The 70,969-nt window shown below is 47.0% G+C and overlaps 1 protein-coding gene and 2 long non-coding RNA genes across 6 annotated transcripts in view; 1 reads left to right on the forward strand and 2 right to left on the reverse strand.

The window, feature by feature from the left end:
• Positions 1-9,526: 9,526 nt before the first annotated feature.
• Positions 9,527-20,350, reverse strand: LOC102554403 (uncharacterized). 3 transcript variants are annotated; one of them, XR_001840535.3, is made up of 3 exons: positions 19,717-20,350; positions 11,151-11,368; positions 9,527-9,758 (listed from the first exon to the last, which is right to left on the reverse strand). It is a non-coding gene; the product is annotated as an uncharacterized LOC102554403 (long non-coding RNA). The 3 variants fall into 3 exon arrangements; XR_595109.3 differs by lacking the exon at positions 19,717-20,350 and adding an exon at positions 12,571-12,861; XR_595111.4 differs by lacking the exon at positions 19,717-20,350 and adding an exon at positions 11,457-11,766.
• An 88-nt stretch (positions 20,351-20,438) lies between these two features.
• LOC102547306 (uncharacterized) lies at positions 20,439-38,806 on the forward strand. Its single transcript, XR_358340.5, has 4 exons — positions 20,439-20,613; positions 22,987-23,069; positions 23,585-23,700; positions 38,549-38,806. It is a non-coding gene; the product is annotated as an uncharacterized LOC102547306 (long non-coding RNA).
• A 30,472-nt stretch (positions 38,807-69,278) lies between these two features.
• Positions 69,279-70,969, reverse strand: part of Hes1 (hes family bHLH transcription factor 1) — a 2,414-nt gene continuing 723 nt past the window's right edge. The window contains exons 3-4 of one of the 2 annotated variants that reach the window (NM_024360.4): positions 70,821-70,908; positions 69,279-70,201 (exon numbers count right to left, since the gene is read on the reverse strand). In NM_024360.4, the coding sequence (NP_077336.3) occupies positions 69,648-70,201; positions 70,821-70,908 (642 nt within the window). In that variant the 3' untranslated portion in view covers positions 69,279-69,647. The other variant, XM_039088256.1, reaches the window with a different exon arrangement.

Genomic DNA, 70,969 nt, shown 5'->3' on the forward strand with positions numbered 1-70,969 from the left:
CCTTAAAAGGATAGATAGAAAGTTGTTTTGAAAAATTAAAGCCTTGTGCGTGTTTAAAGTGTGACATAATTTTTATCACTACTAAAATACTATAGAGCAGGAGACAGGAGCTTTGTTATCTCTGTTCCCTTTGCTTTGTGAATTAATGTCCAAAGCACAGATTTGCATACACTGAACTCACTTTTCTCTTTATTAATAATGTTTAGAAGATAGAATGGAAACGCAGAGCAGTTACAACCCTCCTCCCCTACTGTACTAGAACAGACAGTGGTGTTGGCGAGGGCTGGAGTTATTTGCCAAAAGGAAGGGAAAAGAAGAACAATCCGAACTAGTTCTTTTTTTTTTTTTTTTTTTTTTTTCCGGAGCTGGGGACCAAACCCAGGGCCTTGTGCTTGCTAGGCAAGCGCTCTACCACTGAGCTAAATACCCAACCTCCGAACTAGTTGTTTATAGTCTTCTGATCACACAGTTGTCAATTTCGTGTGTAGGAAAATGTCAAGGAAATAAACCAAAAGCCTGACAGACAAAGACACAATATGCTCGAAGACCCATGAGGCAGCACATAGGGCCCTAGCATGGCACGCCACTCCTTCAGTCAGACAGTTGATTAAAATATGTCTCCTCAAATGTGTAGTAGCAGGGTTGGGGATTTGGCTCAGTGGTAGAGCACTTGCCTAGCAAGCACAAGGCCCTGGGTTCGGTCCTCAGCTCCGGAAAAAAAAAAAAAAAAAAAAAAACAATGTGTAGCAGCTCACAGCAAATCCAAGTGACCCACTGAGTATGTCAGGAGTGTTAGAATCCCATCCCTTGACACTCTCACCATGATGAGGTCCCTAGTGTATAAAATGAGCTTCATTTGCTTTTGCATGTATCTATCATCATCTATTTATCTACCATCTATCCATCACCTACCTCTCTACTTCTCCCTATATACGTATGTATTATGTCTGTCTGCCTGACTGTCTGTCTGTCTCTATCTATCTATCCATCTATCATCCATCTATTTATCTATCATCTATCCATCATCTACTTCTCCGTATGTATGTATGTATGTATGTATGTATCTATCTATCTATCTATCTATCTATCTATCTATCTATCTATCATCCATTTATCTATCATCGATCCATCATCTATCTGTCACTTCTCCCTATATATGTATGTATGTATGTATTATGTCTGTCTGTCTCTATCCATCTATCCATCCATCTATCTATCTATCTATCTATCTATCTATCTATCCATCCATCCATCCATCCATCCATCCATCCATGTACATGGATCCAGTGATTGAACTCAAGCTGTCAGGCTTACTGACAGACCTTTACTGGGAGCCATCTCAATAGCCTGAAGACAAAGGAACAAGCAACAGCAGCAGCAAACCATTCGTAATGCATGCTGGCCAGCACAGAGTTCTAATGGTGAATCGGGAATGCATCTTCTCTCAGTTCAGGCCTTCTCAGGGGCCTCGACACACCAGCCTCCTGTGTTTTGATCCATGTCACCTTCAAAGTTTCAGCGCCAATGTCTTCCTTGGGGCCACCTATGAGCTGACATAGAAGCGTTCTTATGGCACAGTAGATCTGAGCTGTCAAAGGCACGTACCAAGACCTCGTCCAACCTGCCCTCCACCCCAGCTCTCTCCTCCAAATGAACTCATTCTCCCAGGCTGAGAGCTCTCTCCTCATTGTGCAAGCCCAGCAGGGGCCTCTTTAGTGTTCGTTGAAGACAGTTTCAGACAAACTTGTCACTGCTTCCAGACTTCTGTTGTGACCACACTGTGTCTGAAACACAGATGAGCCTGCCGACGTCTCTCCACAGTGTCCTAACTATTGAATAAACGCGAATTCTCACACCACATCAAGCTCCTTGGCTGTAATTCGTTGAGTAGTCCTGATATTTCTTGGTAGGGTAGCTGCTGGGAACTGAAGCTTCTTTTATCCCAATTTTTAAAGATTTATTTATTCTATTTATATCAGTACACTGTCGCTGTCTTCAGACACACCAGAAAAGAGTGTTGGATCCCATTACAGATGGTTGTGAGCCACCATGTGGCTGCTGGGAATTGAACTCAGTACTCTCAGCTGCTGAGCTCTCTCCAGCCCCCTTTCATCAAATCTTGACTATGAATCTTTTTTTTTTTTCCATGTGAAAAGGTTTAATGAGAGAAGAGTAGACGAGGAAAGGAGTAGAGGCCGGCCATGAGCACGTGGAGGGAAAGGGGGAGGGGAATGGGGAAAGAAGGGACAAAGGAGAAGAGGGGAAGAGCAAGAGGCAAGAGTTAACTATGAACCTTAACCATTAGATCTCACATCACACTTCACACTGTGGCATAAAGGTTTGAGAAGGGCTAAGAAAAAGAGGCTAGGGGGTTCACAGAGGCTGGTAGGAAAGGCCAGAGCAGAGGGCTAATGTAGACACACAGAGAACCACTGTGGGTGATCAGATGTCAGGTTAAAGACATGTTGTCACACAGCTGTTGGGGATGTGCACAGAATCTGCAAGAGGAGGCACCATGCAGCCTGGTCTGGACCAAGGCAGCTCAGTTGTGTCGCACAGGGGCAGCCAGGAGTAGGGGTGATAAGATCTGATTACTCTTCGAGGAGCCGAGTTACTCATTGGTCTGGCATTGTGGTTCTCAACTTTCCTTTGCCATAGCCCTTTGAAGGTTCCTCATGTTATGGTGACCCTCCCCCAACCATAACATTATTTTCATTGAAACTTCCTAACTGTAGTTTTGCTACTTTATGAATCATAATGTAAATATTTGATATACAGGATGTCTTAAGTGACCGCTGTGAAAAGGCCTTTCAACCCCTCTCCCTGCCCCCAAGGAATCTCAACCCACTGGTTGAGAACGGCTGGTCTAGCGTGTTCAATAAGCTCCTGACCTAGCTTTCTTGGTATGGTTTGACACACCTGTGTGTCCATGCTTTTTCTGTATAAACAAGTTACTTCTTGGTCTGGCTCTCATAGTTTATGCTGGACAGCTGTGGTTTAAGATGGACATCTCATGCAAAGGGGGCAGAATCCTCCCTCAGATTTGCACTCAGGCAACGCCAGGTGCTATATCGTGAAGTCACTCTGGGCAAGGCCCAGCCTGAAATATGTTGTTTTCTGTCACATGGGATAAGACAGTTCACAAGCACTCAGGGGACAGAGGACTCCTGGAGTGCATCTCTCTCCACAGCCCTCAGTCAGCATTTCACACAACTGCAGGGGCACAGTGGGTGTTCTGTGAGTGGGAGTGCAGATATTCTTAGTTATCTGGGTCGACGCTCAGACCATTCTGCTGGGATAGATGCTTTGCTCGTGACAACCCCAGGCCACGCAAGGTCAGCACCAGAGGAGTAAAGGTGCGACTTCTAAGCAAGGTAGAACCATAGCTGCAAACTACCAAGTCTCAGAAACTCCACTCTCTCCTGACCACACTTTGCAACAGATACCCTTGTGTTTCCTTGCTTCGCTTAGTATTTTAAATGGCATTTATTAAGTGACCCCAACATGAAAAAAGAAATCTCTAACACTCCACCGTGGTTGCATTCATAATAACTTCAAATGTGAAAGGGTTCGAGTACCTACCCATGGGCAGAAGGGGTGAAGAGGTGCGGTTAGAGCCTTCCTAGGGAATGCTGCTCAGCCAGAAAAAGGAGAGAACTTTGTGGGTGAATCTCAAAAGGAAAGTGAGTCAGACCCAAGAGAAGTCATCGTGTGGTGTATTTAAATGCAGTTTCCCAAACAGGTGAATTCATCTGAAGTGGTAGAAATCAGAACATCGATTGCTGGATCAGGGTGGGGTGGAGTGCCTGGAGTGGGCAAAGGGGACTTTTTTTTTTTTTTTTTTTTTTGAGAATGTGTGTTTTGTTCTCTGTCTTGACTGGTTGGTGCCTTGAGATGTTTATTTGCCAAACTGAGCGCAGTAGGCACGCTGTTTTGTCTCTACGATCCCCAATATTAGAACGAAAAAGTCGTCCTGGCCTGGGCTCATTTGTATTTTCCAGGCTGAGTATCATCAGGCCTAGAGCCCAGGAAGTGAGGTCACAAACTCCTCAGCCGGGGTGGCGCGTTTCTCAGATCTGTGGGACTGTCCGTCCGTCCGTCCGTCCGCACACACGGCCCGTTTCTTTTTACCCAGGCGCTTTCCCAGATCTTGGTACACTAACCTGCCTCTCCCAAGATCCTCCTGGGGTACGGAGAAAATGCTCTTCTTTCTTGCCTTGGTACTTCAGCTCCGCTCTTTCTGGCTTTTGCTTTTTCTAGACTCCCCAAGTGCTGCGGCCATGTTGTTTCTGAACCTTGCCCATTCCCTAGCTGGGATGGGCTCCAGCTGCACACCCAGCGTTACTTAAAGGATTCTCTAACCCCTGCCGTTGGAGAGCTTCACTTCCCTCCAGAGTGACTTTAGCAGGAGGAGACCAGCTAGGACCAATTGTCTGAACCACTACCAGGTTAAACTTTTGTTCACAGAGGAAAAGAGGACCGGAAATGTGGCAGAACCCCACATAGGCCCCTGCCAATGATTGACACCTATTTAAACAGACCCGGCTTTTGTGCGGTGCCATCGGCTGATACATTAATAGATATAATTTGTAGGCACCCGAGGAGAGGTTAAAGGGGAGAGCAGATTCCTTTGAGCACACTCGGTGCTCTTGTCATCTGTCCCCGGCTTAATCAAGTTATCATATCAACACGGTGTCTCTTGGACCTCAGCTCTGTGTCTGAATAAGGACAAAATTTGCAAACAAATTTCTAGCAGCGGGGAGCGGGAGCTACCCGCGAGGCTGGAGGAAAAGCACCTGGAACCTAGCAAGGCTTGGCCCTGCTCCCGCTGGGGAGTTTAGTTCAAGCGGTCCTCTTACCTGATTAGGCCTCTCAGCCGCCACTGGATCGCCCCCAAACAGCGAATAGCACTGTTTTGTCTAATTATGGAGAAGTGGGAGTAGGCTGGGCACTTTTGTGTGTGTGTGTCTATGAAGAAACGTAAACATGCACGCATGTAAGAAGAGTGCTACGGGTTGGATAACCCAGCATTAGTTTCTTTATATTGTCTTCCTCTGTTTGCAGGATGGAGGGACATCCAGACACTTTCAAAAAGAAATCCAAACAAACAAACAAACAAACAAACAAATAACGGCATTCAGTGCTGATATTAGTAGTTTTGTTTGTTTGGGTTTTTTTGTTTGTTTGTTTTGTTTTGTTTTTCAGTGTAGCTCTAGCTGTCCTGGAACTCCATCTGTAGACCAGGCTAGCCTCAAACTCAGAACTCAGAGATCCTCCTGGCTTTGCCTCCAGAGCGTTGGGGTGAAAGGTTTCTACCATCACTGCTGGGTTCGAGTTTGCAAAAATAGTAACGACGACGGTAATTTACTTTGAATTCTGTGTGTGCTAGTGTGGAGTACATGCAGGTAAGGCCTGATGCCCTAGTGCTAGAGAGCCAGGAGGTGGTGTGTTTCCAATAATAGGAACTTAGCATCTTACAACAGACTCCTTTCTTCTGTACGAATTTCGATGGTCTCCGCAAAGATCTTCCTGGACTGAATTTGTCCTTATCCTCTTGGCTTGTTTCTCACGGCACTATGTGTTGTGAGCATGTGGACTTCTCCAGACTGCCTTTAAAGAAAAAAAAAAAAAAGGTGTCCCTGCATAACCAAAAGTTTGGGGGATGAAGAGATTTTACAAGGTAACCCTTGCATTCCTTTCGTGATGGTGGGAGGTGATAGCATCCGTGCCCTAGGCATTTTCAGATCAGCCTGCCTTTGCTGCAGGAGAGGAAGCCGGTCGGGCTGAGTGCCACCCGGGCTTGGGGACAGGGGTAAGAAACAGAGGGTCCTTCCTTTTCCATTCACTCTGCTGCCAAGCGGAGACACACCCTCCTGAACCCAAGGTGTCCTTTTAATTCCTCGGGTTAGCCGGCGGCGGGAAAGCCTTGAGCTGGCGGTCTCTCGGCTCGTTAGCGTCTTTATTGACTCACAGGGCAGTTCCCACGGGGCTGGGAAGTCGGCGCTGAGGGGCGGCGGCCCGGGGCAGGAGACGGCTGGCTTTTATTTCGCGCCATAAAGGCCAACACAATGTCTGCTGGAATTTCAAGTTAAAGAGAGCTCTCGGCACAAAAGGGCGCTCAGGCTGTAATGCGGGAAATAAATTTGATTTTCTGAATTCTTTGGCAGCTAGTGACAAAGGGCCAGGTACAGCTCCCGGTGGGGGTGATCCTTGCAGAAGGCGGCCTCGCTGCGGGATGTGCAGCCCGGGAGGCACAAGGACTGTGGGACTGCAGACCACAGCCAAGGCCAGGGACAGGATCCCGGACTTAAGGGGCCTTCTATTGGAGCCCCGAAGCCACATAGACTTTTAAAACTAACTCGTCACTCAAGAGGTGGGGACAGAAGATCATGAGTTCCTCCACTACATAGACTTTTGAGGCCAGTCTGGGCTACATAGGGCACTGTTCCCCATAAGTCAAAATATAAATCAACACTTTGGGCCAATTCAGACACATGGAGAAGAGGAAATCTTGCTGAAGAATTACCCAGTCAGATCGGCCTGTGGGGAGGGGAGGCAGCCCACTGTGGGCATAGGCTGTGTAAGGTAGCAGAGAGAGAGAGAGAGAGAGAGAGAGAGAGAGAGAGAGAGAGAGAGAGAGAGAGAGAGAGAGAGAGAGAACACAGACACAGAGAGTTTCCTCCTGGGTTCCTGCTCTGCTGCTACAAGAGTACCGGAAGTATAAGTCAGATACCACCCCCCACACACCTCAAGTTAATGCTGGTCCCTTTTATTACAGCCACAGAATAGCAACCTAAAACACTTCTGATTCCTTTAGGCACAGTAACTGACACACACACACACACACACACACACACACACACACACACACACACTCACACCCATGCCTTTAAGTATTGTGGTTTTATAAATCTGCCTGCTTTCTGAAGGCTGCTCCTTCTCCTGCAGAGTCGAACTCAAAACTGATTGGGAGGGCCTAGGAAATGATGTGGGGGCCGCTGGGGTTTCATTAACTCTTTCAAAGCCACAGCAAGCACTCCTGCATCTGCCCATCCTGCACAGATTTTGGAATGTTCTTGCCTGCCTAGGTTTCTGCTCCTTCTTACTCCTGAGTGAGTGAGTGACCACCTAGCACTGGTCAGATGCTCTCAGACAGGAAGTGCCCAGCACCTACCCAGCCTGGAAGACCCTGGCAAGGAAAGCCAAGGACTTCATCCTTCCTCTGCTCTCTTGTTCTCAGAAGTCCAGCTGCCACTTACAGACATCTGTCAACCTCTGGTCCCACTCCTTTCCTGTCCGAAGTTGGACTGTCCACAGTGTTGATTTTATTCATAGAACATGTTAGAATTCCAGAAAAGCACAGTTGGGAGGAAATGGAATATGCTAACATCTTTCTTTTCTGCTCTGTTGAGATAGGGTGCTTCAAGTCCTCAGAATGAGTGTCTCTTCTTATTTTTTTTCTTTTTCTTTCTTTCTTTTTTTTTTTTTTTTCCGGAGCTGGGGACCGAACCCAGGGCCTTGTGCTTGCTAGGCAAGCGCTCTACCACTGAGTTAAATCCCCAACCCCCTCTTCTTATTTTTTATTTCACATATATTTTAAAAAAGATTTATTTATTTTATGCATATGAGTACACTGTCCCTGTCTTCAGACACACCAGAAGAGAGCATCAGATCCCATTACAGATGGTTGTGAGCCACCATGCGGGGTTGCTGGGAATTGAACTCGGGTCCTCTGGAAGAGCAGTCAGTGCTCTTAACCACTGAGCCATCTCTCCAGTCTGGTTGTCCCACATTTTTTAGATTTAAAAAATTATGTGTATGGGTGGGCGTCTCCTTTGCTAGTTGGAGTTTTGACTTCGGTCTTTCCTAGGACTAAGGAATTTGTTTAGAGCCAACTTTCGAGGCTTCTGCCCGTCACTGTGAAGCCATCAGAGATGTTTAACGAAGCTCGAGCCCAGGATCTCCTCAGATATCCTATCGAACAAGATTCCTCCCATGACTTGGAAGTCCCACATCCTAAAATGGTAGCAAAAGACCTGAGAAAGCTGACCTTCAACCGCAGTGCCAAGAGGCTTTCTTCCCTTCAACCGTGTGGGAGATTCAAAGTGAACTCCCTGGAGAAAGGTGTCGTCATTGCTGTTAATACAGAATGACAACCCTATGCCAAGGTGAAAAGATTTATGTGGAGTCAACAAACAAACAAACAAGCAAAAAAGAAAAAAGAAAAGAAAACAAAACAAAACCAAGAAGTCTTCATGGAAATCAGCGCTACGGAAGTAGTTGCCCATTAGACACGTCTGTACTTTCTGCCTGTATCCTGAGTAGGATCTGTCTGAGAGTGCTAGGCTAGGGAAACACAGGATAGTCTTAGGCCTACATGGGACACCGTCTGTACTGCAGATAATGCTGTGCGTCAGATGTGAAAGCTTTTCTCTAAGACGACACTGTGCAGCGTCGTTTGGCATAATCTCTTCGTGCACTCTGTGGTGCGTTTGATTCTCTCCTTTTTCTGGGCTCTCTTCCAGTCTGGCCCCCGGTGACCTACACGGAATGCACAGCTCGAATGCACGTGAGTGACTTCATTAGACCCTCAGGGTTTAATTAGGCCCAAAGAGGAGCAGGTGAGTCTCTAGCCTACCATGAGCTTTAGAAACCTCAAGTCTGAGATGCAATTCGATCTCTTGAAAAGATGTAAATGGAATTTGAGGTGGTTTGGTTGGAAGGTGATAACTAGAGTGTATCACTGGATTTCCTAGTCTGCAGAAATTTGTAACAAAGGCATTCTTGTGACCTTAATTCTTAGTAATAAATGTACAGAACTGATTAAAATCGAAAAAATATGTGTCCGAGTGTTTTGTCTGCATATAGATCTGTGCACTACATGCCTGGTGCCTCAGAGAGCTTCTGACCAGGAGCTCCTACACCTGAGATTCTAGGTGGCCCCTGGGCTAGCATCTTACTGAGGACTTTGAGTTTGCCTTGGTGCAAATCTGCAAATAAAAGGAACTCAGTGTCTTTATCTTCTATTAAACTCCTGGTTGTAATGCACACACATACATGCATACATACATACACATGTACACACACACACACACACACACACACACACACACACACCACTCAAATCATATCAAAGCCTCTTGCTCCAGGTCCTTAGGACACCTCAGAGGAAATCTCCTTTCTGCTGGAGGCACTTTACTTCAGGTTGATCCCTGATTGAATTTGGTACAATGCAGGAGATTCATATTCTCTCTCTCTCCCCTCCCCCCACTCACCGTTTTGTGTGTGTGTGTGTGTGTCTGTGTGTCTGTGTGTGTAACTATGGTGTTTGGAATCAGTAGCAAGAAACCAGAAAATGAGCTCTAATAAAATAAGGATTTAAAGTTGGACGAGTAGCCTGGAGTTAGAAAGACAATGACCTGCAATCCAGCATGTAACAGTAGCTACACTTGCTCAGATTTGTGTGAGTAGCATAGGGCTGGAAGCACACGGAGCTAATCCTCGTGCTTACAGGACGTCAGGCATCTTAGGTACTCGATACTCCGCTGTATTAAAGATGTTTTGCCACATAACAAATGACCACCCATTTAGGGCCTTGAAACAACACGAGTCAGCACCTCCTGGCAGGCCTTAAATCCAGTTTTGGGTAGAATTAAAGTCCCATCCGAAGTTCGACTGGGGAGGGGTCTCGTGCCTAGTGACAGCTGCCAATGGGTTGTCAGGTGGAGGCCCCTTGAGTCTTCTTGCCACGTGGTCTTCTTCGTGCCAAAGCCAGAAAAGAGCGGTTAGCAGAGAATTCTGTTAAGATGGGCATCACGTGTAGTTAGAAGTGACAGCCCCCCCCCCACGCATATCATATCCTGTTGCTTAGAAACAATTCACAAATCCTGCACATACTTGACCAGGGGAGATCCCACTGGGACCTAGTGACTTCTGTACAGTCTGCCCACCACAGTTCTTGGACCTCTGACCTCTGAGTAAACTAAGACCCTAAAATGGGAGCAGGCCTCTGTCACCCTCTCCCTGAGTTGACTTCAGTGGTTCAGCTTCGATCTAGAACGTCTCTTCTGTCTTGTGCTCTTTCCTCCACAACTCCTAACATCTCAGGACTAGCATTAGCCTTTACCACATGGGTCTTTGGGGACACGTCATAGCCATGTAGCACCGACCTCCACAATACGAGTCAAAACTAAGGAAGCCTCTGGTTTAGGAGGTAAGTAGCTTTGTACCACAGCCTTCAACTGTCGTCTGAGACAAACCCAATTCTCCTAAACTAAAGAAGGAAAAGAGCTACGCCTTCCCTGACAGAAGTGTCCCCGAACTAAAACAAGCGAGTGGCAAACACAAGTACCTATCTGAGGGAGATCAGAAACACAAACTTCGGGGTTTGCTGGGTCCCTACCTGAACTGTCTCTAATCTTCTTCAGTTGAGGTCTAGAAAAGAGAAACCAGCCACCCACACGCACAGTGACACTACCTGCCTCTATTTCCAGCAAACTTAGACAAGTTCTACGGAGTATATTGACCTGAGTAACCAACCCTGCTAAGAATGACCCGCTGGCCAATGAGAAAAACGGATCCAAGACTCCCTGCTGGCCCATCACTCATGACAGCCTGTTCCTCTGGGACTGGAGACCCACTCAGAACCTGGGTGCAAAGGGGGAAAGTTTAAAAACCAGCCAATCAGCAGTCCTGATCTCAGCAGATCCCTGGGCTGGCCTTTGCGCTCTGCGGAAGAATCCACTCAGATCATGAACGGTGGGTGTGGCACAGCCGCCTTGGTCGTGGATCCCCAGGTGAGCAAATAGGAACTGAGGTCCCTTTGTAATGTCAGAAATATTTCAGCTCCTACCTCAAGGAGTGGAAGCAAAGTTGATTTACGATGAGATGTATGGCGTGTGCGTGTGTGCGTGTGTGCGTGTGTGTGTGTGTGTGTGTGCGTGTGTGCGTGTGTGTGTGTGTGTGTGTGTGTGTGTGTTTCTGGGTCCAAGTCTTCAATCCACTCCTCCGGCCTGTACTGTAGCTTATAAAACATGCCAATTTTTGGTCTCAAATGGCTACTCTGGGCCAACAGTCTCCCAGCAAAGTTACGACCACCACTTCCTCTTCCCCCCTGGACTCTGATGAAAGAGGCTCTGGCTTGTACTTACCTCCCATCGTCCTCACCTTGGTGCTCTCTGGGTGGCTGAAATCTGTTAGGGAAGTTCGCAGAGCAGCTGGAGGCCGCTCCTTAGACCTGTGCACTCACCGGGGACTTGTAGCCCTGGGCTGTTTTGTGTTTTATCTCCCGGCTCCATGTGGACTTTCTGAGGATAACTCGCTTTCCAACAGAAACCACGATACACGCTTCAAACAGCCAGCCAAATCACTGGGGAAGGAAACGGACAAGGCATTTATTTGGAGAGTAAGAGGAACTCCTCTGGGCTGCATAACCTTCTCTGTGGAGATGTTCCTACCACAGACCCTGCAGCAGCATCTGACGTGCACCGACTGAACTGCCAGCCTTCTGGACTCGCTGACACCAGCCTTCGATGAGTGCAGATTATCAGGCGCATTCCTTTGATGACTGCTACTTCCTGAAGTCGGAGTAGCTTCTGTCCCTACTTCCTGCTTGCCTGCTAGGTACTCCAGACAGTTCCCACTTCCTCACAGTGTTTCTTTTTTCTTTTTTTGGTATCCACAGAAGCAGGGGCTTTCCTCTCTAAACTCCCCACACCCTCCTTATAGCCCTAGGTACACTCAGGAGGCTGAGGCAGGAGTCCCAGGCTGGCCTCCTAGCATCCTTGTAGCCAAATGGAGTTCAGCACTGGAATCAAATCAGCACTGGTGCTGACTGGCTTTAAAGACTTCCAGGAAGACATAGGGCTCACAGGGAACAGGTGAATTCTGGGAATGCAGAGGAGCTCAAGCTGCTGCTAAGCCAGCCCCCACCCTCACCCCCAGCTCCCCACCCCTGAACAGGCACAAAGCATTCAACCACATTAGACGTCCTTCTGTCACCAATTCACTGAGAAAGGTCCCTTCTTGCTTAGTTTACAGATGAAGAAGTCAAGGTACAGAGATGAGTCAGGTTGCTACGTCACCTTACTAGTCAGAGATGAGGGATAGGTTGAGATCTGCCTGGCTCCAGAGTCCGGCTCATGCTCACCAAAGTGATGCCTCTCAACCTTCCTAACGCTGAGGCTCTTTAATGCAGTTCCTCATATCGTGGGGGATCCCCAACTGTAAAATTACTTCGAGGCTACAAGAACTGCAATGTTGCTACTGTTATGAATCATAATGTAAATATCGGACATGCAGGCTCTCTGATATGTGACCCCTGTGAAAGGGGCTGTGACCCGCAGGTTGAGTTCCGCCGCTCTAAAGGCACGCCAGTGTGGGGTTTTTGTCTCAAGTTTACACTGGCTGCAATGAATTTCAACATTTGTTGACTCTGGGAACAACGCACAGGTGAAAGAGGACCTGGAATGTGGGTTAGGAACAGGAACTCAGAGAAGCTCACACAATCTGCCACTGGGGGCGGAAGTGAAAGGGTCGTGAGGGAACACTCTATGGGAGAGCAGGCCCTACCTGGTGGGACGGACAGGCAGCTTGGAGGATGGGAGACAGTCAATCCACGGAGGATCTATTGATCTGCCGAGGCTGTGGAGGGAGAACCTGCGGTCCAGATGCGTTATACGGCCCTGAAGTTCCAGCCGTGGCCTCACCTTCCTGTTGAACCCTCCCATCCAGAGGGCCACCATCATTGTTGGCTTGAAACATTCTCTGCTGCCCGCAGCTGTCTGCCCATTGCCCTTTCATCCTGACTGGAGGGTTCTGTGGGAATTTCTGTTTAACCTTTACTGTTTGAAGGGACCCAGGGCTGTGACAGGCAGGTCAAGTTCCCCCTTCCCCCTCCCAGTCCCCCTCCTCTGTACTCCCTCTAACACCATCCCTCGACTTTGAAACATCACACAAATAGTCCTTCCTGCCTGTCTTTTAGCCTAGGTAAACATTCGAATCTCATTGTGTGTATAAAGTCAACAGAAACTGACTGGTGAGATTCCACTTCAATGGCTTTGAAATGAAACACCACCCAGGAGTTCCACCTGCACTCACCGGAAGAGAATCAAGTCCACTGCCCCTGCCCTGATGACCCTCTGGCTGAACGAGTTTACCTTCTAGCCAGTCCCTCTGGGAGCCCCTTTCTTTATTCCTCCACCGGAGGCTCCAGCTGCTTCCTTCCTCCCCTGAGTTGCTAGCAGGGTGAGTCTAAACCCACAGGTTTAGTAACTGCTGCAATGGAAGGGCCAGTTGCATCGCTCCTGTCCCCATGCTGTGTGTCTTCCAGCCCCTGCGACTGGCGGAGGCTGGCTGTACAGAAGCTAGTCGTGCTCTGACAGGCGCCAGGAAAATCATCTTGGAATCCACTGAGCATACACAGGAGCTAACTGCTAGGCTTCCTGAGTTTAAAATCCTGTCCTAGCCCTCCCCTGGTGCTACTCTCACAGCCCCAGGCATGGTAGCTCCTCCTCCTGGTTTTGTGGGTTCTGTTCCTGGATGCTGTACCCGTGTGCTCAGCTCCATTTGGTCCATCTTCCTATTTACTCTATCCTGCTAAAGAGCTGAACCCAACGACTTGGCCCTCACAATGGAGATAATATGCAACTATAGAAAACACCCAGAATAGGCAACAACCTTAGTCTAACGGACCATCATAGAGTGGAACAGTGGTTAAAAAGACTATGGGGGGGGGGGGGGCTGGGGATTTAGCACAGTGGTAGAGCGCTTACCTAGGAAGCGCAAGGCCCTGGGTTCGGTCCCCAGCTCCGAAAAAAAGAACCAAAAAAAAAAAAAGACTATGGGGGAGTTGCTTGGATGGTGCAGTGGTGAAATCACCAGGCTTAACTACCCTCACTTGCTCTTTGGGACCCACGTGAAAAGGAAAAGAGCTGATTCGAACAAGTCATCCTCTGACCTCCACACGGGTTGAGATTCACATGTGCGCCCCACCCCACAAACGCATGCAAACAAAGAAATGCAATTTTTAAAAATATGCTAGAGCAGTGCCTCGGAGGTTCTGTGGCTCTATGTCTTTCTTCATTAGTGTTTGGATGGCTCAGACCTGGTGACTCCCACTTCATTAACTTTCATCTGCCTTACAAGTCTCTCCAGTCACAGCCTCCAGGACCATCTCCTCGCCACCTTCGGCTCCTAGGACCAGCCAGCATGGATCTTGCAGCTTAGCCCCATACTCTGGATCAGCCATGACCTCTGATTCGTCAGAATTATTCCACCGAAGTGGAAGCTGCCGTGAACTGCCTGGTCAACCTGCACCTGCGGACCTCCTACACCTACCTCTCTCTGGGCTTCCTTTTTGATCAGGACAATGTGGCTTTGGAGGGCGCTGGCCTCTTCTTCCACAAATTGGCCAAGGAGAAATGCGAGGGCACCGAGTGTCTCCTCAAGCTACAGAATGATTGTGGGGGCCATGCACTCTTCCAGGATGTGCAGAGACCAGCTCAAGATGAATGAAGTAAAACCCAGGAGGCCATGGAAGCTGTCTTGGCCCTGGGGAAGAACCTAAACCAGGCCCTCTTGAATCTTCATGTCCTGGATTCTGTCCTCACAGACGCTCATCTCTGTGTCTTTTTGGAAAGCCAATTCCTGGATAAGAAGGTGAAGCTCATCGAGAAGATAGGCAACAATCTGACCAACCACGTAGGCTGGCAGGGCCATAACCAGCACAGACTGGCATGACCCAAGGCATCTCTGGGTGAGTATCTCTTTGAGTGCCTCACTCTCAAGCACGACTAGGCTTCTGCAGGGTCTCCCTCCTTCGCTCTGCACCAGATGCCTCAGGACCTCCAGCTGAATGAACCTCTAAAGCTTTGTAGCCTCTCCCAAGCCTTTGGACCAAGTGAAAAATAAAGCTTTTGGAAACAGCTTCCCTGCCTCCAAATGCAACAAGGAACAACTTTGAAATAGACAAGGCAAATGGAAGGGGGTCTGGAGAGGAGTAATCATTGTTCTTAACCCACAGTGACTAGGTTTGTCTCAGAGATTTTTTTTTTTTTTTAGCTGGGAAGCAAGTAGTCTTCTTATATGTATATTATTTCCATTCTGTCTACTTCCAAAAATGATTTGGGAGGCATAGACATGTCACCAACGAGGAAAAGAGAAAGAATTCATTATACATCAATCAAGGTCTTAAAAGTATGTGGCCTCTTCCCCTCTCTGTCTCCCACATGTCAGATGAATGGGTCAGAGCAGATAATCTATGGAGTGCTACTCAGTGCTGACTGTCTGTGGTTTATGGAGGAAGCCAAACCATTTATTTTCATGCTTTCTTTCAGGGGTGAATTCACTGTCCGTATGTTTTCTTTTAGCACTCATCTCACTGCAGGCATTCTCTGTGCGTCATTTTCCTTGACTGATCATGAGACCTCCATGTCAGAATAGGGTCTTGTTCAGCCTTGTGCCATCTTAACACAGGCACATGACAGATGCTACTAAATACTGTCCAGAGAGTTGAGATGTGGATGACATGATAGGGGTGAAGGTGGACACCCCTGTGCTTAGGGAGGGCTTTGCCAGGAAACAAAGAGGCTGAAAAGCCTATCCAAACACTTTCCAGTGCCATTTCAGGTTGTAGACTAAGGGAAATTTACAAGGATCCCAAATCTCCATTGTGCTTGGAGATCTCTCAGTCGGTGCTAACTTTCTAGCAATCAAGTGGTGAAGACAGCTGGTGTGACTATCTCCTTAGTCAGAAGTGTCAGGAGTCTGTAGGCAGGTGGTTCCTCCTTGATCTGAGCCCCTATGATATCAAGACAATTCCTAAATAGGAAGCTCAGCCCTCTATAGCTGGTCTTTGCTACAGCTTTGTGTGTTTTTCTTTCTTCTACCATTTCTACTTTTCAACCTCCTAACAGTAGATAAGAGAAAGAAAAGGATAGAAAGAAAAAGAAAGAGATCCCTGAATAAAGTCATGGGTCAGAAAGGAGGCAACATTATCTTTAGACTGTTTCCTGCTGATTAGAGCCATCAAGTGGACTGTGGGGTAACCGAAGAGGCCTCCAGAAGAAGGAACATCATAATCAGACTTAAAAAAGGATGATGGCTGAGCTATGAGGATGGGGACACCAAAAATAATTAAGTGTAGGAAGATCAATTAACAGGTTTTTGGGGGGAAATCCCTGAAAAAGGAATGCTAGTGGGTAGCTGTCAAGGACCAGCCTTGGCTTGGAGAGGGGTTCCTGAGGAAGAGGTGTTTGGGAATGACAAAAGAACAACTCAAAGTCCATCATGAGAACAAGCTGACAGCTCAGTGTTCTGTTTGAGCTCGCTCTTCAGACAGTTGTGTCGATAGATTAGCTCTTGCAAACCAAAGCCTAGTCTTTTATTTACATATCAATTCAATCATTAACCCAGGTTTCCTTTTGATTAGTCTGCAAATCAGCATTTTATGACCTTAGCCCCTTGATTCTTACAAAGACAGAGCAAGTACATTTTTATAATGTAGCAAATGAACGCAAAGATGTCTGCCTTTGTAAACACAAACAATAAGTTAGTTGGGTGGGATCTGGCTCTGAGATCACCATTCCCAGCATACTTGGACATTGTTCTGTCTCAGGCTCACCTTGAACACAGAAATCTGCCTGTCTGTGTATCTTTCTGACAAGCTGGCTCATTAGTGCCCTGCCTTTGTTCTTTTAGGTGTGTGAAGCCCCTCGCACAATTCATATTGCACAATTATATTTTGCATAGTTGAGAAATTTATACATTCTTGAACTCATGTTTTCAGAGTTCTTTCCCACAGCCTTAAGGGCTATCCTGAAGGCCACAACATTCATCATTTTGCTGAGGAATACATTCTCGCCTACAAGACTTTATGCTGTTTTTTATTATCATAGAGTCATTAACCTTAACAAGGAGAGCACTCCCTGAAGGAGGAACATGAGAACATGTACATTATAAAACAAACAAGCCCCATACCCACAGCAACTGTCAGCACTTGTAGGGGTCCATGCCCTGTGAGCTCTGGTCTAGGGGCAGGAACTAAATTACATTGTCCCTTCCACATGGCAGTATGTGGCAGGTAGCTCAAGACAAACAAACAAGAAAGACGAATTATATAGAAGAGTGGAGAAGGCAAATTCAAGAGTATCTGATAGCTGGGCATAGTGGTCCACCCCTATGATCTTAGGTACTGAGGAGGCTGGGGTCAGTGGGTTAAAAGTTTGAGGCTGACTTGGAATGCTTAGAGAGACTGTTTCAAAATAATGTAAAAAGGGGCCACGCACTGGTGTAGCTCAGTAGTAGATGACTTGCCTAGGATTTCCCAGGGCTTTTGATACATGATACCTTGGAGGGAACAAAGAGAATGCAGGATGATTAACATGGAGAGAGTGGATAGGGCCATGAAGTTGGAGAGTAGGAAGTAGGCCAGGAGAAATCATGGTCCTAGAGCCTACAATACATCTAGGAGAAGTTAGTGGACAGAAAGCTATAACAGGATGTGGGTTTGTGGAGGAGGGATGCTGAGATCCACCCCAGGCTCATTACAAAAAGGTGAAAAAAGTTCTTGGTACATGCCCATGGGGAGTTTGAAACACAGGTCTAGGCTCAGGGTTTAGCCACAGCTGAAATAGACTTACAAGTCAGGTAATAATGGAAGCCCCATATAGGGAACTCAGGCAGGTCTCTGCTTTGCCCTCTACCAGATCCATAGTCTCTGTGCCCTAGACAATGTCACAAGTTGATTGTTCTAAAGCACAGCTCAGACTCAGTGCCTGGTTGAAGTGTATCTTTTGGATCATTGGTATCAATGTACAATGAGATACTTCCTATAATATTCTTTATGACCTGACTGACTTTGTCCTTCCAGAATGTGTTTCTTGGATATGCAAGTATGACTGCATCGTTCCAAATCACACTCTCTACTTTATGCATTAATGTCTCTTTCGTTCTCTCCTGACTACTTTAAATGCTTCTTTTGTCTCTTCCTGTTGAAAGTTTATATTTGAGTCTTCAAAGAGTGAGGTGGCCATGGTCTTAATCCCCTCTATAGGTGATCTTTTAGGTTCTTGCAGCTCTAGGTTTAAATCTTGATTGGTTAATGCTGTCCATTGAGACATCTCACCCTATATGATACCACCCACAATAAATGCCTTGTGACACTCACTAGGCCCCTGAAAAACTACTATGGCTAAGTTTTATGCCATCTGCATCCAGTAAGGGACATAATAAATGCAGAGTACAGAGAGTATCTGTGTTAGATCTTGGATTCTGAGTTTCAGAAGTCAAGAATGTAGAGTTACAAAACTAGACGTTTGAGTTCATATTTTATGTCATATAAACCCAGACCTCCTCACTCACAAACTAGATTAAGGTTCTCTTAGACTGAGGAAAATGGGAGGGTGGGGACTGTTGAGGGAAGGGAGGAGCATGTTCTTTTAAGTTGAAAGAGCCAGCCTTGGAGCTGCCACTCAGAGAAGAACCAGCTGGAAGGATCACAAAGACTCTACTGATACTCGTTGGTAACAGAGAAGCATCTGTAGACCACATGGTTTCCACTCCAGCAAGGGTTCATTCTACTTTTACCTTGCTACGTCAAAGAGCCATGTGGACCATTCTTGCTCTTGAGACATCACCTCCTGTAGTATTCAATATTTATAAATAGATCCTACCTACCTCAAAGGTTCATGTTCCCAAAAGAAAGACACAACACAGCCTCTATATATATAATTTGTTTTTGGTTCTTTTTTTCGGAGCTGGGGATCGAACCCAGGGCCTTGCACTTCCTAGGCAAGCACTCTACCACTGAGCTAAATCCCCAACCCCTTTATATTTTAATATGCCTTAGGCATCACAATACCTGGGAAGCTGTCTAACCTCCATGCTGCCAGAATCTACCTCCCACTGATAATTCAGAGTTACTACTTACTAATTTCTAAGTTCAATCTTAGCTGTTCTTGATGTAATTGAGCAGCCCTCTGGGCCGCATTCTCTTGGCCCTCTTACATGGTGGCTCTGCTTCTCTGTCCTGCACACACCTCAGGCATGGTGTCTCTTGGCTTCTCCTCCCTCCAAACCCTGGAGCACAAAACCCTGCCTCTCTCTCTCCTCCCCAGCTATTGGTTATTGACATTTTCATTTACCATTCAGAATTAACTGGGGGCAGGTTCCCAGAAACTACCTGCAGACCCTCTCCTGCAAACTGTTCTGGAGGACCCAATTAGCATTAGACTATAAGCAGCTACAACCATGGACCATCCATCAGGGATAAGTAAGTCCTGTTAGCACTGGCGATCCTATGTAGTCTTGGTCTACATATTGCTCAGGTGTTTAATACCTTTTCCACAGCCTGGGAATTCATTACAGATTCTATCCACCAGTCTCCCAAATACAGGCTGGGGCCCTGGCAATCAGTGAACTGTGGGTGTTAAGAGCTCCTTCCTGCACGGTTGCCTACATTGCTGAAACACTGCACACACATAGCTCAGAATCTCCCTCCTGCAGCAGTAGCCTCTGTTGTACACATCCAAAGCTTGGGCTTTTAGTCTCTCACAGAGTGAACACCTACTAGACATCAATCCCCTGTGGTCTCTCCACTTTCCCCCACTCTGCTCTCTGCTGCAATGGCTGGTCAGCGGGATGCCAGACCTTAGGATTTCTTATCAGTCTCAGCCCTTAGGGATCTGAGGAGACTGAGGGGAGGGGACAGTGTGATACCTGCTGCAGCTTTGCCATCTCTCTGCCCTCCAGTTTTCTCTGCTTCTTCTAATATCATTCCTGCTGTATCTTATTACTGCTGAATCAGGGCACTGACAATTCTTCAGTTACAAACGATCGCTGTGGTCCCTAGCTTTTGGTTTTGTCCTCCTTGCCTCTGCAACTTTTTAAGGAGTGTCTTCATGGACTCCTCTCTGAGTTACCACAATTCCAATGTGGCCCCAGGTTTCCCACGGGATGCTATTGTAGAGTACATTCTTCCCAAAGGTGGTTATAATGGCCTCTCTTCTCCAACGCTCTTCTGCCATTAGAACTTGAACGAGAACAAGTGATACTGTGACTTCTGAACTCAGGACAAAAGATGATTATCACTTCTGTCCTATTCTCTTGGGACTCTTGGGAGCCTTGGGCTGTCATGCAAAGAGTCTGACTTCTAGAAGCAGTCAGGCTGTGAGGAAAGCCAGCCATCCCTCAAAGAGGGGTGACACAGAGAGGCCATGACATGGAGAGGCCTTGACACTAGAGCAAGGGAGAGGTTCCTGGGCTGCTCTTGAGGCTTCAGCAGGATTCTATGTGACTGTAACCATCAGAGGGAGTTTCCATTTCCTGGACTACAGATATGCAAAGGATTGTGGTCTTCTCCCTGCACAGTTGGGATGATGTAGGAGACACTGTTGTGTCACAGAACACCCAGAGCTGTGCATCTTCAGAAGCAAGCAATAGATGTCTGCTCCAGACTCTGAGTTTCCTATAATAAAGAGATTGGGTCTACTGTGTCTACCAGAGTAGCCGTCATACAAGAGTCAACTCATGGGATTTGTAAATGTAGCTAATTTGTGTTTGGGCATTCTGATCACCTGAGAAAGGAGAAGAGAGAGAACACTGTCAGTGACCAAGGTAAGACATCTCGAGTTCTTCTTTTAGAATAATAACATTTAAGTAGGAAGCTGTGAGGGTTTGTATATGCTTGGCCCAGAGAGTAGCACTTTTAGAAGGTGTGGCCTTGTTGGAGGAAGTGTGTCACTGTGGGGGTGGGCTTGGAGACCCTCCCCTCCTAGCTGCCTGAGGATGCCCAGTCTGTTCCTGGCTTCCTTCGGGTGAAGATGTAGAACTCTCAGCTCCTCCTGCACCATGCCCGTCTGGATGCTGCCATGCTCCCGTCCTGATGATAATGGACTGAATCTCTGAACCTGTAAGCCTGCCCCAATTAAATGTTGTCCTTTATAAGAGTTGCTTTGGTCATGGTGTCTGTTCACAGCAATACAACCCTAAGACAGTGTCCGTTGTGTTAAAATAAAATCATGGACTCTCAAAAGATCTCTTGAAAGCTCTTGCTAAGCATACCTCCCCTGCTTCCTTGTGTGTGTGTGTGTGTGTGTGTGTGTGTGTGTGTGTGTGTGTGTGTGTGTGTGATCAATTCAAGGCCAGGATAGGACCTTCCCCAAAATGGGCAATGGTGTTAGACGTAAGCAAAGAGGCCACTGCTTGGCTACCATCCCCGAGATGATGGGTTTGGAAACTGGGAGTGCCAGAACTTTCCTGGAAAGTTTATTTTTGCTGAGTTTTAAGCCTGACTTCAGACCATTAGCTCTCATGGATAATGCCAGTTTGTTCAAACATGTTAAGGAGCCAGCTGTCTTAGAAAGGGGGTTATCTCTTGCCAAGCGAGAGTTTTGTGGTCTGGCTTGACTGTGTGCTTGATTGCTGAACTTTTAAAGCAAATTGTAAGGGAATGTTAAAGGGAGTCTCAGTTGCCTAGATGGAGGGCTGGGGTCACTGCTCCCTAGGGGGTTCTTAGGGTGTGCAGAGTCCAACTTGAATGGCCTGGAGAGGGACTGGGGTTCTTCTGGCCTCTCTGGCCTCGAGCTAAGTACACAAGTTCTAGTGAGCCTGGCTTACTTGACCTGAGAAAGCCTACTTACCTACCTTCCAGCTGACCCACCTATATTGGGCTATCTTTTCACTGACCCCCATGATGCCCTCCCCCACCACCTCAAAAATCTGAACCAATGGTCCTCAACCTTCCAAACACTGTGACCCTTTAATAACAGTTCTTCATGTTGGGGTGACCCCCAACCACAAAATGATTTGCGTTACTACATCACAACTGTAATTTTGTTAGTTATGGATTGTAATGTAAATAGCTGACATGCTGGATATCCAATATAGGACCCTTAAGGGGTTGTGACCCACAGGTTGAGAACCACTGTTCTAAACCCTTGGGTAGAAACAACACACAGGAAGGGCCTCCATCTGAACGTGGTCAGTAATGCGTTACTACCACTGTTAAAAGCAAAAGTATTTCAGAGGTTGAAATGCAAGACAAACTATTCAAGGGACCATGGTGACAAGTGTGGGGGCCACTACACCCATCATCCAGATCTTTCCCAAGCTCCGACTACCATACCATACTCCGCTGACTGCTATGGTCATCTGGGCTGCTATGCCTTGTCCCTCTGACCTCTGGGAAGAGATGGCTGTGTTAACTTAGTTAACGGGCACAGTGTGGCTGGCTCTCTGCTCAGGACCTCAAAGGCTGTGATTCAGGTATTTGTAGGCTGAATATCTTTCTACACATATCCAGAACCTTCACAATGCAGATCACCATCACTGTCAGCTGAAGGGCCTCTTGTCACATGAGTGCTGCAGCCTCCCCATCTGCTTTACATTGCTCTGATCTCTGTCTGTCTCTGTGTCTGTCTCTGTGTCTGTCTCTGTGTCTGTGTCTGTGTCTCTCTCTGTCTCTGTCTCTCTGTCTGTCTCTGTCTCTGTCTCTCTTTCTCTCTCTCTCTGAGCTCCTTTGGTAAAGTCAGGGCTACTCTGCTGACTTCGAAGCCAATTTCTATGCATCTGTGGAGTGTTTTCATATGACCCCCAGTCTTAAGGTTATTGAATTTGCTGAAGGAGCGTGCACAGCAGTGGCCAGGAACTTGGGAACCTTGGAGTTCACCAAGGCAGTCCGTCTTCCACATGTGTGATAAAGCCAGGACAGCCCAAGGCAGTGGGTTCCGAAAGCGGGAGGGTGCAAGCATGGGTTGTGGATTATTCATCTCTCTTCTCCAACTCTAATCTAACAGCTCCTCCCTGACTGGCCTGGTAAGATACCCTGTAGGTAGTGACATATTCTTCAGGGACAAGTGGGGCAAAGTGACAAAGAACGTGGGTGCCGGTCACACCAATCTAATGGATCTTTGACTCAGCACCTATACTCTATGAATTGAATTTTCTCTTTATAAATGGGAATGGGTACCAATAATATTCCTCCTTAAGGTCGCTGTGAAGATGAAAGGAAATCATATTCACTAAGCATTGAGCTCAAGGTCTAGCATGGAGCAAGCACCTACTAAAGTCAGGTATTTTATCATCATCATCATCATCGCCATCATTGTCATCATCGTCGTCATCGTCGTCGTCGTCGTCGTCATCATCATCATCATCATCATCATCATCATCATCATCATCATCATCTGCCTATCCCAGAGCAGTTGAGGAGTGTTAGGAAAAGGTGGAATTTAATGTCATCTCTTAGACAAGATGAAATGGAAGGGCTTATATGAAGGAACCATATTCCCTTGTGCTTTGTGTAATAGAAGGATTTTCCCGCAGTGACGTCAGGCCCCTGAGCTCTCCTCTGAAAATCCCTTCCATAATGTAGTGTAAGAAATACATCTTCCTTCAATTCAGAGCATTTGGGTGGTAGTGCAGATGCTAAATATTTTCTGCATGCGACTCCAGACGGTGGGGGTGGGGGCTGGTAATTCTGAACCCTTTGAACATCATAGGCTCTCGCTGGATGAAAGGTTCATGTTGAATGTGGCATTTTATGAAATTAAAAGAAAATAATTTTTTTTTTTTTTTTCTAAAACAGCTGTGTATCCCTGCAGACCAGAGGGATGTCTTGAGGCAGTGTGTGGACCGGGGAACTAAGGGCCTTTTGGAAAACATCTGGAGACTGCATATCCAGCTTCAAACATCTCAAATCAAGTATGAAGTTGTTTATTGAGAAATTCCTCCGTGTCGGGGCATTTCAAGTGCGAACTTGTGCTCCACCATCCCAATTAGAATGATTACAACTTCCCATGAATCCTTGCACAACAACAAACAAACAAAAGCCACCCCAACTTCCTCTTCTTCCTCCAGCTTCCCAGGGGGATTTACTGTCTTTGTCCTGCATCCTGCCAGCCAGGTGGTCACACAATCAGCAAACCAGCCACAGTTACAGACATGACAATTTTCTACTTCACTGCCGTAAGCAAACATTGAGCGGTGGGGCAGAGAAGTCCAGGAACACCAGCAGTTTCAATAGAAAAGGAAGACAACTGTTTGTCCCAGGATTTAGATTGGGCTGGAAGCAGCTTAAATACATTAAAAAAAAAGCACCCAGCCTCCTCCTCTTCTCCTCCTCCTCTTTCTCCTTCCTCCTCCTCCTCCTCCTCTTCTCTTCCTCCTCCTCCTCCTCTTTCTCCTTCCTCCTCCTCCTCTTCTCCTCCTCCTCTTTCTCCTTCCTCCTCCTCCTCCTCCTCTTTCTCTTCCTCCTCCTCTTCTCCTCCTCCTCTCCTCCTCCTCCTCCTCCTCTTTCTCCTTCCTCCTCCTCCTCCTCTTCTCCTCCTCCTCTTTCTCCTTCCTCCTCCTCCTCTTTCTCCTTCCTCCTCCTCCTCCTCCTCTTTCTCCTTCCTCCTCCTCCTCTTCTCCTCCTCCTCTTTCTCCTTCCTCCTCCTCCTCTTCTCCTCCTCCTCTTTCTCCTTCCTCCTCCTCCTCTTTCTCCTTCCTCCTCCTCCTCTTTCTCCTTCCTCCTCCTCCTCTTTCTCCTTCCTCCTCCTCCTCCTCTTTCTCCTTCCTCCTCCTCCTCTTCTTCCTCCTTCCTCCTCCTCCTTTTTCTCCTTCCTCCTTCCTCCTCCTCCTTTTTCTCCTTCCTCCTCCTTCCTCCTCCTCCTCCTCCTCCTCTTTCTCCTTCTTCCTTTTCTTTCCTTCAACACCAATGTTCCAGAGAAGGAACCCGTAATACCTAAGCTTAGTGGAGCTTAACGAACTATAACAGGCCCAAACAGAGGCAGCTGTGACCTACACAATAAATCACTTTAGTAGGTCTCAGGGGAGAGGAACTTCCCTCCCTCCCTCCCTCCCTGGCCCTCTTACCCTTCCTGTAGATATGCAGGGAGTTGAAGTCAAAGGGAAATTAAAGGGAAAGAATTCGCCTTTTCAAGTCAGTTTATTTATGAGGATTGTTTCCCATCGTAAGGGTTACATTTTGAAACCAGTTCTTAAATTTGAGTTGCTCTGCCCTCTTTTTCCATGTCATTTAAAAGAAAGCTTCATTCCTCAGGGGACTCTGGTGTGATTTATAGCAATCTTTTTAAGTGAGTGTCTCTGGGCCAGAAAGGACACCAGAGGACTGGGTACCATCAGCACAAGCCTGGGGTGGGGGTCCTTTACTGTGCAGTGTGCAGTCAGGACTCCAGTGTCACCCCGTCCTTGGATACTAACAGGATGTGGCTGCAGAACTCCGGAGAAGCTCACCTGTCTGGGAGTCTCCTCCTTTACAGATGTAAAACCTAAGGTCTGGAAAGAGGCTGTGATCTTCCCAAATGAACGGCATAAAACTCCTGAATCTTGGTGCTGGGCTACTCCCAAAACCAGTCTCTAGCACACAAAGCGACAGACAGTTTCCTCGAAGTGGCGGAGGGTTTGTCTTGGAAGAAAGTATCTCGAGACCCAAGACTGTGAGCTGATCCTCAGTCCAGGGCTTAGGAATGGTCCCACAGACTAGGAACACAGTAGCCTTGGAACTTACACAGATTCTACTGCTTCTGGCGACCACCTTCACCTTCTCGTGCAGAAAGCATCTTCAATAGAACCTCTGTCCCTTGCTCAGCTGGCTTCCTCACTTGCAGTGGTCTCCAAGTCCTTTTTCTCATCTGGGATGTTGTTTGTCCAAGACCAGTCATTGCATCTGAAAAGATTGAGGTGACAGAAAATCAGTTAGTGGAGTTCTGTCTAAACTCCCCAGTACCCACACCCTTTCTCTCTCAACAATTTTTTCCTTTAGCCAGGAATCCTTACAAAACATTCATTCGATGAGTGTGTGTGTGTGTGTGTGTGTGTGTGTGTGTGTGTGTGTGCGCGCATGTGTGTGTGCATGCGTTAGTGGGTATGGGCAGGGGCATGTGCCATGGTGCTGTGGAAGTCAGAGGGTAGTTCTGTGGATTTGGTTCTCTTCTCCGTCTTATGTGGGTCCAGGGATTGAACTTGGGTCATCAGACTTGCACAGTTTTACTCATGAAGTCATCTCCAGCCTTCTTGTTGGATTCTAATGAGTGTCTACAGAGCTTGGTGATGGCCCCGGAGTTAATCCAAACATACCTGGAGCCTGTCAAAATGTTTTGTGGAGTATCTGTGGGCAGCTACAGGCTTAGATTTCTGGCTTCTTTTCTTACTAAAACAAAATGGAGGATTCTTCTCACGCTTCAGTTCTGCTGCTGCAGTGACGGCCTGACAAGACAAGAGGGATAATTCTCCATCCTGAGCTTCACATGAACAGTTGATTCACCCACACCTGTCCCTCTCCTCTCCCCACTGCAGCCACCACCTCCCTCCCTCTCCCTCTCTCTCTGCTGTGTTAGTTGGGCAGTTCTCACCGAGCTACATCCACGTCTCTTCCACTCTCTCTCCCTTCTCCCCTTCAGCCTTCCTGTTCCTCTTCTTCCTTTCCCTTGTCAATCTCCAGTGTCACCAGAATTCCCTACCCTGAAGCCTAGCATGCGGCGGGAGGAGAGACGAATCAGTGAAGTAAGTAGATAGTGGGCTAACATCAACTCAACCCCCAGGGAAAGGCTGGACCAGTGGCTGGTGTAATCCACCGCTCAGACTGTGCATGCAGTGAGCTCTTTCCTGCCTCCCTTCCCTACCCCATCCATCTGGTATGGAGAAGAAGCCAACCAATGGAAGGCTCAACTTGGCTGTCTCTGCCCTGAACGCATAAGCTCTCTCAGCGCACTATCTGCCTGTCCTTCCTACCTCTATGGTAGATAAAGGAAGAGGGACCTGAGTACCTGTGTCAGTGCTGAAGTAAACCCCATGATGTCTACCCTACCCAATTCCTCCTCCTACCAACTTTTCTGTTGAAAGCATTATAGTGTTGGGACGTGATGGCATTCTACATCTAGAGCCATTGTGAGCTGCACTGGGGGCTGGAAGGGAAGAAGAAAAACCAAATCTTGTTTTTACCTAATAACATTTTATACATCACGAGTGTTGCTGTAACTTTTATCTGTAACAGTATTGAACTAACATATTATCTCTCTTATTAGCTAGAGTTTTTGAGTCTTGCTTAATTTTTACCCAAAGGTTTATGGGATAGCTTTGTCTAACTCCTCCCAACTTTTTAGTTAGTGATCACTCTAAATTCTGGGAAATCCCACCTGGATACTTCTGATGCCTGTCCTTCTAGTGACAACGAGGACACAAGTCTCCTCCTGCCATCCACCCTCATCCTCTGCCACCCTCTCTCCACCATGCCTCCCCTTCCCCACCCAGCTTCTCCCTCTGCCACCCTCTCCCACTGTCACTCGCCCTCACCCTCTGCCCTGGAGATTCCCAAATGATTTTGTACATCTTGGCTGTCACATTTTGCTATTCCCTCAATTCTGCTCCTTGCCATCTGGGGAACACCCTTGGCTTTATGTCGGGTGACCTCCTGCCAGCTCTATGGGTGGGTCCTGAATGGCACAAACTCAGAAATTCCTTCAGGATGTCTCCAGCAACAACAAAGTTCAGGATGTGTGTGGATGGCTGGAGGGGATAGGAGACTTCTCCTTCCTTCCCTCTGATCTACACTGTGTCACTGTAAGGCCCACCAGTACGCTAAAAGTCTGGGCACCACAGGTCACAGCTGTGGAGAGTGGAGAAGCAGAGTCAAGGTTCGTCTAAGGGAACCAGGAACCAGAAATTCCCTACGACTGGACTTTGCCAATTACTTTATAATTACTTCCTGTGCTCTTTGTAATCGGAGGCTCTTTGGAAAGGTCTTCACTAAAATTGCTACAAAGTATCTCATGGACCCGATGCTGTTGTTTAGCTCTGTTCTTTTCAACTCAAACTGAAACTCTGTGGGCATTGAGGTGGTGTGGGGGAGGCAGGGCTTTGTACATATCATTAGGCCACTGAGAAGGCAGGGCGCTCCACCCTTGTGAGCTCTTGCTTCTCCAGGACAGAGTTGTAGCCTTGAGAGTGGATTGGTAGAAAGCAGGGCTCCCTGCCCCTGTGTTTTGCTTCCCATCCACCCTCCATCTTCCATCTGCTTTGACACCGCCAGATATGCCTGCTGCCGGCATGTTCTTGGCTTTTCTACCTGCAGAACCATGAGCTAAATAAATGTCTTTATAAACTGTCCGGTCTCAAGTACATTGTTACAGTAACAGGAAACTAACTGACGGACCATTGTCAGCCATGTACTTATCCTGATCTTTAAGGCTATTTCTGTTCTTGCTATAAATAACTCTGTCTTACTTCTTTGCATATCTATATATCTGGTTGTTGAGGCAACTAGATTTATAAATATTGGACAGTAAGAATAAGCAGAGGTTTCTTATAGAACCTGCTAAAATCTGCTTACAGGAGGACAGACCAACCAGGAGTGGATGGAAAGGATTGGGGGGTGGGGTTGGGGGAGGGGGAGTGGTGGGAGTGAGGGGGAGAGACTCAATTCCCCAAACCATGTCCATCAGTGCTAGATGTCAACCTGAGATGCGGCATTTGGTCTAGGGGTCCTCTGCCAGCCCCAGAGGTTGCTAGCAATGAGGAGGCAGGCCTCCTGGAGGTGAAGCTGGGGTGGTTTGGCCAGCAGGACACCAGGAGAGTGGTCAGGGCAGTTGGTGTTTACCAGCTGTCATGGATCACTTAAGCACAACGATTCATTTGCTGCTTCCCCAACCAGTGCAGGCTACAGCTTACAGGATTATTTAACACAGGTAGATCCATGGGCTCTCCTTTATAAAGTGAGACCTCTGTGGTGTGCCTCTCTTTTGGATGGGCACACCTGTCAGTGCATAGTCATGTTTACTGTCCCCTGTTCCCTATATGTTCCTAAAGCAAGACAAGGCCAAGGAAATGACGTTAGAGCACAGCCTGAGCCCTACGGTCCATGTTCTGGGCTCCCAGGGATGGAAGGAGAATGTCTTTTTTGTCCTGTTCTCTTCTTTGGACTACATAGCATCACCAGATATGGTGTTAATATTCCTGTTTATGACCTGTTACACGGCTGTCCCCATCCTGGAGACAACAATTCTGTCAGGGCAGGGGCCTTGAGATTACATTGCCACACACCTAGCGTAATGTAGCAAACTGTAGCTTCTTAATAAATGTTTGAGTGACTAAGGTGGAGCTTGTAGATTTGCTGCCTCTGTCTCCAGGGAGACGAGGAAGTTGACACTGGTGGATGCCCCCACCCTATTAGAGGTGCAGATTGAGCCAGAAACCAAGTCATGAGACAAATCAGAGAGTAAAGACCCAGCCTTAGGAGTCTCAGCACTAAAGCACAAAGACACCCCCTTTCCCTGTCAAAAGGCCCAGGAGAATTTAAATGGTTCTACCAGTCCTTGGATTTATCTCAGAAACTTTCAAATGTTGAAGAGGAAGAAAAGGAAGGAGATTGTTTATCATCTTCGGGTTTTTAAAAATGCTTTAAGGACCAGTGAACAAAAACAATAGGCCTCAAACCAGAAGAATGTTGCAAGGTGCAGCCCATTGTTAACCTAAGCTTGTAAGGTAGTTAGACAAGAAACACGAAAGGTGTTACCAGGACAACTTGAGTCCATCTGTGGTAAAAGTAGGCAAGTTTAGAGGATGTTTGACACACATGGTTACACATCATTCATCTTTAAAATGGGGTGGAGATTCTGCAGTGACTGAGGAGAAATAAGGAGAGAGAATGACTTGGAACTCGCCTGTGGGTTTAAATTCAGCATGATCAGTGGCTCTCAACTTTCCTAATGCCTCGACCCTTTAATACAGTTCCCCATGTTGTGGTGACTCCCAATCATGAAATTAGTTTGCTGCAGGCTGGGAAGTGGCACTCACCTTTAATCCTAGCACTCAGGAGACAGAGAGGTAGATCTCTGTGAGTTCAAGGCCAGCCTGATCTACAGAGTGAGTTCCAGGACAGCCAAGGTTACACAGAGAAACCCTGTTTTGAAAATACAGAACAAAACAAAAGCAGTGCCAGCAAGGAATTATGTCATTGCAACTTTGTAACTGTAATTTTGCTACTGTTATGAATCATAATGTATCCTGACATACAGGATATCTAATAAGAGATGCCCCCCGGAAAGGGTCGAAACCCCTCGATTGAGAACCATGGTATATGGCAAATAGTTCTATCTAATTTGCATTTTAAGTTACTGAGGATAGAATTTGTTCGTTTTCTTCTTTTTTTCTTTTTCCTTTTGAAGCAGGCTTTTATAGCACAGGCTGGCTGCCGTCTTGCTATAACTGAAGGTGACCTTCAGTTCCCCCTGCCTCCACATCCCGTGGGCTAAGAGTGCAGACACAGACCACCACATCTGGTTTATGTGGTGCTAGAGATGGGGTTTAGAAGCTCGGGGCTCAGCATGCTAGGCAAGCATCTAACTGTTGAATGTACCTCCGGCCATCGAGATTTGTTTTCATTGTGCAACCCCACCCCCACCCCCTTATTCAGGCACACTTCCAGGTTTCCTCAACCCAGGACGGCAGGAATGAAAGTAGGACTTCCTCAAGAGCGTTCTCTCAGCTGTTCTGCATCGAGGGCTGATCATACTACAGGGAAGAGGGCTGGGGTTAGAGTGTAGAGCTGGAGTCGGAGCAAGAGGTCAGAGTTGGGGGATTGGAATGAGAGACATGCAGAGACCACAGAAAAGGCTGAGGCTCCAAGCACTTTCTGTCCCTAAGGCCCCAAGGCAGAGCCTTGGGAGGGAGGCTGGAATCCAGGAGCAGGAGAGCTGCCAGCCTGCTGTGGTCTTGGAAGCAAGGGTTGGAAATCCGTGAGCATGCTGGGCTGCTTACTGCTTCCACACCATGGTACGGTCTATGCCCCTGCCGCTCCGCCTCCCCCCCACCCCACACCCCCATGTGCATACTTACATCTCCAGAAGGAGCTTTCACCACCCAGTACTGAGCCGAGTCAGTCACGCAAGAGCCTTGGACTCCTAGTCAGGTTGACTTGAGTTTTAGAGAAATCCTAGCTGGAGGGAGGGCTCAGTGTTCAAGACCGCTTGATGTCGAGTCAAAGAACCTAGGTTTGAACCCCAGCACCCACATTGTGGCTCACAACCATATGTAACGACAAGTTTTAGGGGTTATAATGTCCTTGTCTTGGCTTCTACAGGTTCCAGGCACACACGTAGTACATACACATAAATGCAGGCAAAACATTCATACACATAATATAAGTATGTGTGTGTGTCTGTGTGTGGTGGCACATGTCTTTAATCCCAGCAGGCAGATGGTGAGTTCATGGCCAGTCTCTTCTACATAGTGAGTTTTAGAATAGCCACCTATATATAGGAGACCCTTTCTCAAAAATAAATAAATAAATAAATAAATAAATAAATAAATAAAAATAAAACAAAACAAACAAAAACCCACCACCAAAAAACAAAACAAAACAAAACAAACTAAACCAAACCAAACCAAAAAAAAAAAAAAAAAAAAAAAACCACGCAAATCCAAAAAGAAAAACAAAACAAAATAAAACAAAAAATACTGTTTAGCCTAGCACGATGGCTCACACCTTTAGTTTGATGCCAGCCTGGTCTACATAGTGGGTTCCAGGACAGACAGAGCTAAGTAGTAGAGACCTTAGAGGGGGAGACAGAGAAAGAGAGCGAGAGCGAGAGCGAGAACGAGAGAGAGAGAGAGAGAGAGAGAGAGAGAGAGAGAGAGAGAGAGACAGAGAGACAGAGAGACAGAGACAGAGACACACAGAGAGAGCAGAGAGACTGGGCGGGGTGAGTGGGGGTGGGGTGGATCATGTGGCCTTTCATTCACATTAAGTTTGCAGAATCTATACAGAAAACCCAACATTGAACAAATATCCCTGGGCCAGAGTGTTAGATCCAAGGCACCCCTTGGAAGCCACAGGCCCCGAGAGACCCAAACTAACCAAATAACTGTCCTTCTTTCAGCCTCCAGTATCAACACACTCCCCGACTGCAATCTCGCCCACCCCCACCCCCATCTCAGCCGATCCTTTGTTTACTGGTTAAATGACAGGGACCAAGACAACATTCAGCTCCTTATTGCTTCCAGTTCAGACTGGATTCAGGAGCGGCGTGAAGCCCTGTTCTTGACAGAGGCTGTGGTCCCAGGGACCGCTCCAGTCCTGGTAATTTCCACTTCAAAACAATCAGCTTTCTGAGAAAGTTAAGTTTCTGCAACTGCAGAAAACAGCCCAGTTAATGCGCTGTGTGTGAGCTGCTTGCGCTCTGTTGGAATCTGGTCTTCCTGATGGGACGTACAGCTTGGAGTTTTATTTTTAAAAGCGCAGTGCCTGAGGGGGGGAAACGCCAGCCAGCTCTTCCAAGGCAGTCTCATCTTTCACCAGGCTCGGAACAGTGTAAACAGGACTGCGTGAGGTTCCGTGTTTATGTTTTCTCAATGACTTCCAGATTGAATTTGCTGTGTTTACAAGTTGGAGACACTTTTTCTAACCGCCAGCACTGCAAACTCCAGTGGGGGCCTGATGCCCCCGCGGGGCTCTCTCTGCTTCTAGTTATCCTGGTCTCTGACAACATCACTGTGGTGCCCCAGCAAGAGGAAAGTCCAGCTCAGCAGCTGCCTGGAGAGACTGGCTCTTCAGAATTGAATGGAATCAAGATGCCGCGTTATTATTATGATTTTGAACTTTAAACCTTGAGGCCAGAGGTAGGATGTAGGCGAAATACAGCGCGCCATCACGCTGAGGCAATGGTTCGATTTTCCTAGTCTCTCTCTGTTCTTGCTCTACCCAAACTCTACGAGCCTCACTTTGAAGTTTCTCCCAAATCCCCTGGGATCTTGAGCAAAGCTGGCCTCCTGCCCAGGGTAGCCCTGGGTGCCCTAGTACTTCCAGTTCATCTCTTACAGCACTCATCAGAATTGTGCAGAATTTCAGAGAGGAAGTTCTTGAATCTCCTCCCTTTGTAAGAAACACTGAAGTTAGCATCTCGATGAACTTCTCATGTGCTAGATTATCAGCGTTTATGAGAGAAACTGCCCATACCACGGGGTACCAACTGGCATACCAAATAGCCTCTCAGAGTTCTCATCCTTGGATTGGAGGCCCCTGGCTCGCGCCCACCAGCTGCTCACAGACAGGCAGCACACTGAGAAGAAAGAGTGTGCATGGTTCTAGTGCTGCTGTCTGTGTGACCTTGCCCCACACTGGCAGCTCACGAACACCTTCGAATATGAGCTCCACTGAGTTCCTTGGGTCATGCCAGGCATGAAAGGACTCTGGCTAGGAAAGCATTGGGAAGGGAAGCTGGTCCAGCAATGGAGCTCAAGGTCTTAGGAAGATGCTGAGAGGGGCTCAGGGAGGCAGTCTGTCGCTATGCAACGGAGGTTACAATGCAAAAGCAAATTTAAAAAAATTAGTAATATCTGTGCTTTCTATTCTATGCAGGATGTAGATTGCATGTGTGCACGTGTGTGCATGTGTGTCACACAAAAGTGGTTATTTGATGGGGATAATGAGGGCCAGCAGGAAGGACGTGGCACAGTGGAGGCAGTAGAAGTATATGGGTAGGAGAATATGAGTAATGGATAATGACATAAGCATGAGAACGTCAGAATGAGGGTCTGGAGCGATGGCTCCATGGGTAAGGTATAGAGTGTGCTTAATCCCCCCAGAATTCATGAGACAGAAACAAGTGGATCGTTGTAAGTTCAAAGCCAGCCTTAGAAAGTTACAGGCAGGCTGGAGAGATGGCTCAGTGGTTAAGAGCACTGACTGCTCTTCTAGAGGTCCTGAGTTCAACTCCCAGCAACCACATTGAGATCTGATGCCCTCTGCAATTGCTGTGGTGTGTCTGAAGACAGCTATAGTGTACTTACAATAAATAAATAAATAAATAAATAAATAAATAAGTCGTTATAAAAAAGACAGCAAAAATTAAAATAGAAAAAAGAAAGTTACAGGCCAGCCAAGGTTATACAGTAAGACCTTATTGTTGTTGTTGTTGTTGTTGTTATTATTGTTATTATTATTATTTATTAAGTGCATGCTGTACGGAGGACTTGAGTTTAGTTTCCCATACTGCCCCATGCTGGGCACCTGTCAATCACCTGTAACTCCAGACCCAGGGGATTCAACGCTGTCTTCTAGCCTCCTCAGACATCTGCCCTCATACACACATACCCCTCCAACATAGAAATAATTTTAAAAATATTGTGAATCTTTACTTAGGGAAAATATCATAATGGAACCCATTATTTTGTATGGAAGCTTAAAAGAATTAAAAAAGGCATTAATGTTCATGAAACTCAGACACAAGGGGTCCCACCATGTCTGCAGGGCCCACTTTTTCCTTGAACTCTGCAATTGCTGTGGTTAATTATTGTTTTTCCAGGGCTCCCTGGGTCTCTGTTGACTCGAAGGTTGGACTTGGTGGTGACCAAGGGCTTCCAGCTCCAGCTCTGATTCTGCTCTGTGGTTCTCTGTGCACAAAGATAGGATGAAATCTGAGGGGAGGGGGAAAAAAGAGAAAACTGAGTTACACAATCGAAGAGCTTTGGTCAAGTGGAAAAGCAAGTAGTTTATTTGATATTAATAAAGTAGTTAATTAATGATACTAATTAAAAATAATTAGTTTAATGATCATTATTTTTTTATTCCTAGTTCATAGATTTGGGCCACACACCACATATATATATATATATATATATATATATATATATATATATATATATATATATACATATACATATACATATATACACACATATATATGTGTGTGTGTGTGTATGTGTGTGTAATATATATGTATATGTATACATAATGTATATATACGCATACACATATATATGTATATATGTGTATGTGTATATATATACCACTTACATATCCTATCCAACATGACCTAGCTGCCATACATACACTTATCTCACCTCTCCCCTTTTACCTGTATGCCTGCCTTTCTCCTTTCTTGTCTTTCTTCCTGGTTTGATTGTAAATGTCTTTATTGGTATGTATGTGTGTGCAGAATTAGTTCTCTCATTCCTCCGCATCAGTCCTGGGATCAGTCTCAGATGTGACAAGCAGTGCCTTCACCCGGGGTACCGGCTCACCGGCCCTATTTCGTTTCATTTTTAAGTATATTTCTTGTCACAGTAAAGCCTACAGACACTGGAAGTAGACCCCGCTCCTTTGTGTTTTTTGCCACCCTCACGGTGCTCCAGAAATTTATAGCTTGGGCACCTCTTGTAATAAAATATAATGCAGCTCAAAGGTGCCTGGTGGGCCCATGTCACAGTGTCCCCCTGAGAAATCACGCCATGCAACAGATCTTGTATAACGTTTGTTTGGGGGAAGGGAAGGGAAGAGGGAGTCAGGGCCTGGAGAAGGGGTAGAGGCAGACAGACAGAGGCAGAACCGTGGTGTTGGAGAAGCGGGGACAGAGGACAGAAAGAGAGAGAGACAGGCGGGGAACACGTGGGAACAGAGAGAACTGGGGTTTGAGCATTCCTCTTACATGCCACCCACACCTGGCTGTGGCAGGTAATGGCCGCCTGGCCCGATAAGAGCAACCCACCTACCCCAGACACCTTTCGACTGAGAAGGCAGGTGAAAGAGATAAAATTGCTTCGATGATTAAAAATCGTCTTAAAAATAACTGCTTTGTTTTAGAAATAATTTATGTGTGGCTTTTCATACCCTCACATCCTGGTAATTGATAAGTTTCATCTATTTGCACATTTCATTGATGGTTCTTCATCCTTAGCCGCTAACCCTGGCACATCCATCAGGCAAATTCCTAAGAAACGCCCCTTCGGCACTCTTCTAATGGGGGCGATCAAATCAGGCTTAATGTTCACGCCGGGGAGCAGCCGTGTTACGAGACGACTATTACTTCCTCGTTACCGTTTTAAGTTCTACTAATAGCCACTTTGGGATCATAAATTACCGCCAGCATCTTTCAGAGTGGAGGCTAACCCTTCACCTCACAGCTGATCAGCATCACCCGGGGAAAGACGTGAAAATCTAGACTTAAGGGATCCTATCTGGTATGACCTTGGATAAGTCACCTCCCTTCTATGGACCTGCTTCTTTTCCCTTTCCTTTCCTTTCCTTTCCTTTCCTTTCCTTTCCTTTCCTTTCCTTTCTTTTCCTTTCCTTTCCTTTCCTTTTCTTTTTTCCAGAGCTGAGGACCGAACCCCAGGGCCTTGTGCTTGCCAGGCAAGCACTCTACCACTGAGCTAAATCCCCAACCCCTTGGACCTGCTTCTTTATGTATAAAATGGTGTAGGTCATTTGGACAGGCCTTTGTTGGTTGTGTGTGTGTGTGTGTGCGCATGCACACGTGTGTGTGCGCACAGGTACATGCATGTGTGTGTGCACTCAAAGAGTTGAGACCTCTGTGAGGTACCTTGGGATCTTAGACTCTTCCCGCTGTTGTGATACAATATCCAGAGCTGAGTTATAAGAACAGATTTCCTCCTCATGGTCCGAGAGGTTGGAAGGTCAAGATCAAGTTCTTGCCAGTTTTGGTGAAGGCTGACTTTGGCTCCCAACCTAGTACTTTGTTACCATGGTTTCACAGGGCAGAAACTGGAAGGTTAAGAAACCATGGACAGTTTCCTCCTTTGTATAGGGCACTAACCCACTTATGGGGAACAGCTCTTGTATCTGACCTGTCCCCTAAAGGCTCTCCTGTTGACCATGTGCTGGTGATTGGGTTCCAATAGGAGCTTGGGAGGGGATGTCAACCCTTAAATGATAGTAGTAGGATGTGACAGTAGAGACCTCATGAAGAGATAGTGTCCTTACATGGGCTGAGGAGACCGAGCTCTCTTCAGCTGTGTGGGGAGAGTAGAACGTGGGCTCCCTCAGACACACTGAATCACTGGCTGCTTGATTTTGCACTCCCAGGCCCCAGTACAGTAGGAAATAAATGTCTGTTGTTCATAAGCCGCCAAGGTGTGGTCGTTTGTTATGAGAGCCTGAGAGGACCAAGGTGGACATGACCTGGTCAGTCATCTCAACGAGCACAGGCTGCTGGGTGAAAAGATTCGATTCCCAATCCTGGAAAGCATTTCAGGTGGGGCGGTTTTCCAGATCCACCCATCAAATCCATCAGCTTCCGAGAGAAACAGGGGCTGTTCAGATGCTCAGAATCATAGGCAGAAGAGTCAGCAAAGGCCTTAGGGGGCATAAATTCATGCTTTTGACCTTGTGTCCCTTTAGTGGGTATAAGGGCTGGTGAGCCTCCTGGACCCATTCTCCACTCCCACCTCCCCCACTCCCACCCCCTTCCACCGGTCAGCAGTCCCTGCTTAAGTATTTCCTAGGCTGGGACCTAGTTCGTTCATCCCCACCCCCCCCTCCTCCTTCTCTTCCTCCTCCTCCTCTTCCTCCTCCTCTTTCTCTTCCTCCTCCTCCTCTTCTTTGTTCCCTCCCTCCCTCCCTCCCTTCTTTCTTTCTTTCTTTCTTTCTTTCTTTCTTTCTTTCTTTCTTTCTTAGAGAAGGTCTCACTATGTAGCTCAGACTGCCCTGGAACTCACTCTGTAGACCAGGTTGACCTCAAATTCACGGAGATCCCCCTGCTTCTGCCTCCTTAGTGCGAGGATTAAAGGCGTGTACCACCACACTTGGCATGGAACCTACTTACCTATGTAGTCGTACAAGGGAAAAGACATGTCCTTAGGTAGGTGGCATTCCGGACCCTAGGAAACGATAAAAAGGAACGGCCTTCCTTTGTTTTAGTATTATTTTATTTCTCTATTTTTGAGGAGAAGTTGGTCTGTAGCCTAGGTTGGTCTGAAATTTCCTCGCCTCAAGTGATTTCCCTGCCTTAGCTTCCAGAGTAGCTAGGGCCACAGGTTCCGACTACCACAGCCAGCATCCAAACTATGATATACTTCTGAGGATGGGCTTTCCACATTTTAGAGACCCCAAAACTTTTTGTTAAAGCTCCAATAAAGAGTCTTCACATGGAACCCAGTTCATACATAAAATGGGTTTAGGGCACAATACACACACACACACACACACACACACACACACACACACACACACACACATTCTTGCTGTAGCATTCATTATAAATTCAACACAGGACTGTTGTGACTAATAAAACGGTAAATCTGACAGTTTCAGTTTATCTGCCTCAGCATCTGGTAAACCTGGGCACTGTTTTTTTGTTTTTGTTTTTGTTTTCTTTTCTTTTTTTTTTTTTTCTTAACACATCCTTCCAGGTTGCAATGTGGGAGTTTTTCTTAGAATGGCCTTGAGTAGAGGACACTCCTCAAGACACAGAGAGCAAGCTTCCATCCCAAGGTCAGCTCTGAAATGAGTCACAGACATCTATGCCATAGTTTCGGGTGTCTTAATGACATAATACGCATTTCTCGTTGGAATCCCGAATGGAAATGTTTCCAACTATGAATAAAGATATTAGATTAACTCATTACCAGCTCGAGAGGGATTTCTTTGGGCTGTGGATGTGAGAATTTGAGGTCTCTGAGTCAGCTCTGCAGGGGGCACAGAGTGTTGGGTGTGGTCCTGGACACACAGAGGCAGGGAAAAGGACTCAGGCCCGGATGCTGCCAGGTGGCTCTGAAGCCTCACAGGAGCCTCGGTTATGTTTTCTTTTCTTTGTAGGCTGCCAACATTCTCGTCTCCCTTCAGCAAACTCCAGACCACACCTGCAGAGGCTCTTAGAGCCATTGTGTCTGAGGAAGCCTGCCTCTCTGAGGAGACTACTTTGAAAATGGAAATGGTGGGTTCCAGGAGACTCCAAGGAGAGGGGGTCCTCCACCTACCTTCCATAAACCTCTTTCTACTAACCAGTTGCCTTCCACTGCGGCACCGGAAACTCTGGCCTTATCGTGCCTAATTAAAGCTGATGTCTCCTTCAGACTTCAATGTGTCAGGTGTGTATATCCGGTACTGTTGGATCCCAGGGTCCAAGAGGGCTAAACCAGTCTGCAATGGTTCATAGTCAACAAAGTGGGAGTTCCCAGACCCCTTGAGAGACGAGGTGGGTTCATGGAGTTTTCAAACAATATCACCATCAGCTTGCTTTGAAGACCTTTAGACACTAATTTTTCAGGCCCGGTTAGAATATTGAAATGTCTGATTTCTCCAGCCTGTATCCAACCTCAGGCCTGAAAAAGCATTTGTCAGTGTGTCACTAATGACTGGTAGCCCCGCTTGGTGTGGTTGGTAGGTCCAAGTCCCAAGGTTTGCTTCAAAGTGTTAGGTCAGCATGGGGAGATATCAAGTCACCCACTAGTAGCATCTTACAACTCAGGAATTAAAAAAAGGATTCTCTGGTCTCTATTGCTCAGTTTCAGAAGCAGCCAGGACTGGAATCCTGAGAGAAGAAAACTTTTTAGAAATATAAGGAAAGGGGCTGGGGATTTAGCTCAGTGGTAGAGCGCTTGCCTAGCAAGCGCAAGGCCCTGGGTTCGGTCCCCAGCTCCGAAAAAAAAGAAAAAGAAAAAAAAAAGAAATATAAGGAAAATAAAAAGCAACATGCCAGGCTACTGAGACAGCTCAGCCGGTAAGATGGCTTGGTGGGTGAAGAGACTTGCATAAGCGTGGGAACTGAATTCCATCTCTGGAACTCGACTCCCGGATGTTGTCCTTTGGTACCTGCATTCAAGCAACACACACACACACACACACACACACACACACACACACACACACCCCACAGAATTAATTTTTTTTTTTAAAAAGAAACATGTTCACTGAGTATGTTAATTCTAATTTTCTATTTCTTATATCCCAGGTCTCTGCCAGTAGAGAAGCTGGATTCCCCACTCTCTGGGCCCTTGGTCCATAACGTATAAGCAGTCTGTGGTCACCGAACCCACGGGGCTCTAGAGGTCACTCAAGTTGACAGAGGGATGGCGGATGAGAGAGTCTGTGAGCAGTTGTCAAAACTGCCAACAGCCTTTGATCTTTGTCAATCTGGTTAAGATGCATTCTGCCTTTGGGGAGCTAGAAATGTGGTCAGTTGGTAGAGTGCTTGCCTCACACATGCAGAGCCCCACACCAGATTCCCAGCACTGACTAAACAAGGTATGCTTGCACGCTCTAGAGGGGTGGGCAAGATCAAGAATTCTAGGTCATTCCCAGTTGTGTACCAGGTTCAAGACCAGCCTGGGCTACCCATGAGGTGTCTGACAAACCTGCTTTCTTTGCTTCTTGACTGGGTTATGCCGGTCCCCAGAAAGTCTTGAGGAATCCCTGTCCTGATAGTTACCAGGTCTGGGCAAGCTCCGAGACTTCCTAGTTCCTTCTCAGGAGGTTCTGGTAGAGCCCCATGACTTTGCTGAAGCCCAAGGTCCGGATCTGTATGTAAGGACAGTCACATCTAGCTCACAGTGTCCGTGGGGGCACTCAGAGTTAGCCCTCAATAAAAGGAAACCATTGCTGTTAATAGTTATGAATAGTGGAAATGGACTTATGACTTAATAAAGACAGCATGCTGGTAGACAAAAGTTTGTCAAAATGCTGGCTCCAAAGGGTTCAGAGAATAGAAGGTTGGGACATTTTGCACTACTCCATCCTAAGCTTTTTCATTTTCAGTGGGATTGGAGTGGGGTGGAGGTGGGGGGTAGGCCTACTCTCACGGCTGAAATTTAATTGGGAACTCTTCTTTTATTTCCTTGGACCGATTATAGGTATTTTCTGCTGTCATAAAACTGAAGCTCAAGGCCATAGTACAGGCCACATGGCCCATGGTGACCTCCTTCTGAGCCATCTCTGTGTGTCCTCTGATTGAAAACTGTTGACTGGGATGGGTAGAACAATACGCTCCGTCACGATGGCCTCTGATCCCATTCTATCACTACATCATTCTGTTGGCTCAAAACTCTGCCTCTCCCCCTCAGAGCCACCAGTAATCCAGAGGGGGTGGGAGAGTAAGTTGGGGTCCCTTTGCCTGGGAACGAGGGTTTCAACTATACAGTATTCAATAGTAATGCCAGGGTAGTGAACCTTCTTCTGGCTTAGATACGTTCTCACTCCCCAGCCATTTTACCATGGGGCTTTGTTCTCAGGGGACTCTGTTTTTTTGGGGGACGGAGGGGACAAATTGTTGAAATATGTGATTTTTCTTCCAAAAACAACAAACAACAAAACAAAACAAAATCTGCTCTACAAATAGTCTAGTTTTTAAACAAATTGTTGAGAACAGCCTCGAAATAGAATTCGGCTCTCCACAGTCTCTTCATGCTAATGACTCCAAGACTGAAGCTTCACATTAGGGTAGCTTCCCTGGTGATTGAGCCCAGGAGGGAATATTGTCCCCCCCCTCCTTCCGAAACCATGCCCTGTCACCCACTCGCTTGCAAGTCTCCTTTACAGTGTCTGTCACCACTCAGAGGTTGCCACGGACAATGTCTTTTTTTCTATTACAGTAAGGCTAGTAGTACTTTAAAAAAAAAAATTCATTTTCTTCTCCATAAGACACTTGAAATGTTCACTTGAAGGGGGAGGGGAACCTCACGGCTGAACTCCATTTGGTGTCTGACTATGACAAAAACGAGAGAAATAGAGATTAACAAGTCGAAATGAAGCTTGTTAATCAAAATTAACTACAGCCACACAGCTTGCTGGGAATCGTCTCTTTCTTGCTTAATTAAGAGGATGAAAATTCATCTTTTACTGGAAAAAAATGAAGTCTTCCTTAGCAGAGAGGAAAATGTTTCCCAAGTTTGATTGAAGCAGCACTGTTCTTCTAGGAGAAGAAAAAAAGATTAAAAATAAAACCAACCAACCAGACAAACAAACGACAACAACGAAGTAAAAACCCAAACAAATCTGGTGTTGGGACATTGAGACGAAAAGGGGCTTGAAGCATGGGTTCTCAACCCGTGGGTCTCGATCCCTTCGGGAATTAAAAGACCCTTTCCCAGGGGTCACATATCAGGTTTCCTGAATATCAGATACTTACAATATGGTTCATAGCAGCAGCAAAATTACAGCTAGGGAGTAGCAATGAAAATACTTTTGTGGTTGAGGGTCACCAGGAGGGACTGTATGAAGGGTCGAGGCATCAGGAAGGTTGAGAGCCACTGTCCTTAAGTGAATCCTTTAATGGAGTTGCTTCTTCTGGTCAAATACTTGGGTGTGGTTAGGTGTCTTTCACAATGAGTTCAAGCAACTCACCTGGGGGTGATGATTATAAACACCTTAACAGGCTCGGGACTGCCGAGTCCGTATCGCTGGCGTTGACTCTGTCACAAGCGTAATTATAACTAGAAATGGTGTCTACCATGTGCTAGAATCCCCCTCCCCTTAAAAAACACCTATTTATTCTGACATGGCTGCTGCTATACAGTCTTGTAGTGATGTGTAGCATGATTAAGCCATCACCTTTTAAAAAGCGACTCCAATCTCTGCCCCCACAGACCTCCACCCCTGGGAGAAATACGGTGATTCTAAGGGAAGCAGAATAAGGGGGAGGTGGAGCCATGGGCTTTAACCTCGGTAACTAATTCTACAGTGAGATCAAGACTCCAAACCCAAAAGACAATCCCTACCGGCTCCAGGGATTAGGAGGGACTGCTCACTCCCGTGGCCATCTGTCCTGTCCACCACCCCGTTAGGACAGACAACCCGTTGGGAGTAAAAGAAAGGCCCTTTTATGTCTGAGTCTCACCACCCCTGAGACTGCCCTTCAGAAACCCTATCTTTCCCATCCTCTCCTTTCTCAGAAACACTAAAAGTCCTTTGTAAACATCCTCCCGGAACAGTCTCCAGATCTGTCTGATAAACCGCAAATGGAAAGGCAGATTAGGTAGAGAGTTTAAAGGAGTAGTCCGTCGGTGAAGTAGCTGGGGTCTCTTGATTTGAAAAGCCCCAGAAAGGATATTGTCCAAAGTCTTGAGTCTTACTCGGGGTGCGGGGTTGCAGGCTTGTAGTTCCGGCACTTGGGAGGCAGAAGCTGGAAGTTCGGGAGTTCAAGGTCAAAATCAGTTAAAGAAACAAAAGATCGCATTGTCTAACGAAGTGGCAGACCTTCTAGTTTGCATAAGCGCACTATGCCCTTTACTCTAGCTGCGTATTCTCACTACCTACGGCGGTAATTAGGTGACACAGCACAGGACTGATAGACGTCACCCTGTTTTACTGCTGAGGAGAAATCCTCTCCTGGATCACCTTATTCACTGTGAGGTAACAGTAATAAAATCGCTTTACCAGGCTCCATGTATGAGTCTGTATGTGAACACATGTGTTCATGTCAAGTCTAATAGATTATGTGTTGGGAAGATGCTAAATTAAAAACAAGATTGTTTTCTCAAACCCTTTAGACCTCCTCATCTAATTTTATGCCTATTCTGTTACTTCTATTGTTGGTCTTGCTCATTTTAGAGGTTCAAGCCAGTACGTAATAGGTGTGTGTCTTGTAATCGTTTCACATAGCCTTGCTGATAGCCCAGGCTATCCTTAACTCACTATCCTACTGCCTTAGTTTCCCCAGTGCTGGGCTAACCAACATGGGCTTTTTTTTTTTAAAGATTTATTTTTATTTATATGAATACATTGTAGCTGTCTTCAGACACACCAGAAGAGGGATGGTTGTGAGCCACCATATGGTTGCTGGGAATTGAACTCAGGACCTCTGGAAGAGCAGGTCGGTGCTCTTAACCACTGAGCCATCTCTCCAGCCCCAACATGGGCTTTCATAGCCTGCTATGGTTGTGGCTTTAATATGAACTTCTTTAATGGCTGTGGTTCATTGTCTTTTCATTTGCTTTTGTGCCATCTGTGTGTTCCACGGATGAAACGTCTGTTTGAGTTTTTTGTCAGTTTTGTAAGATTTGTGTATTTGGATGTGTTTTCCTCTTCTGGAAGCTCATGTACTAGTGAAAGACCTCCGGAGAGGACCTTTCCCTCAGGAGGAGACCCCAAGCGCCCAATGACTGAGCCGAGGCCACTCGGATGCAATCAGCAAGAGGGTTTATTGGAAAACACAGGTACCTGCGGGCACACAGTCTCTTCGGAGGACTTGCGCGCCCAGCAGCTCCAGCATGGGGCTTTTATAGGGTTTGGGGAAGCAGAAGCGGGCGTACAGAAGCAGATGCATAGTTACGGGGATTGGTGGATTTAAACGAGGCATATAGACATGTTCACATATGATTGGTTATTTCACATGATGAGGTAATAAGGTATAGCTACACACATTGGCAGGTTTGCATCATAATCGAATGAGGTTGTAACATGGTAAAAGAGAACGTGCGGGCTGGGACGTCCTGAATGTCGGGGGCTAGGGGCTTATCCCTTCCTGCCAGATCCGGTACTCCTAGTCTGTTCTGTATTCCTTTCCTTTTATGGTCTGTTAGTTTTGACGGTGACTCGGCCCTAGGTATCTGGGCGTGCCTGGGCTCGTTCAAGCCTGTTGCAGCTCTGAGTTAAGACTCATGGGGTGGGTCTTTCACTAGGAGCTTGACCCTCAGTGTGGCAGTGGTAGGAGCTTTAAGCTGGGGTCTTGTTGGACCATGGGGTCCATTGTTAGAAAAGATTGATGCTATTCTTTAAGGACTGAGCTGGTTCCCAAGGATCAGCTGACAGGAAGCTTGAGCCTGAGTCCTCTCAGGCTCTTCTGCTTCTTGTTCACACACATGTGACCACTGCAGGGCTTTGCTGCTTCTCTATTACGTGGTGGCACCACACCAAGAACCAAATAAACTTCTCTTCTTTATACATTAACTGGAATCAGCCATTTTGTTGTAACAGTACAGGTAAATTAAGATTTTTTTAAAAAAGACATACTCTGTATGATTTGCCAATATTTTCTCCAGATTCGTTTTCTATTTTCTCTATTTTTTTTTATTCTTAATGGAGTGCCTTCTGAGGAAAAATTTAAATATTTTAATGTAATATTTAGCATTTTATGCAAGTTTGTAAAGATCACTATATCCAGCATTACTCTTAATTCTTCCTCACCCCACAACACATCCCCCTTCCAACTTTATGTCCTTGAAGTGAAATTCTTGGTTTTTTTTTTAATTCAATCTCTCTCTCTCTCTCTCTCTCTCTCTCTCTCTCTCTCTCTCCCTCCCTCTCCCTCTCGCTCTCCCTCCCCCTCTCTCTGTAGGCTGGCCTCTACCTCTGTAGTGCTCTGATTGTAGTTGTATGCGTGATTTATGAAGTGCTGGGATTGAACTCAGGGCTTTATAAGTGCTAGGAAAGTATTGAAAGGAAAATTATACAGATTTGAGGTTTAAAAATATGAAGTTAAAAGAATAAGTTTTAAATTCAGACTCAGGGCTAAACACTGTGAAAAGCAAGTCCAGGCAGCCCCGCCCTGCCGCTAGAACTAACAGACCATAAAAGGAAAGGAATGCAGAACAGACCAGGAGTACCGGATCTGACTCACAGGCCACCTGGCAGGAAGAGATAAGCCCCCAGCCCCCGACATCCAGGACGCCCCAAACCTGCCAATGTGTGTAGCTATACCTTATTACCTCATCATGTGAAATAGCCAATCATATGTGAACATGTCTATGTGCCTCATTTGAATCCACCAATCCCCGTAACTATGCATCTGCTTCTGTACGCCCGCTTCTGCTTCCCCAATCCCTATAAAAGCCCCATGCTGGAGCTGCTGGGCGCGCAAGTCCTCCGAAGAGACTGTGTGCCCGAAGGTACCTGTGTTTTCCAATAAACCCTTTTGCTGATTGCATCTGAGTGGACTCGGCTCAGTCATTGGGCGCTTGGGACTCCTCCTGAGGGAAAGGTCCTCTCCGGGGGTCTTTCAGTATCTTCCTATCTGACCTACCTGAGAAGATTCAAAGTATAGGTCTGTGCTTTAACTCATATCTAAGAAATGTTTTCCTATTCCTAGCCACAAAGGTTTTTTTTTTTCCCGATGTTTCTTCTAGTGGTTCTGTAACTTAGGTTTTGTATGTAGGGTTCATATCTATACTGAGTTGGTTTTTATAATGTGGAAACAAATAATTATTTTTTCATTTTTAATACAATTTTTAGCATAATTTATTGCATAATTTTCCCTTTCTGTCTATTGAAGATCAAGTAACTATATATTTGGTATATCTACTCCTGGACTTTCTATATTATTACATTGATCTAATTGCCTTTGTTACACAACACCACAATGGCAAGGTGTTATGGCTTGAATATGCTTGGCCAAGGGAGTGGCACTATTTAAAGTGGCCTTGTTGGAGTAGGTGTGTCACTGTGGGTGTGGGTTTTAAGACCCTATCCTAACTGCCTGAAAGTCAGTTTTCCACTAGCAGCCTTCAGATGAAGATGTAGAACTCTCAGCTCCTTCTGCACCATGCCTGCCTAGATGCTGCCATGCTCCAACCTTGATGATGATAGACTGAACCTCTGAATCTGTAAGTCAACCCCAATTAAATGTTATCCTTTATAAGACTCATCTTAGTCATGGTGTCTGTTCACAGCAGTAAAAACCCTAACTAATAGAGAAGTTGGTACCAGGAGTGGGGTATTGCTGTGACATGCCTGGCCATGCTTTTGTTTGGAAAAAATGTGGCTTTTGGAACCTTGGATTTGGAAAGCAGTGGGATGCTTTAAATGGGGCTTAATGGGCTATCGTAGTTGAAATATGAAAGACTTTTTGTTACTGAGAGTGTTGAATTGTGAGGATCTGACCCAAGAGGTTTCAGTGTAGAATTTCAGTATGTGGCCTGGAGATTGTTATTGTGGTATTTTGGTAAAGAATGTGGTTCCTTGTTGCCTTTGTCCAAAGAGTCTGCCTGAGGCTAAGGTGAAGAGACTCAGATTAATTGGGTTGACAAAGGAAGTCTCAAAAAAAAAAAAAAAAAAAAAAAAAAGCCTGGCAGAGACTTTGTTCTCTGGTTAAAGCTCATGATGAGCTGTTTGAACAAGCGTAGCAAACTTAGAAAGGAAAAATATGAAATATATGGTTTGAGTACTAAAGGGGCACCAGGAAGTGAAATGGAGCCCAAACCTGTGTTCTACAAGATAACAGATTCAGGGAGTGGGACTTTGGGGCAAGATCTTGCCCAGCTAAATTTAGATCCCGGCATAGTGGTTCATACCTTTAATCCCAGCAGATAAAGCCAAGCATAGTCAAAGCATGACGCACGGTTACTGTGGTTTCATAATGAATCGTGACATCAGATCATATAAGTCTTGCAACTTGATTCTTTTCCAAAAGTGTTTGAATATCCTGTTTCCTTTGTTTTCCAGGGTATGTACACCACACATCCCTGCACTGAGCCTGCAGTGCCAGGGACCCTGGGCACCGCACATCTGTGCACTGAGCTTGTAGTATAGCGTCCCAACAGAGCACACATCCCTGCACTACAGGGTGAGTCTACAGAACCGGGGTTCTTGTGAACTCACTTCCTTTCGCATCTCTAGCCACATTTCCCTGTTCACCGTCCCCCATACTTCCTTGAGGCTGCATTTTACCCAACCTTTCTTAAGTCTCACTTGCTTGACCAACACAGAGTTACAGAGTTCTGAAGCTGGAAAGGGCCTCCGAGACCATCAAAATGATCTAATCCTCCAACCTCACTGTTCGATGAAGAAATGAGAACCTCAGTTCCAATCATGTGGGTCTGATTGATCACAGTACTGGCCTCTAAAACCTGTCAATAGGTAGTGTGAGCAGGTTTACCCAGGAGAGTCCTTGGTCCAGTATATTGCCTGGGTGTGATTATTGATAATCTCCCCTTTGGCTTCTCCAAATGAACAGGTTAGATGATGAATTGTGTAGCCAAGGCTTGGTGATACTTTCCACCATGTGGGTGCCAGTACGGAGGGAGGTACAGAACGAGTGTCTCAGAGTTACATTCATAAGCTCATGAAAACGTCTGTAACTTCTCAAGCGTGAGAAAGACGACGGGTTATTAGGTATGAAGGGTCTAGAAATATGCCACCAGATAGTACATAAAACCTCCAGTGCTGTGTTTTGCTGACCCGGCCTACAAGGTTCTTCTACCTCAGTCTCCTCCCTCCAGACTCATCAGCCAATGTCATACCTCTCTTTGGCCCTGGAGGCCATTGGTGTCCTGCCTCTGCCTCAATGCTCTGGTTTCTTGAGTATGTTTTCCTTCTGTGGTTGATTCTTCTCCCGGCCTACCCCCATCACTTCCTGTAATGTACCTGATACTTCTTTAAACATTTGTTCCCTGGGCCTTCCTCTAGTCCCCACTCTTGGTATCCACTGTCACTCCCTTTGAGCTTGTTGGGGAAATGTCTCCTGCCTGGACTGTGAATAATCTTGGGGTCAGGACAGTCAGTAAGCTCTGAGCATTGTGGTGAGTACCTGAGAGGACACAGGTAAATACTGCCAAATACATTCATTCGAGGATGATTTGCTGAGGATTACGTTTTGGTTCAAGCACATTGTGGGATCCTAGAAGTAAGTGCACCCAACACGCTCATGCTCAGGGAACTATTGCCCAGTTCTGCCTAGATAACATATGGGCCTATGTGCTATACATTGTTGGGTCTTACCAGAGAGGATGTAGCTGCCACATTCTCCCAGCATTCCTCAGTCTCTACCTAGCATAACCCACGCTCTATCCTAAACTTCTCTAGCTCAGGGACTGGGCTGCCCTTCCCTATATAATCCAGCCATTTTGGTTACCTGGCCCTTTTGGTCTACCCTTTACACCTCCTGGCCGCCCTTCCCGCCTCTCCCCCCCTCCCTCCTCTCCGCCCCTCCTGCCTCTCCACCAGCCGCTCAGGGTCATGCTCACTCTGGACTTTCCCAGATGTCCCTACCTCTGGCTGTGCTTTCTTTTATCTACAGTGAGCTTTCTCGTCTACCTAGAAGGAGTCATGTTCTTTTTCATTTCTCCCGCCATCCCCTTCATACCCCCATGCCTGTTTCTGTCCTGGAATTTTGTGCTCCTTTAGGAGAAAAAAAAAAAACAACCCGTCCATTAGTCTTTCCCACAATGTTTATTTCTGAACTAACAGCATAGATCTCTGCTCTATTTAAAAACAAGGAAAGGGAGGTTAAAATAACTTTTTCAAGGCCTCTGGAGTGGTTGTCCCCTGATTGTTAAGCCATGTGCCTTGGACCATGGCTAGCTCAGCCCCGGAGAACAAGGTGCCCTGGACACAGCTCAACCTTGCCCTTGCCTTCCTAAGTTCAGGGTCTTCTCCAGCAGTGTTTATGAAAAGCAGGGCGGTGTTTGTGTCTGAACCAGCAAGGGCTTTTCCAGAAGGCTGCCCAAGGCCGGCCTCAGAGCTGAACGGAAGCCGTGTTCTGTCTCTTGTGAGGAGGGCTCTGCTCTTGGTGACTGTTTGTGAAGTTCCTGAATTGAGAAGGAAGGCACACACCATGGACCTAGTGAGCCCCAGGTCCAGAAGAGCTTACCCAGTGGAACAGGAAGCAGGAGACAAAGGAAGATAGGAACGGGAATACAAGTGGGGTTGGGTAGGGAGGAAGGAGATTGGGGAGGAGAGGAGGCTGAGATCCAGTCATGGAGAGGGAGGAAAGATTAGAGCTTTTATTCTTCAGGTTACTATGAAACATTCTCACGCTCTCCCCACCCACTGCATCCTCGCCTCGGCTTTTGCTTCCTTCATTCAGAGGTTGGGGCAACTTCTCCCCAATTACCGGAGGAACTCTCCTCAGGTCTGAGAAGACTAGGGTAAGAGGAACACAGAAGGGAAAGGTGATTTTGCCAAGGGAGCTGATCTTCCAAGGCTAGGCCATCCTGTCAATCATCTGGGGATCTTTTGCTGTCTCCCCCAGTGGACTTCCCCCAGCTCCGAGCAACCGTCTGATTCCACCACAGCCCTTCTAATTCGCAGCACATGTGATGCCATGGAGGGGGTATAAAGCGTGACTTGGAGGTGCAGAGAAATGCCCGTTGCTGTCCGGGAGCTTGGCCCCAGAGGCCCAGCTCACCCAGGCGCTCATGAACTTGTCAGGGCCTCATTCCAAACTGCCCTGGGCCTTGTCCTTCACCCCACAAACTTACCCTGGGAGAGAGAAAGGGGAGGATTTCCTGAGCCTTAGAGGACAGAGTGTGCGAAGCTTAATTTGGAAACGCCAGATGTGATTGGATTCTCTTGGACAGAATCTCTCACCAGTCTTTACTCCAGGAAATCTGAGGAAAAAAAAAAATCCAGAAATCTGAGGCAGCTATATGGGGCCACACAGCAAGACAGTCCCTTCTTCATCCCAGAGTTAGACAGCTCCAGAGTGGGGCTGAATGCTGAACTTCTGGGTCAGCCTGACATGTGAAACGATCCAGCCAGTGGAGAGACCTCTTCTCTTCACTTGGAGACTTCGCTTCAGGGCGGGGTCCGGGTCAGGTCTCGTATAGAATATAGCATCTGGCATGTAAGCAGCACTAACTGAATTCCTGGGGTAAACCAATAAAATAAGAAGCAGCTGCGTTTGTCCCACGAGCCTACCTCAAAAAAGCAGAATAAAACAACAGGGACGGGGGTTGGGGATTTAGGTCAGTGGTAGAGCACTTGCCTAGCAAGCGCAAGGCCCTGGGTTCGGTCCCCAGCTCCGAAAAAAAAAAAAAAAAAAAAAGAAAGAAAAAAAAAAAAACAAAAAAAACAGGGACGGTAACAATAAAACCAACCGGTGAGCCACTCAGAGAGAAGGGAAATAGAAAAGATAAGGAGGTGGGAAGGTAAGGTTCAGACATGTGGAAATGCCCTGGAAGGGAAGAGGGGCTTCAAGTGGCCTTTGCTCTCACGGCTGACATCCTACGCTTCGTTCCCAGAACTCTGCTGGATGGGAAGAGAGAAAAAACTGCCAAACTGTCTTCTGACCTCTACATGTGCCATGTGTGGCACCCATGCACACATGAACAAGTACATGAAAAACACTTCTGCTTTAAAGATTTGTTTTATTTATTGAGTACACTGTAGCTGTCTTCAGACACACCAGAAGAGAGCACTGGATCCCATTACAAATGGTTGTGAGCCGCCATTGTGGTTGCTGGGAATTGAACTCAGGACCTTTGGAAGAGCAATCAGTGCTTTTAACCGCTGAGCCAGCTCTCCAGCCCGAATGAGAAATTCTAAAGCAAAAAAGCATTCTTGGTCTTGAGGCAAAGTGTGTCCTAAGAACTTAGAGAGCACGGACAGCATCAGCTCTGGCTACAGCCTTTGAGGATCCATACACCTTGACCCCACCCAGGGATTAGGTCTACTGAATGGCAGGTCACAAGACTCTTTATTTAGGCTTCAGGAAGCAAAGGGTGCAGCATTTCCAATGTTAATATTAAATTTAACGCTAACAATTTTAACATTAAATGGGGTAGGTGACCTTGTCAAGGTGGTAGAGGTTAAGGGGAGGGTCTGCCTCCAAGGTAAACTGTCCTGGCTCCTCCCTGGCCCCCTGTCAAGGATTTAAAGAGACAACTTTGCCTGGATGAAGATCATTCGATGACACTGCTTCATTAGCTCTTGACCCAGCTAAGCCCTGCCCTGCATCTCCAATTCACACCTATTCCTGGCGTTTTTGTTTTGTTTTGTTTTGTTTTGTTTTTTTGTTAAGTCCTCTCCCTTTCTAACACTTTCACTATGCAGCTACCCAGAATCCTTCACTCTTGAGAAGAAACATGTTTGTTTATTGTTTGAACCACTCTCTCTAGCAGGCCACTGTTTTCCTCTTAACGTTTTAGCTAAATTCCCAGCCACTGTGAAGATCTAGCATTCCTTTCTATGGGCTCGGACTCTAGAGGAACGAATGTGAGTTCAGTGTCACGAGTGCACCGCACAGTAGGTACTCTGTAAGAAGGAAGTGTGGAGGGGTTGGGGATTTAGCTCAGTGGTAGAGCGCTTGCCTAGCAAGCGCAAGGCCCTGAGTTTGGTCCCCAGTTCCGGAAAAAAAAAAAGAAGGAAGTGGGGGAGGAGAAAGGATGAGAGGAGACCCTGGGCGGCCTGTGGAGTCATGGGCTTTATGGGGTTAAAACCTCGAACTGGATGTCCGGGCAAGGAGAAGCATGGTCTCTCTGCACCTACCGGGCTAGCAAAACCTGCTTGTTGTGACCCGCCATTTACTGCCAGATATGTACAAGGACTGAAGGAGGCTTCCAAACTGAATTAAAATCAAGCCGAATCAAGTTGGCAGCTAAAACTCAGGAGATGGGTACTCCCAACTGGAGCAGGCTGTGAGCCCTTTACCTCTCGTTTTGTTTTGGTTTTTAGTTTTTTCAAGACAGGGTTTCTCTGTGTAGCCCTGGCTCTCATGGAGCTCACACAGTAGACCAGGCTGGCCTCGAACTCATAGAGATCCGCCTGCCTCTGCCTCCCGTGTGCTGGGATTAACGCTCCTGGCTCCCTTTCACCTCTTACCGGGGATTTTCAGGCACCTACCTTCATACTCCCTACACCTCACTCACAAATTAACACAGGAGTGAAAATATCACATCAATCAATAACCAAGAGGAGCTCGAATGTTCATCACTCGTAGGTGGATGGCATATGAATAGTTAGTGGATGGTGTTTGGAGTGGAGGCTATAAATACACATTATATATTCAAGAGAAGATGACTTGGTTGACAAAATGCCTGCTACACATAGGAGCACCCAAATTTAGATCCTAGCTCCTTTGTGAAGGCCAGGCATGAGAGTGTGGAGGCAAGGATCCTTGTAGTTCACTGACCATTAGCCTAGCCAAATGGAGTTCAGTGAGAGAGACCCGGTCTCAAAAATATAACGGGAACAGTGATCCAGGAGCATGCTCAACATTGACCTCCAACCCATTACACATGTGTGCACACATGTACATGTGTACACACCATATTCATACACAGCACACAAGATATTTAGTGAATTGTTTTAACTAAGAGGAAAAACAGCAGCAACAACAAAACCCCATCATCTCAAGAGTCATATACTGTCAAAAAACTAAGCACTGGGCATGGAAAGCCCTCTGTGAGTTGCTTCGAGGTTGTCTAAAAGAGTTCAAAATGGGCTGGAGAGTTGGCTCAGTGGTTAAGAGCACTGGCTGCTCTTCCAGGGGTCCTGAGTTCAATTCCCAGCAGCCACATGGTGGCTCACAACCATCTGTAATGGGATCTGATGCCCTCTTTTGGTGTGTCTGAAGACAGCTACAGTGTACTCATATATAATAAATAAATACATCTTTTTAAAAAGAGTCCAAAACATTTGGGGATATTGCTAGTTCCCTTGGTTGTCCCCCTAGAGGTGAGATATAAGTCCTATTGCTGAACATACCATACCCTTCAGACAGAGGGCCCTGATGACTCAAGCTCCATCTGGCCTGCAAGCCTTATCCTTAAGGACTACACTCATGTCACCAGAATACTGTTACTGTAACAATTACTTGTAACATTTAAATTTTCAAAGTCTACTTTTAATGGTGGTTCTTACACACATCAGCCTTGCTTATATCCCACCACCTACCCAAAGTAGCAGGAGAGAAAGGATACTGGGAAGTGGACCTGTTTAGGAAGGTTCTTTGGAGCAACTCCTGTCTGTGTTGTTTGGAAATCAGCAGTTCGGTTCACAGGTCAGCAGTGGTAGCTCAATCCACTCACGAACACTCCGTGGATACACCAGAGTCCAGTTCTGTAGAGCTGGGATTGCAAACAGGAGTCTGAAGCAATGGCACTACCTGGCAGACACAGTCAGGCCTCAGCCTTGGCACAAGTCAGCAGGAGAGACCAAGAGGGACACCAGGAGCAGTTCTCAGCTTTGCCTCTTGAGATCAGCGGAGACCAACAAGAATTACACAGCTAGCTCTCTAAGCAAGCCTAGCTCAGCCTCCAACACTCTCTGCCGAGTCGTATTTATATCCCTCCAAACATCATGTGTCCTCTAAGGGTCTTACCTCAGCACCAGCTTCTGTCTCAGCTGACATCACTCTGCCAATCAGCCTGAGTCCAAGGAAGTGGCAAGAAACTGCAGCACACCACCGGAAGTGTTTGGTGCGTTTCTTTCCATGGAGTCCAGACAAATGGAGCTCAACTACGCAGTGTAAAGCAGGCCAATGCATGCAAGTCATTAACAAAGAATCCTTCATCGTGTGTCCCTTCAGTTGACTGCTTTAGCAGAACATCCTTTTCCTCCTGTGTCTGCTTCAGCAAAACATGCCTTGACAAGTTTGCCTTAGTCTTTTACCTGTGTCTTAGTTAGACTTTGCATTCCTGAACAAATCATCATGACCAAGAAGCAAGTTGGGCAGGAAAGAGTTTATTCAGCTTACACTTCCACATTGCTGTTCGCCACCAAAGGGAGTCAGGACAGGAACTCACACCGGGCAGGAACTTGGAGGCAGGAGCTGATGCAGAGTCCAGAGAGGGGTGCTTGCTTACTGGATTGCTTCAGCTTGCTTTCGTATAGAACCCAGGACAAGCAGCCTAAGGATGGCACCACCCACAATGGGCTGGGCCCTCTCCACTTGATCACTGATTGAGAAAATGCCTTACAGCTGGATCTCATGGAGGCATTTCCTCAAGGGAGGCTTCTTTCTCTGGGATTACTCCAGTTTAGGTCAAGTTGACACACAAAACCAGCCAGTACAACCTGTGTCCACTTCAGGAAAACACTCCTTCACATATTTGTCCTAGCAAAACACCATCCAACAACAGGCTTGCCAAAGAACCCTTAAGTTTCCACTTCAATTGTTACTGTACAAGCTTCCAAAGGAGGGAAGCAGTCATCAGTTCTGCTCAGCCATGACACCCATGAACCATAACAATGGCCAGTGTGGTAAGATAGACTTTAGGGTGCAGTAGTGGCATGAGTCCCTTGGTGGTAATAAACAGCTCTCTAATTGGACTTGAGGCCTGTTCCACAAGAGGGAAACCATGCCTGTTGCTGTAGACCTAGTCAACTCTCCTGGCCTAGTGAAGTCATGGACCTTGGAGGGGGAACCTACAATGGCTACTTTACTAAATCAACATAACAATCCCAGCTACATTCTAAATACTTATGATAAATGTTTTCAAATAAATGTAGTTCTCCCTTTCATCAAAGGAACTTCTTCTGCAGCAGACAGAGACCATTAACAGGAAAACACAATAGATCAAAATGCAGAATTGTAGAGCCTCGTCCCTAATGATACATCTATGAACCAACTCACTAACCTAAGGCCCGGGAATCATTGCAGCAGAAGGAGAGGGAAGACTGTAGGAGACAGATGAAGAGAAAGTTTACCCTGAGATTGTGTCTCTTAGAAATGTCAGATGCTATATTCATGAAGTCTTAGCAGCATGGCTGCCTAAACATATTGAGCAAGAAGGACACCCGTAGACATGCTTACATGGAAGGGGAAAGTTTAGTTGGACTCAGCTGAAGACCAAGAACTCCAGGGAAGAACAATACCAATTTGTTATCCAATATCACATAGTTCTGAAAATATACACATATAAGTGACATTACACAGACTGAGCAGGTTGTATTTATATATTGAGGAACACACACACACACACACACACACACACACGCGCGCGCGCGCCCCTATTAAAGAAAAAAGGCTATGAATTTGAGATAGACCAAGGACGGGGCGTAACATGGGAGGTTTGGAGAGAGGAAAGGGAAGGTAGAAATGAGGTAATTATGTTATCATTTAAAAAAATAAAAAATACATATCAAACTTTCAAGTATACTTTAAAGGCTGTGGCCAAGAGGCTCCTCCAAGGTCATAAACAAAGCCAAAGAGAACTTCAAAGACCCCCAGAGTAAATTTGACTCAAGTGCTGGGCCCAGGTGGTTCAAAATGCAGGAGCACTTCATCTTAAATTTTGTGCTCACAAACACCCCGTGGACATCTAGTCACAACCCTGTTCCCATAGTTTCTCAGTATAACTGGCTCCTTAGAGCATGGTTAAGGCCCCCTCAGTGTGCAAAAGCGAAACCTCATAGGTCTGCAGAGTATCTTTCATGTGCCTTCTGTCTCTTAAGTTATAACAGGGCCAGCTCAGGGCCGAAGGGAGGAGAGAGCGAGCCTGTAAATCTTTTGGGGGGTATTGGGGATTGAACCCAGTGCCTCCTTGCACATGCTTCACTACTTCACTAATCTAACCTCCACTCCTTGACTAGAGGACTTAACCTGATAATTCAGAGAGCTGAGTTGACCTGAGAGGGATCAATTCTCTGGACAAGGGGAGTGAAAGAGAAAGGCCTCCTAATGTGGCCTCAAGCAGAACCCCTGAGGCCGTTTCCTCATTCTTTTCCACAAGCCAAAGGTTCAGTCACTGTTCTCCTAGTGTTGCCGAATCTAGACAGGTTCTGGGTGGATCTTAAGGAGAGATGTGACGAAAAACTGAGAAGCATCTCTGGTGTCAGCCCACTTGTGAGACACCCACAGAGACCTAGAAGAGGACAAACGAATGCTGTGCTGTATTTACAGCTGATCTTAGCCTGAATTGGCAGTCAAGGGGGGGGGGGGGGAGTATTTTCCTATAGGTTGACAAAGACTCACTAAAAACTGTAAATAGGTTGGCTATAAAAGTAGCCTAAGTACCTGGGGACAGGGAGAAAATAGTCACTACGCATACTCTCTTGACACAGGCTAGCCTCATAGGCCAGCCCGTAGGGTGGATACTGTTAGGCTTTCTGGGAAACAGATAAGGGATGCATGTGGCTTTGTGGGGCTGAGCTTATCTTAGAAGGTATCGGAATGAACTTTCGAGTCTTTTGTCAAGAGTTCAGTTGAGGAAAAACCGGCTGGAGCTGGGCACTTCTTGAGACTCAGCAAAGTAGATCATTTACACCGTGGACAATGAATAACGCTGTGCGTGGCTTCCCTGGACACCTCATGAAAAGCAGGCCTTGGGAAAACTCCAGTAAACGAAGCATGCCAACAGGGCCTGAGGTGGGAAAGGGCGGTGAGAAAGGGAAGAGGGAAACGCCAAGGCAGGTTGTAATTCGTTGTAATTCGGTGCTGAGTGGTGCCAGTAATGCTCAACAGGTTTGGGGAATTTTTTTTTTTTTTTTGGTTCTTTTTTTTTCGGAGCTGGGGACCGAACCCAGGGCCTTGAGCTTCCTAGGTAAGCGCTCTACCACTGAGCTAAATCCCCAGCCCCAGGTTTGGGGAATTTTTTGCCTGCTTGTTTAAGAAAATCTTCTAAGTCCCTTGTCATAGACAACTCTGGTTGTCAACTTGACACACCCAGGAAGGAGGAACGGCAACTGAGGAATTGCCTTCGTTAGACTGGCCTATAAGTATGTCTTTGGGGGTATTTTCTTGATTGCTAATTGATGTAAAGGGCTCAGCCACCGTGGGTGGCATCAGCCCTGGGCAGGTGCGCTGGGGCTGAGTAGGCAAACAGAAGCAAGTCCATATGCAATTTCTTCCGTGGTCTTGGCTCCATCTCCTTTCCTCCAGGTTCCCGACTGGAGTCCCTGCCTCGGCTTCCCTTGATGCTGACTGTGAGACCTGTAAGCTGAACAATCCCCAACTTGGTTTTGATTGGTCAAACCAATCACAGCAACAGAAGCAGATGAGGCTAGCCCTATTGCATGACAGGCGTTGTGGTAGCTCCTAGGGAGGCAGAGAGACCATGGAAAGAGTTCCCACACTTACACAATGGGTAGTTTAACATGATAACAACTGGTGACAGCCCAGTACATAAGGAAATGATATAAAAAACAACGTCTGAAGAGGAGGCCCCCGGGTGAGGCTTCTAAGGTTGCAGAGTCTAAGCTGAGACCTAAAGGCTAGTATAGGCCAGATTGATTTGCCCTGGGGATGGAGCAGTGGGGTGGAAGTGGGGGATTAGGAAAATTTGTTGTTGGTTCGGTTTCCTTTCTTCTTTCTGTTTCTTTTCTTTTGTTTGATAGTTTTTGTTTTGTGAGACAGTATCTTTGTGTAACCTTGGCTAAATCTGCTTGCTACTGCCTCCAGAGTGCTGGGATTAAAGATTTGGGCTAGCTACCATCACCCTCTCCCTCTCCCTCTCCCTCTCCCTCTCCCTCTCCCTCTCCCTCTCCCTCTCCCTCTCCCTCTCCCTCTCCCTCTCCCTCTCCCTCTCCCTCTCCCTCTCCCTCTCCCTCTCCCTCTCCCTCCCCCTCCCCCTCCCCCTCCCCCTCCCCCTCCCCCTCCCCCTCCCCCTCCCCCTCCCCCTCCCCCTCCCCCTCCCCCTCCCCCTCCCCCTCCCCCTCCTTCTTCTTCCTCTTCTTTCTCCTCCCTTTGTGTACATAACAAAGCTGGAAGATTTGAAGGGGTGGTATGGGGGGAAGTCTGGAGTCTAGCATTGAGGCTCACTTCTTGTTAGATCTAGGCAGGTCTTTGGCGGATGGCTGTCAACACTTTTCTCTTGGGGCGGTTTATAAACCCTGTTCCTCCTGTGATCCAGTGTCAAAAACTGCCTTCATGACATTCCCTCCGCCCTACCTGCCATGGCATCCCCCGCTTTTAAAATTCTTCTGGAGACTCTGAAATATCTCAGCATCCACCTTGGGGCTCTTCTTCCACCCCACTTTCCACTGAGATCCGTTTCCTCTTGGCAATGATGCGCATCTGTATGAAGGAACCACGTCAGCCATCTTCAATCCGGAATTTTTTTCCGGAGCTTCAAGTCATGGGCAAGCCATGATTCCGAAACACCAGCCGCAGGCGAGGTCACAGGTCAAAAGCTATTAAGGCAATGTGTGGCCTTCTAGGACACGATCAGCACAGGTTCCATGAAAAAAGAAGCAGACACCAGCAGTATTGATCACCTCTTTCATTACCCTGACAGCAAGCAACTTGAGGAAGGGCTTGCTTGGGCTCACAGTTTGAGAGTACAGACCATCATGACGGTAAAGGCAGGACAGCAGTCGAGTGAGGCAACCGATCACACTGCGTCTGCAGAAAGGAAACAGAAAGAGATGAAGTGTTAGTACTCCCCTCTTTCTCTCTTTTCTCTTTTAGTATGTGTACGCACATCAGTGCATGTATGACATGTATGAGCTAGTGAGATGCACATGCATGTAAAGGCAGAAGTCAATATCCAGTGTTTCCCTCCATCACTCTCCATCTCTCATTTTAAAAGATTTATTATGTATGAGTACACTGTCGCCGTCTTCAGACACCAGAAGAGGGCGTCACATCCCATTACAGATGGTTGTGAGCCACCATGTGGTTGCTGGGAATTGAACTCAGGACCTCGGGAAGAGCAGTCAGTGCTCTAACCACTGAGCCATCTCTCCAGCCTCCTCCATATATATATATATATATATATATATATATATATATATATATATATATATATATTTTGACACAGGGTCTCTGGTTAAACCTAGGGCTAACGATTCTGCCAGACTGACTGACCAACAAGCCCCAGAAATCACCTGTTTCTACTTCCCTAGCACTGCAATTACAGCAGGGCATCATCAAGCCTAGATTTTCTTATGAGGATGCTGCAGACCCAGACTCAGGTTCTTCTGCTTTTGTAGCAAGCACTTTACCAGCTGAGTTACCTCCCTATAGGACTGATTTCTCTCTTTTTATTCAGTATAGCACCCCAGCTCATGGGATGATGCCACCCACATTTAATGTGGATCTTCCCAATTCAACCTAAGCAAGAACTTCCCTCAGATATCCAAAGAGGTTTGTCTGTTAAGTGGTTTAGATCTTGTCAGGCTGACAGTACTGACGATCACACTGACTTTCTGGATATAATTCCCCTCCCACTAGCTGCGGATGGTATCTTGCATTCCAGTTTTGTGGAGCTGAGGTATAGCTCAAGGTAGAACGGGTACTAGTGTATCAGAGCCCTGGGTTTGATTGGACGCTCCTGGAAGACAGGAAAACACAGTTGGCCAAACAAAAAGTGCAACCCGATTTGGAAGGGATCAGTGATTGAAAATAGAAAATGTCAACTCTGGCCAGCCGTGACTACACACTGGACCAGAGTCACTTGTTGATGGTTTTACGGTCACACAACTGCTGTAAAGTTCCCTACCATCAGGGAACACTCTAAACATTTGGAGTAGACCCTAGTACAGAAATGCGAAGGTCATCCCTTAGTGTCCCCGCACCACTTGGCTTCCCATCCATTTGTTCCTCTATAAACTTCTCTGAGTTTCTGCCGTGTGCTGGGAACCATGGAGACCAGGACATGAACAAAACCCAGTGGCATGTGCAAACGGTTGCTGTCAGAAGAAAGGGTGGGAAGTGAAAGAGTGGCCCTGATCAGAGCATGCCGGTAGGGCACAGGGTACAGAGTGAGCCTGGCTGAGAGTTATGAAAGACTTGCCAGATCTAAGCAAGATGCAGGCATCCTCGGAGAGAAGGGTGGATAGAGGTGCTGAGAAGGAGCCAGAGGACCGACACTTTCTGCTCTGGCAGAGGACCAGGCTTCAGTTCCTAGCACCCGAGTGAGAGGTCACAAGCCACTCCAGTTCCAGGGGATTCACCACCCTCTTCTGTCCTCCAGAGGACTCTGCACATGTGCACACAAACACTGCTCTTGGCAAGGTGTGGGGGGAAAGAGGCTAAGCACTAGCCCTCCACTCTTTAAGTTCCTATCTCTTTCCAGTAGCAACTAGGGAATGAGAGCCCATGGTTTTTTGGAGATGTTCCAAAACCAGACTATAGACAGAGGAAAAGAGAAGAGGAAGAGGAAGGATGGGGCGGGGGGAGGATTATTAAAAATTCAAAATAAAACCAGGGAGCAGTGATTCATACTTGTAATCCCAAGAGACAGAGGCAGGCTGATCTCTGTGAGTTCAAAGCCAGTCTTAGTCTACAGGAAGAGTTCCAGGACAGCCAGGGCTGGAAGATGATGTGGTGATGATGGTGATGGTGATGGTGATGGTGATGGTGATGGTGATGGTGATGGTGATGGTGATGGTGATAGTCACGTGGCAACGAAGAGGGAAAAGGAAGGAATTTAGTGACTGCACTTGAGAAACAAGGATGGGATGGAGGAGTTGTGGGGGTGGAGAGAGATGAAATTTAAGGGGAAAGGGCATGAAATAAAAAGTTGGGGAGTAGAGGATCCCGAGGACAGGATTTTACCCAAGGAAGGGGGAGGCAGAGGGTCTGTCAAGGCTTCCCAGAAGGCAGAAAGTGTGTCTCTCCTCTCCATCTCTCTAGCCCAAAGCCACCCTCTTGGTCTAGTACCTCTCCACTCCTCATCCCAGTGCTCTGAGTCATCAAAGCTTCCAAAGAAAGGCAGTACCAGGTAGGGGAAGGTGGAGGGAGAGATTTATTCCTTCAAAACAGAACATGCTCCCAGAGAGTGTCAAGACTGAGGAGGGACTTATCAGGGGACAAAAAGAATAACTGTTCCCTGGAAAATTTGTTTTAACTAACGAGCTCGAGGAAGCCATCCTGTAAGCCTTGGATCCTAGCTCCAATTTCAGCCCTCATTAGAGAGTCACAAAATAAATGAAAGTTCATACATATGTACATATATACATACATACATACATACATACATACATACACACACACTACATACATTCATACATACTACATACACATACAGTACATCCATCCATAATACATACTACATACATCATACATACACAGTACACACATACTACATACATCATACATACACAGTACATGCATACTACATGCATCATACACACAAACATACATATATACATACACACTACATACATGCATACATACTACATACCTATACAGTGCATCCATCCATAATACATACATACTACATACATCATACATACACAGTACATACATAATAATACATCATACATACACAGTACATACATAATAATACCTCATACATACACAGTACATACATAATAATACATCATACATACACAGTACATACATAATAATACATCATACATACACAGTACATACATAATAATACATCATACATACATACATAATAATACATCATACATACATACATACATACATGCATGCATGCATACATGTATGCTATCTCATCCAGGAAACGAAGCTGTTTGCTCTTAATACATCTTAACTGCCGTTCAGGGCTTTAGCTTCTGAAATGGGGTTGACATGCTGAGTTTATTCTCTTGTGGTCTGTTAAGGAATAATCCCATTTTATGGTCTTGATGCCTTAGGGATAAAGTTTTATAACCATATATCAATGTGGAAAAAGCTGATGGAAGACAAACTATCTCCCAGAAAGCACCAAGTCTGGCACAGTGCTTGTCAACCCTGATAGGCTTCTCCAGACCGGAGTATTTGTAAACCAGATCTATACAGTTCACGTCTCACATTGACTGAATTATAAAGTTGGAGGAATGTGAAGACGGATCGCACTTGTGAGAAAAGGTCTTGAAGCATAAAAGGTATTCCTCAGACGCCATGGCCATCACTCAGCCACACGTGCAAGTGGGAAGGAGCAGCGCGTGTAGAAACAGGAAGGACGGTCACAGCACAACCTTATTATTAATTTCAATTACAAGTATTTACTGGGGCTGCAGTCGGGGCTCCCTTCATTCTTGTTAACAAGGGTTTACGGCATAAATAATAAAGGCAGAGCCCTGTCTATCTGCTCCGACTCCCTAAATGACGTCACTCCGTCTCATGTTGTTCTCACTATACATAACTGTGTATGTGTGTCTTCCTGTGACTATGTACATGCAAGTGCAGCTATCCCAGAGGCCTCTGAGCCCATGGAGCTGGAGTTACATACTGTTGTAAGCCACCCGATGCTGGTGCTGGGAACCAAAGTTGGGACCTGTTCTTAACCGCTGAGACCTCTCTCCAGGCCCTTCTGCATTCACTTCATGAAAGGACTTGTGTAAACCAGATTCAGACTCACAACGTGTGTTTTCAAAGGGACTGTTGTACCTCCTGGATATCTAAGACTTGGACTTTCACTAATTTAGACTGGCATTGGTGTTTAGCCAGACTAGTTCATTAAGTTCACTTAATTAGGCAAATAGACTAATGGGGAAAGCCTAGTCGGTTGGGGAAGTAGGCTTCTGAAAAGGAGGGAGTCCTGGTTAGGACTGGCAGATTGCGATTTTTCTTTTCAAAGAAGGGGGCGGGGAGCAGATGCAAAGGGTGGGAAAAGAGGGAAAAGCAGGAGTGTTTTATCTCATCCTGTTCTGATGCAAAGGGTAGGATCACAGCAGAATACATTGGAGCAAATCCTGTGAATGTGGTCTCCCTACAATGCACCAGAGCAGAGGTTTTCAACCTCCCTAATGCTGTGACCCTTTAAATACATTTCCCATAAAATCATTTTCGTAGTAATCTTGCTGCTGTTGTGAATTGTAATGTAAATATCTGTGCTTTCTGATGGTCCCAGGCGACCCCTGTGAAGAGGTCATTTGACCCCCAAAGGGGTTGCGACCCGTAGGTTGAGAACCACCACGCTAGTGGAGGTATGAATCTTATAAGCCTGTCAGGTTTCTAAGAATCTAAAGTGGCCTTTTTATTAATTACAGTGGTGATTTAAGGGTCCGTTCTTGCGGTCTCAGTTGTTAATGGTGGATGTGAGATAATGACGGGGCTGTGGTTGACAGTCCGGAAGTTTGTCTCGTACAGGTGTGTCAGCGGGAGAGCACATGCAGGGACTATGTTGTTGAACGGACTTCAGTGATTACTGACTTAGCCGTCTCGCCCCCTGCTTGGGAACCCAGACCTCGGAAGCTTACGTGGACCCACTCAGCATCTCTAAGGTAGTGGCCAACTTGGCACTGGAAGCTACATTTCCTGACTCTCAGTCCCACTCCTTTGACTGTATCGACTATGCTTCTTTTAGGTGATGGTATGGTTTTAAGTTCTAGGCACTGAACCCAGGGTCCCTCAGTAAGGATCTATGACTAAACTATACCTCCAGACCACAGAATGGTTAATTTTTTTCTTTAAACTTTTTTTTAAAGATTTATTTATTTATTTTGTATATGAGTACACACCATATACAAAATGTGTCTTCAGACACACCAGAAGAGGGCATTGGATCCCACAACAGATGGTTGTGAGCCACCATGTGGTTGCTGGGATTTGAACTCAGGACCTGTGGAAGAGCAGTCGGTGCTCTTAACCACTGGGCCATCTCTCCAGCCCTTAAACTTTATTTATTTATTTATTTATTTATTTATTTATTTATTTATTTATTATATATGGATACACTGTAGCCGTCTTCAGACACACCAGGAGAGGGCATCAGATCTCATTACAGATGGTTGTGAGCCACCATGTGGTTGTTGGGAATTGAACTCAGGACCTCTGGAAGAGCAGTCAGTGCTCTTAAGCACTGAGCCATCTCTCCAGCCCCAGAATGATTAATCTTGAAGTTAAATATTGGACAATAATTTTTCCTAGGTAGACTTTGACTAATTATTGATTACCCTGGTAATGTCTATGGTTACGATGTTAATGATAACTCAGAAGGCCGAAATGGTGCCTGATGTATAGAGTCTTCTTTTGTACTAGTCCTGGGTAACTCTTCCCGGTTCATATCATTTAAGGTGTAATGAGTTAAATTGTTATTCTTTTCACCCCAGTCTCTTGAGGGCCAGGCTGTGAGTATTCAGCTACAGAATTCATGCCTTTATTCCTCTGGTGCCTGGCTTAATAATTAGCATGAAATTTAGAAACTATGGAAGAAGCTGTGGTCTCCCTTAGGGTGTGGTGCAATTACAAGAGGATGCTAAAAATCAGTGGGCAAAGGCCATCGTTAGCTTTCTTGTCTTGTGAATCATACACTTCATACACTTCCGGTGGTTGTTTAGGAACCATAATGGATGATGTTACACCGTGGTCTTTCCACAAAGCACCCTTGCAGAGGCTTCAAGTCCATTTACACGTAGACATCCAGCTAGATCAGCACCATTCGTTGAAGATGCTTTCTTTTCTCCATTGAATGGTTTGGGTTTCTTTGTCAAACATCAAGTGTCCACAAGTATATGGTTTTATTTCTGGGCTTTCAGTTGACTCCATTGGTCAACCTGTCTATTTCTGTGCCAATACCATGCAGTTTATTACCCTTGCTCTGGAGTATAGCATGAGGTCAGGGATGACAATGCCTCTAGAAGTTCCTTTATTTTACAGGATTGTTTTAGCTATCCTGGGTTTTTTTGTTTGTTTGTTTTGCTTTGTTTTGTTTTCCATATGAAGTTCAGAATTGCTATTTCAAGGTCTGTTAGAGAATTGTGGTGAGATTTTGATGGGGACTGCATTGAATCTGTAGATTGTTTTCGGTAAGATGGCCATTTCCACTATGTTTAACCCTACCCATGAGCACGGGAGAGCTCTCAGTCTTCTGAAATCTTCAGTTTCTTTCTTCAGAGACTTGAAGTTCTTGTCATACAGGTCTTGCACTTGTTTTTTTTTTTTTTTTTTTTTTAGAGTCACACCAAGGAATTTTACATTATTTGTGGCTGTTGTGAAGCGTGTTGCTTGCCTAATTTCCTTCTCTGTCTATCATTTGTGTAAAGGAGGGCTATTGATTTTTTTTTAAGTTAATTTTGTATCCAGACACTTTGCTGAAGGTGTTTATCAGCTCTAGTTCTCTGGTAGAATTTTTGGGCTCACTTAAGTATACTATTAGGTCATCTGTGAATATCGATACTTTTTGACTTCTTCCTTTCCAGTTTGTATTCCTTGATCCCCTTTAGTTGTCTTATTGCTCTAGCTAGAATTTCAAGGACTACATAGTCAGAAACTGGAAACAGATTTGACATGCGCTCAAACATTTAGGGAACGGGACCCAGACCCTATTGCTCTGTCACAGTAAAACAAGAACAGAGGCAGGGAAGTACCTCTCCCCTTTCTATTCTCTAACAGAACTTGTATTTTAAATTGTAGGTACAAAGACTATGGTAAAAACATCAGTTTTATGAAAAGATAGTAAAACCAAGATTTCCCCACCCTATGCCTACATTTGAACGATCTCCGTGTTTTCTCTGACCAACCAAATCCACACTCTTAGTTCTGCTGTTTTCAGACAGTGTCAGGTAGCCCAGGCTAGCCTAGAGTACTTAATTAAAAATGACCTTGCTCCTTCTGTCCCTTCTCCTGCACCTCCCAAGTGCCTGGGTGGGGGCGCGGGGCTGTCACCACACCTTGCTGCTGACTTTTTTTTTTTCCTTTTTAAATTAAACCGTTTCATTAGAGAAATGAGGACACCGGGCCATCCCTGTAGACCAGGCAGGTGGCTTTGGTCTACAGTTCCAGTCAAACCTGTGCCAGAAAACAGCAGGACGCTAGGGGACACCCAGAGCCTGTCTGTCCTTTGTGTTGAGTTCTCCTCCCTGCTTGAAGGGAAAAACTTCCCTAGTTTTTTTCCTCGGTAAGAACTCATCTGTCTGGGCGCCCTCTGTTTAAACTCCAGTCCCGGCACCTAATACATCACGGGTGGGATGAGTTACAAGCGGGTCTGTCTCGATGGCTAAACAGGGCTGCGTCGCCACCAGGGTAGTCATCCTAGTGCCTGGTGCTTAGTAGGTACTCAAGGTGCTTAGAAACGAGGCTCCCCTTTCCTAGGGTGCCCAGGATTCTGGTCCGGTGCAAGGCATTTGGGGGTGAGGGGCGGCGAGGTGGCCCCTGCCTGCCTTCTCCTGTCCCGCGGGCCTGACTCCTGGCAGGGCCCTGCAGGCCTTCGGTGCCCCGACCCTGGCCCCCGCCCAGCTCCGCGGCTTCTAAACGCTGCCCGGAGCTACCGGGAGAACTGGAAAAACACTGGCAGGCCGCCCCACCCCCAGCGGGCCGGGCGGCTGCGGCTCTGCGGCTGGGGCCTGCTGCCTGGGCGGCGCTGGCCCGGGGCGGGGAAGCGGGGGCGGCGGCCTGCCTGTCAGCGGGAGCGGGCGCGGGCTCGTGTGTCAGCGGCTCCCGCCCCTCGCCGCCCCCGCCGCCGCCCGCCGGGCCTCCCGCCGCCGCCGCCCGCCCTCCCCGCGGCCTGGCAGGCTGCCGGCTGCACAGGCGGGGGTTCGCGCCGTTCTCACGACCTCTCAGGTTGCCTGAGCTCATCTGGGAGCTATTCATTTCCTGCCAGAAAGCAGCCGGGCCTGCTGAGCGAGCCACCTTGGCCGCAGGGCCGCCGGGGCCGGCCCGGTGTGGCCGCCCTGGGCCGCTCCTACCCGGTCGCGGTCCCCGAGGCCTCCCAGGAACCCCGAGCTACCCCGGCGGGCGCGCGGCGGGGGCACTTCGCCCGCCCATCTGGTTGCACTTAGAAGCCCGGAGGAAGCGAGCGGCGGGTTGTTACCGGCCAAAGGGTGTGGGGAAAGTTAATTGACTTTAATGACAGGTTCCCCGTGACGATGAGGGGGTCCAGTTAAACCTCTGGGTCTCCACTGCATAAACGCGTGGGAGGGGGGCAGGATGAGAGCTGAGGAGGGGGCGAGCCTCAGTTGCTCACCCAGAATCAGGCCCTCAACCTTTCCCTCTCCAGATTGATGCTAGAAAACCTCCGGAGAGCCGAGAGGCTCCAAGGATCTTCAAGGAGAGGCCCACGAGGTCCCTGGCCTCAAGGACAAAGTTTGGAGACTTGTCTTATCACAGGAGAGATCTGCTCAGCAGGATCTGGTACAGGGGCAAGGCTGCTGGGTGTGCCCCGGGGCGGTATAATTAGGCCAGGCCCCGAGAACCTGCAGGGATGCCAGAATAAACTGGGATGCTTCATTTCCCCCACCCCCAGGTACTTATTTAAGAAATAGCCGGGATACGGGAGGCAGCAGTGTCTAAGAAATAAATCTATACTGTTTATGAACTGGGACCTGTCCTAGAGGAAGGAAAATGACTTATCCAAGGTGATTCCTGCCATGAGTTCAGTGGCATGTAAGAATATTAAAGCCCCCAGTTGGACAGTTGTTTTTCTCCATACTATAATTTACCAAAAAGGCTTCATTTAATAACGTAAAACCCAAATTACAGAGGAGAGGGGGGTTCTTTTCAAAAGAACAAATGGGTTATTTTCCTCTCACTTCGCTTCTTCCGGCTGCTGCTGCGTGACACTTTTGGTGACATTAATAAAGATGCATGAAGAAACTGAAATTTCCCTTTTATCCCCCCGCCCCCATAAATGTAAAAGGAATTACTTTGATAAAATTTGAGATCCTGATGTCTGGATTATTTCTACTAAAGAAGCTAAGAGTTCTTGGTGGAAACAGAGGATAGGATTTACCAGATTTTAATATTTGAATTTGGGATGTGTCTTGATGGAGCAAGTGTTACTATGTTTATGTATAAACAACAAGGAAAAGGAGAAAATGGAACGACAAAGAACGATGTGTTGAAAACCTTTCTTGTGCAGAAAATAAGGCAAATAGGAACCAATTTAAAAAAAAAACGAAACAAAACTATCTTTTAAACCTCCCTCTCCGGGGGTCAAAGCTGAAGGTACTGGAAAGAACCGGCTGCTGTCTGCTAGATCAGTCCTGTGATAGAGCCCCACTCCACACTGGCCTGTGGGAAAGGCTAGAGCGAGGCGGGGGAGAGGTAAGGCTTTTGAAACAAGACAGAAAATCGTTGGCTTTATCTTTGTTAGGAAAGCATCAAAGATTGATCTCTCCCGCCTCATCCTTCTCCCAGAAGCCGCTGTAAGGGAAAGGGGGTGGGGGGTTGAGAGGCGGGCGGGAGAGGCGGGGGCTGGGCGGAGGACTGGTCGGCTGTGGGGGAGGAAGGGCGCGCCGGCCAGACCCACAGCGCGGCTGATGTGTCTGGTCTCGCAGGGCTCGTGGTTTTCATTTCCCCAACACCTGGATGCAGTCAAACACCTGGCCAAATCTGAGAAAATCTGACAAGCTTTTGTGATGGGATTTGGAAGAAATTCCCTGCAGATCCTGGCACAGTTTAAAGCTGTCCGCTTTGAGTTAGGACTTGTTAAGGAGGGTTGTGTGAGCTGAAACCCGAGACATCCCTTTTGCTTCTATCTGGAGCCCACATCTTGCCTGGAAATGGGGCATGACCAAGCGAAGGGGTCGCTTGCTGTTTGTATTAAAAGGGGGAAAACGGCCCGTGTGCCTGCCAGCGCAGCCCCCACATGCTTTCTCCATTAAAGTCAAGCGCAGAAACTTATCAAAAACATATGTCTGCTGTTAATCATCTGGCCCGGGCTCCACTTGGGAGTCTAACTAGTTGTCCCCTGGCAGAGAGAATCTGTTGACCTTTTCAGCTTGCTTGAAGAGGGTGAAGAGAGGTATTTCAAACTGTGATGCGGGTGCTAGGGGCTGCCTAGCCGCACCGAAGGATAGACTAATGAAGATCCCAACACTGGAGGGCTGCGGTGTGGCTTAGCGTTTGTTACTTTGGGAGGTTAGTGGCTACCCCTGGGAGTAAGTTGGGAGTGTAGCCCTTTCGGAAGGAAAAAAAAAAATAAGGACTGTTTGTCTTTAAGTTTATCAGGAAAACCTCATCTCATAAATGAGTTCTCATAAATTAGACCTTTTCAGATCATTGAGTGTTGGTGAAAGGTATGATGATTCCTGTTCAAAACGTTAAAAAAAGTATCTGATTTCTGAATCCCCAAACTACATGAATTAAATCCCCCCCTTTGAAATAACCAGTTCCAAGACGTAAAAGCCTTCACTCTTTTATTATATTTTCTCAAATAAACTTCCCCAAAGGAAGATATTTTAAGAGCATTTTTCAAACATCTTTGGCATCACATAAAAAAAGAAATCTCGTGTAAAAAACGAAATGTCATCTCAACTTTTATAATACAAAGGCGCAATCCAATATGAACATATAAAATATATACAAATGCAGTGCATGGTCAGTCACTTAATACAGCTCTCTACAAAAAGTAACTTTTTAGAATTTAAAAAAGCAACAAAGTAACCACCGACTTATAAAAGTCTCTCCTAAAGTCCAAGTTCGTATTTAGTGTCCGTCAGAAGAGAGAGGTGGGCTAGGGAGTTTATGATTAGCAGTGGCCTGAGCCCCTCAGTTCCGCCACGGCCTCCACATGGAGTCCGCAGTGAGCGAGGAGCCGCTGGAAGGCGACACTGCGTTAGGACCCACCGAGGTCCCGCTGTTGCTGGTGTAGACCGGGATGACCGGGCCGCTGTGGGCGAAGGCCCCATTGGGGATGAGGAAAGCAAATTGGCCGTCAGGAGCCGGCACCACTTGGAAGCCGCCAAAAACCTTGGCAGCCTCTCCAGCCTGGCTGCCCAACTTGCAGGGTGCGCTGCCGGGAGGGGGCGCCGCGCCCCCGGGGATGGGCACAAGCGGCGGCGGCGGCGCGAATGGCGCGTGCTGGGGACCGCCAGGTCCTGACGGGGGCGGCGGCGGCGGCGCCTGCAAGGCGGGGTGCGCCTGCCCGGGGTAGGTCATGGCGTTGATCTGGGTCATGCAGTTGGCCAGGTGGCCCAGCAGCCGAGTGCGCACCTCGGTGTTAACGCCCTCACACGTGGACAGGAAGCGGGTCACCTCGTTCATGCACTCGCTGAAGCCGGCGCGGTACTTCCCCAACACGCTCGGGTCTGTGCTGAGAGCGGCTGCAGGCCAGAAGGAGAAAAGACGGGTCACCGAACAGCCCTGGCCCCGGAGCCACAGCCTCCGGCCCTGGGAGGTCCCCGCCGCGCGCCTCCGGAACCACCTGGGGTTGGGAGGGTGGGGTAGGCTAAGAACAGCCAGCTCCTTCTCCCTAGGTTGGGTACAGAAGCCAGGACACTCCCTCCATCTAAACCGATCTCAGCTCCAGATCTGCTATCCCTAGTCCCGCGCGGGACCTGACCTTGGGCAATGCCACCCAAGGCGCCTTCCAAACCCTACTTCCCCTCCTGCGGCAGGGGTTGGACCGGTGCTAAGCCACTGACCCCTACCTTCTATCCAGCCTCAAACTGCCTCAGTCCTACGTCCTTTCGCCCTCACCGGCTTCCACAACAGCCAAGCTGCCCACCACCCTTCTCGGCTACAACCTCTCCCTCCATTTCCGGAGCAGTAACAACTTGGGAGTTGTGGCTATAAATAAGACCCAGACCGTGGGAACGCGGAGTGAGCCAAGGCAGTAAAATGTAGCTGAATGCCTCTCACAACCGCGGGCGGAAGTCTGGAAGAAATCAGCGCGGGCCGAGAGGGACACCCGCAGAGAGGGGACGCACGCGCGGTCCTCACCGGTCATCTGCGCCCGCTGCAGGTTCCGGAGGTGCTTCACTGTCATTTCCAGAATGTCTGCCTTCTCCAGCTTGGAATGCCGGGAGCTCTGCGCAGGGGAAACAAGGGATGAAAGTGAGACCCCCCTTGTCAGCTGCCTCCGAGTTCTG

Source organism: Rattus norvegicus, chromosome 11, assembly GCF_036323735.1.
Source record: "Rattus norvegicus strain BN/NHsdMcwi chromosome 11, GRCr8, whole genome shotgun sequence".
NCBI lineage: Eukaryota > Metazoa > Chordata > Mammalia > Rodentia > Muridae > Rattus > Rattus norvegicus.